The following is a 61,882-nucleotide window of genomic DNA, read 5'->3' on the forward strand; positions in this document are numbered from 1 at the left end:
AAATTCACTTGGAGAATAAACGTGAAACGGTTGCTCGCTTTTCAAACTGAAAAATTTTGTAAGATGTATACTTGGAAATAACTTTTGAGTCGAAAGTGTGACAGCCCCACTTTCCCCTAAGGCGAACCAAAGGGGTTAGCGGACTGCCTGCCCAACTCTCGCCAGGACTAACGGTGCAGTTTAGAGCGATCTATTGCGTTTCGGAACTTATAACGCGCGCAAACAAGTCAAACTGGCAAAATAATCCAAAATAAAAAACATGAAATCCGGATCGGCCATGAATAGTAACCGACCCGTCAAAACCCAACCAAATAACAAGCAAACATTCATATCTTGAAATTTAGCATTTACAAGCCAAAATGGCATATGAAAATTACTCAAAATTAATACATGTACGGTTGCCAAAATAAAAGTGAAACGGCCCCAATGGCACATTTAGGGTTTCAATTCATAAACTATACAAAAGAGATATTCATCTAGTTCATTCGGCAACCAATTATCAAAAGTCATTCCAAAAGCAGTCAGATTCCTGTAAGGAAAACAAAAGGAACGGGGTGAGCTAATTGCCCAGTGAGAATACTATCACTCAAGCAACCAAGTACATTTAAGCATCAAGCTTTTCATTCAATACATTAAAAGTAAGCAAAGGCACACATCACATGTGGTGATAAAAGGATACGGGTGGCTCTCAAGAGCCCTTTTCCCTCGTTTGCATTTCTTGATCGAACTTCATTGACTCTCCGTCAATTCAAAAGTAACCAACCGTAGACTCCACTTTACTTCTATTCCTTCCACCCAACGTACCCCTACCGGGCCCGAACTCCAAACACTTGCACTTTGGTATTACTCGAGTAAACCGGAATCGAGAGTCTCTCATACTACAAGATTCCATATAACATTTCCCCAAGGCACATCAATTGGCACGACCAAGCCCTCGCCGGCTCGATTCAATAAACTACCAATGGGGTTGAGCTCAAAGATAACAATTGTAGTCGTTGGATACTCATCCAAACGACACCAAGCCATGTACTTTCATTTCATGTAACATGTCGTATAACATTCCAATAACATGGTAAACAATAAGTGAGAGTGATAAAGTACGCTCTCACTTCAATCAATTCACATTCAATTCACTTCAAGCAATTCACATTCAAAGCCATATATTAACACACAAGTGAGTAGTACACTCACCAAGCTTGCAAATGAGGTTTCATGCACTTCTGTCAAAAGAACGTCGTGCACCAACGTCACGCCCTAAAACATGCAAACAAGTACAATGAGACTCGATAACGAGTCATAAACCAATGCCAAATACGACCCCAATAGGGTCCCATAAGCATATACAAGCATTAGAGAAAACCAGAAAATCCAGAAATGGATTTAGCTTTGCCCTGAAAAAAACAGTTTTTGACCTCTTTTTGCGGTAATGACACCCAAGGCACTACGATTACCGGATGAAGGTGTAAGATATGCCGTTTCGAAGCTAAAAGACAGGGCTACAACATTACAGAAGGTCACTCAACCCAGTTTCGAGTGCAACCATGTCAAAAATGCAAGATACTACACCAAAACCGTAAAACAGATTCACAAAATGCATTCTAGCGGAAACATCATAAATCAGGCTATCTAAGTCCAAATCCAGAAATTCTAAAACCATATGAAAGCTAAGAAACAGGGCTACATTTCATCAGAAGGCCTCAACAACCAATTCCGACGAAATTCCAACCAAAACAATCAATTACAGGCGCAATTCTTACATTCGGATAAAACCAGGACAGCAAGGGTAATTTCGAATTTTCTCATCCTACACTACTCCGATTGACCTGAAATTTTGCAAGTACCTCTAAAATATTATTCCCTACAACTTTCATGTTTTAAGCCAAGACCAATTCGGCCTCTAACTAGGAGCTGCAAAACCGGGCAGAATGTTCCCAAGAAAACCCTAACTTTCTACAATTTCTTCCAAACCAGAAATTGGTTGCAATTATCCACTTTTTCCACCTTCTAGAGTCATTATACATCATTTCCAATCATCATAGATAGCCACACAATCATGTTCATATTAAAACAGAAAATCACCAATAAATAAAAAACTTCACTAATTCAACCACAAATCAAGATGTAATCCATAAAGTTTCATCACATACCACCACTAATCATAAATTAGGCATCATTAGAGGAAGGAAAGTGGTTCTTCACAACTCACCTTAGAAACAAGAGAGAGAGAGAGCAATAGGTCCTCTTAGCTTTCCAAATAACTTCACAAATCAACTCACTAACACTTCCTTAACTGTTTCTATGGAGCAAAAACAAAATCTAATGGTTGATTTAGAAGATTGGAGCAAAGATTGAAGCAACTTGGAGAGTTTTCTTTCTTTCTTTCTTGAGAGTAAGAGCCGGCCACTAGAGAAGAGAAAATGGTGAAATTTTGGTTAATTTTGTGATTTATTTGGTCAAATAGAAAAAGGTGAATAGTGGTCTTATGTAACAACCAATCCTATAGTGACACTTGTCACCTCATTTAATGCTTGCCTAACTTTTGTCTCCCTCATACCAATCCACTTAGCATCCTCTACTTATCTCTTAACACCCGGTAAATTAATTACAGTATCCAAAACTTAACCTAGTTGGCCGAATTTTTTCAAACTTTTCGCACTAGTGGGTCCCACGTCCGGTATACGCTCTTAATTTCTCAAAACCTATTCGATACTAGAAAAATCATCTAAAAACTATATCTGCTCCTTAAAAATATCTAGAAATTTTTCCTACTCACGAAAATGCAGAAAACAAGCCATGAAAAATAATAAAACCTAGAATATGGAAAATTACGGGTTCTCACACTCTTTCCCCCTTAAAAGAATTTCACCCTCGAAATTTCTGACCTTAACTCACGAAAAGTTCAGGGTATTTCTTTCGCATCTCCTCTTCCACTTCCCAGGTAGCTTCCTCTATCCCATGGTTTCTCCATAGTATCTTCACTAACGGAATCTGCTTGTTTCTGAGCTCGTTGACTTTCCGGTCAAGCACTTGGACAGGTTTCTCTTCGTAAGCAAGCGATTCATCTATGTCGACCTCCTCTGGTTGTAAGATATGGGAGGGGTCGGGATAGTACTTCTTGAGCATCGAGACGTTGAAGACGTCGTGAATTCGAGAGAGACTTGACGGCAGCTCTAGTCTATATGCTACCGCGCCTATCCTCTGCAGGATCTTGTAAGGTCCGACGAACCTTGGTTGCAATTTCTTTCCTCTACCTGCCGTGACACTCCGTAATGGTGTAACCTTGAGGAAAACATGGTCTCCAACTTCGAACTCTAAATCTTTTCTTCGATTGTCCCCATAGCTCTTTTGTCGGCTTTGAGCTGTTTGGAGTCGTTGTCGTATCAATTTCACCTTTTCTCGAGCTTCCTCATCCAAGGAATAGTGGTTGGATCCAGTGCCTTCCTTTCGCCAACTTCATCCCAGTAGATTGGTGATCGGCATTTTCGTCCATATGGTGCTTCATATGGAGCCATTTGAATCGACGAATGGTAGCTATTGTTGTATGCAAACTCTACTAAGGTCATGTGTTGACCCCAGTTGCCTCCAAAATCCAGAATGCAAGTTCGTAGCATGTCCTCGAGAGTTTGAATGGTTCGTTCCGATTGTCCATCCGTCTGAGGGTGATAGGTCGTGCTCAAGTTGAGTTTCGTCCCCAGGGTTTCTTGGAACTTTTGCCAAAACCGAGATACGAACCGTGGATCTCGATTGGAGACGATACTGACCGGACCGCCGTGTAGCCTTACGATCTCGTCCATGTACAGCTGGGCCAACTTGTCCATGGAATACTTAATGTTTACCGGCAGGAAGTCAGCCGATTTGGTTAACCGGTCGACGATTACCCAAACGACATCGTGTCCTCGTTGCGTTTGCGGCAAGCCTGAAACGAAGTCCATGGTGATGTTTTCCCACTTCCACTCGGGTATCTCAAGGGGTTGTAACAAGCCCGATGGTTTTTGATGCTGTGCTTTAACTTGTTGGCAAACGAGACATTTTTGCACGTACAGAGCAATTTCCTTCTTCATATTGTCCCACCAATAGTTTCCTTTCAGGTCTTGATACATCTTACTACTACCCGGATGGATTGTATACTTGGAGCGATGAGCTTCCTCTAGAATCTCCGTTTTCAATGATTCATCCTTCGGCACCACTATTCGGTTTCGGTATTTTAAAATACCCTCAGGACCAAAATTGAAATCAATGGTTTCTCCTTTTCCCACTTCCTCTCCCCATTTCTGCACCAGTGCATCTTCCTTTTGAGCTTCTTTAATCCTTTCCAAGAAGGGGAAAGTCACTTTAATATTGCCAAAAATCACCTTATGGCTCCCAAGGCAGGGTTTCCACTCGCAAACCGACTCGAGCAAATTTCACTCTTTAATCATTAATCCTGCTACTTGCACCTTGCGACTCAAAGCATCGGCCACTACGTTCGTCTTTCCTGGATGGTAGTTGATAGTACAATCGTAATCCTCCAGAAATTCTATCCACCGTCGCTGCCTCATGTTCAATTCCTTCTGTGAGAAAAGATACCTCAAACTTTTGTGATCGGAGTAAACCTCGAAGGTTACCCCATATAGGTAGTGTCTTCACTTTTTAAGAGCGAAAACAACGGCAGCTAGCTCCAGATCATGCGTCGGGTAATTTTGCTCGTGAGGTTTCAACTTCCTAGAGGCAAAAGAGATCACATTACGGTTCTGCATTAGTACACAACCCAGACCTTCTCGTGATGCATCAGTATAAACAGCATATCCGTCCACCCCGTTTGGTAAAACTAGCACTGGAGCCATGGTCAATCTTTTCTTTAATTCTTGAAAACTTGTCTCACTTCGGGCGTTCCATAAGAACCGACCATGTTTCTTCGTCAAATCGGTTAGAGGACCGGCTAGTTTGGAGAAGTCCTTGATAAAACGCCGGTAATATCCAGCCAGTCCTAGAAAGCTGCGGACCTCTGTGGGAGTTTCTGGCCTCTTCCAATTAGTCACAGCCTCTACTTTCGCCGGGTCAACTGAAATACCCTCTTGAGAAATTATGTGTCCCAGAAAAGCAATTTTCTCCGGCCAAAATTCGCACTTGCTGAACTTGGCGTATAGTTGATGGTCTCTTAGGGTTTGTAAAACAACCCTCAAATGCTGCTCATGCTCTTCACGCGTCTTGGAATAGACTAAAATGTCATCGATGAAGACCACTACAAATCGATCCAGGTAGGGCTTAAAAATCCTATGCATTAGGTCCATGAAGGTGGCAGGAGCATTGGTCAGTCCGAAGGGCATAACTGCGAACTCGTAATGCCCATATCTCGAGTTGAAGGCGGTCTTCGGAATATCCTCCTTCCTGATTAATAACTGGTAATATCCTTGGCGGAGGTCCAATTTCGAGAAGACCACCGCTCCTTGCAACTGATCGAACAACTCATCTATGTGGGGCAGTGGATACTTATTTTTCACCGTAATATTATTCAGGCCCCGATAATCGATACACATCCTCAACCCACCATCCTTTTTCTTCACAAACAGTACAGGAGCTCCCCAAGGAGACCCACTCTCTTGAATGAATCCCCGCTCCAGAAGGTCCTGTAATTGTAACTTTAGCTCCTTGAGTTCAGCAGGAGCCATTCGGTATGGTGTTTTTGAGATAGGTGAGGATCCAGGTAGCAGGTCTATTTTGAATTCAATTTCTCTTTCCGGAGGTAAGGCTACTAATTCATCAGGAAACACGTCCGGAAATTCCTTCACTACAGGCACATCCTCCACTTTCAACTTATCCGTGGGGGTGTTAATCAAAAAGGCCAAAAATCCTTGCGCCCCTCGACTTAGCAATTTCCTAGCCTGAATGCCCGAAATCAAAGCGGATGAAGCTAACCTACCCCTTATATCCAACCTTAAGGTCGCCTCACCAGGAATACGGAATTCTACCACTTTTGTTTTACAATCCAGTTGGGCATTATACCTGGCTAGCCAATCCATATCCAATATCACATCATACCCCTTAATGACCAAGCTTATCAAGTCCCCTAACAATCTCTTCTCTCCTACCCACACTTCACAATCCCTATAAACCATACTAGTAACCAAACGTTGATTCCCCGTAGGTGTACTAACTTCTAGGTCGTATGGTAAACTAGCAGGTTTTATATCGATGCCACACATGAAATCAGGGTTAACAAAGGAATGAGTGGCACCAGGATCAATTAAAACTTTGGCAAAACGGTGGAAAATAGGGATCGTACCTTCTACGACCTCTGAGGAATCTGGGACCTGTTGAGGTTCTAAGGATTATACTCGAGCTGGCACCTTAGGTTTCGCCTCATTCCCCTTATTCGGTCCCGAATTGGTCTTTGGTGTGGTTTGAGTTCCCCTTCCGTCTTGCTTTAAGAGTGGGCAGGTAGCAAGCTGGTGGTCTGCGCTTCCGCAACGCAGACATTTGCCTCCCTTCTTCCAGCAATTTTCTTCGGAGTGATTCGGCTATCCGCAGTAACCACAGGGCCCGCGGGACGCCGAACCTGAACCCTTTTGGAAGTTTCCGCCTTGGCCACTCCCAGCTGGGCCACCCCTAGACTAAACCCCTCTGCCGGAACCTGACTGTCGTCCACCTCCAGCTCCGCGTCCGAACTTGGAGGGAGTACCTTTATCCCCTTGTCCAGAGCTGCTTCCAGGAAAGCCCCGCTTCTTCGCCTGGAAGTTCCGGACTTGCAATCGAGCACTCTCTACCCTTTGAGCCTTTTCTACGACCTCGCTAAAAGCATTAATTTGCGCCACTGCGAGGTCCTTCTGGATTTCGACGTTTAGGCCCTGAATGAAACGCCTAATTCGCCGTTGCTCCGTCATGATCAGCTCAAGCGCAAATTTAGACAGACGGGTGAATTGACTCTCGTATTCCGCCACCGATTGAGCCCCTTGGCGGAGTCGAATAAACTCATCTTCCTTCCTCTCCTGAACTAGAGGAGGGAAGAATTTCGCGTTGAATTCCCTAATAAAATTCACCCAAGTCCTGGGCGTTTGTTCCCGTTCCCATTTTTGTCGTATCACGTTCCACCAGGAACGGGCCGCCCCTTCTAACTGGAATACGGCAAAAGTCACCTGCCGTTCATCGGTGTAGTGCAAGGCCGCAAAAATATCGACCATCTTCTCAAGCCACCTCTCGGCGACATCCGGATCGGGTCCCCCAATGAACTTGGGTGGAGCAAACTTTTGAAAACGTTCGAGAGCTCTGTCTTCGCTCTCGACATGATTGCCAGGGTTTCCAGGGTTTTCAGGATTAGGGTTTGGGTTCTGGCCTTGTTGCTGCACCACTTGTGCGAGCAGTTAGTCATTTGCTGCATAGCGGCAGCGATTTGCACATTGGGGTCAGGGTTAGGTCCAGAAGAGGTTTCCCCAGTACCCCTATCCGGTGTGGGTTGTCTATTACCGCGCCCATGCCCCCGTCCACTACGTGTGCCTTCCATGAACTTTACTTGGTCTAGACAAAGGTACTAAACCAATATAAAACAATGCATGTAAGTAAAACCCAAAACCTTTCCAAACAGATATATACATTCCAAGCAAGGCAAACAGCACACATATTAACAATCAGTCAAGTCAAGTTCAGTCAAGTCGAGTACAAACATGGACAATCCCCAAGGGAATGGCCTCAACAAAAGAAATATACACGTAGCTAATCTAAACGTACAAAACGATTAGCTAAGGCCCTTCTCCCTATCCATCCTATATACAAAACCAACTATCCAAAACAAACCCTAGAAGTCCTGTCCTAGACCGACGACGAGCTATTAGACCCACCCGACGGAGTGGATCCAACCCCAGCCTCAGGCCCCGCACATGAGTCCTCGTCACTCACGCCCTCGACCACATCCGCGCAAAGGTTCAGGATCGATGCAGCTCGAACCTTCACCTTGCGAGCTCGTTTAGTCTCGCGCTCTTGGACTTCCCTAAGCTGAGCGCAGAGGTCATCAACCCTATCCTCTGCCTCAAGTACGTCGTCCTTCAAACCCTCAATGCGCTCGGCCTGTCTCTCATTGGCCGCCCTAAGCTGGGTCACCTCGGCCTCAAGTCTCGCATTCTCTCCGGCCAACTCCTTACGCTCCTCGGCCACGGCAAACACTAGAGCGTTAGGGTAAGCATACTTATGTCGACACTCACACCGTCGGAGACGGTTAGACGGGCTCCAACGCACGACGGCCCCTCCTGGCCGTATCTGGTATGGTATCACGGGGAGCGCTCCACGAGGTCTCTCGCCCGGAGGACTATCACTAGGCTCACCCTGTCCGGCCATCCTACACCAAAAGAGCAATTAACCATAAATAAGCTTAAAGGCCATAAACAAAGAACCCTCAAATCGAGCATTTCTATTACACCCAGGCTAATTCAAACCTAGGCTCTGATACCACCTGTGACAGCCCCACTTTCCCCTAAGGCGAACCAAAGGGGTTAGCGGACTGCCTGCCCAACTCTCGCCAGGACTAACGGTGCAGTTTAGAGCGATCTATTGCGTTCCGGAACTTATAACGCGCGTAAACAAGTCAAACTGGCAAAATAACCCAAAATAAAAAAAATGAAATCCGGAGTCGGCCATGAATAGTAACCGACCCGTCAGAACCCAACCAAATATCAAGCAAACATTCACATCTTGAAATTTAGCATTTACAAGCCAAAATGGCATATGAAAATTACTCAAAATTAATACATGTACGGTTGCCAAAATAAAAGTGAAAACGGCCCCAATGGCACATTTAGGGTTTCAATTCATAAACTATACAAAAGAGATATTCATCTAGTTCATTCGGCAACCAATTATCAAAAGTCATTCCAAAAGCAGTCAGATTCCTGTAAGGAAAACAAAAGGAACGGGGTGAGCTAATTGCCCAGTGAGAATACTATCACTCAAGCAACCAAGTACATATAAGCATCAAGCTTTTCATTCAATACATTAAAAGTAAGCAAAGGCACACATCACATGTGGTGATAAAAGGATACGGGTGGCTCTCAAGAGCCCTTTTCCCTCGTTTGCATTTCTTGATCGAACTTCATTGACTCTCCGTCAATTCAAAAGTAACCAACCGTAGACTCCACTTTACTTCCATTCCTTCCACCCAACATACCCCTACCGGGCCCGAACTCCAAACACTTGCACTTTGGTATTACTCGAGTAAACCGGAATCGAGAGTCTCTCATACTACAAGATTCCATATAACATTTCCCCAAGGCACATCAATTGGCACGACCAAGCCCTCGCCGGCTCGATTCAATCAACTACCAATGGGGTTGAGCTCAAAGATAACAATTGTAGTCGTTGGATACTCGTCCAAACGACACCAAGCCATGTACTTTCATTTCATGTAACATGTCGTATAACATTCCAATAACATGGTAAACAATAAGTGAGAGTGATAAAGTACGCTCTCACTTCAATCAATTCACATTCAATTCACTTCAAGCAATTCACATTCAAAGCCATATATTAACACACAAGTGAGTAGTACACTCACCAAGCTTGCAAATGAGGTTTCATGCACTTCTGTCAAAAGAACGTCGTGCACCAACGTCACGCCCTAAAACATGCAAACAAGTACAATGAGACTCGATAACGAGTCATAAACCAATGCCAAATACGACCCCAATAGGGTCCCATAAGCATATACAAGCATTAGAGAAAACCAGAAAATCCAGAAATGGATTTAGCTTTGCCCTGAAAAAAACAGTTTTTGACCTCTTTTTGCGGTAATGACACCCAAGGCACTACGATTACCGGATGAAGGTGTAAGATATGCCGTTTCGAAGCTAAAAGACAGGGCTACAACATTACAGAAGGTCACTCAACCCAGTTTCGAGTGCAACCATGTCAAAAATGCAAGATACTACACCAAAACCGTAAAACAGATTCACAAAATGCATTCTAGCGGAAACATCATAAATCAGGCTATCTAAGTCCAAATCCAGAAATTCTAAAACCATATGAAAGCTAAGAAACAGGGCTACATTTCATCAGAAGGCCTCAACAACCAATTCCGACGAAATTCCAACCAAAACAATCAATTACAGGCGCAATTCTTACATTCGGATAAAACCAGGACAGCAAGGGTAATTTCGAATTTTCTCATCCTACACTACTCCGATTGACCTGAAATTTTGCAAGTACCTCTAAAATATTATTCCCTACAACTTTCATGTTTTAAGCCAAGACCAATTCGGCCTCTAACTAGGAGCTGCAAAACCGGGCAGAATGTTCCCAAGAAAACCCTAACTTTCTACAATTTCTTCCAAACCAGAAATTGGTTGCAATTATCCACTTTTTCCACCTTCTAGAGTCATTATACATCATTTCCAATCATCATAGATAGCCACACAATCATGTTCATATTAAAACAGAAAATCACCAATAAATAAAAAACTTCACTAATTCAACCACAAATCAAGATGTAATCCATAAAGTTTCATCACATACCACCACTAATCATAAATTAGGCATCATTAGAGGAAGGAAAGTGGTTCTTCACAACTCACCTTAGAAACAAGAGAGAGAGAGCAATAGGTCCTCTTAGCTTTCCAAATAACTCCACAAATCAACTCACTAACACTTCCTTAAGTGTTTCTATGGAGCAAAAACAAAATCTAATGGTTGATTTAGAAGATTGGAGCAAAGATTGAAGCAACTTGGAGAGTTTTCTTTCTTTCTTTCTTGAGAGTAAGAGCCGGCCACTAGAGAAGAGAAAATGGTGAAATTTTGGTTAATTTTGTGATTTATTTGGTCAAATAGAAAAAAGTGAATAGTGGTCTTATGTAAGAACCAATCCTATGGTGACACTTGTCACCTCATTTAATGCTTGCCTAACTTTTGTCTCCCTCATACCAATCCACTTAGCATCCTCTACTTATCTCTTAACACCCGGTAAATTAATTACAGTATCCAAAACTTAACCTAGTTGGCCGAATTTTTCCGAACTTTTCACACTAGCGGGTCCCACGTCCGGTATACGCTCTTAATTTCTCAAAACCTATTCGATACTAGAAAAATCATCTAAAAATTATATCTGCTCCTTAAAAGTATCTAGAAATTTTTCCTAAGCACGAAAATGTAGAAAACAAGCTATGAAAAATAATAAAATCTAGAAAATGGAAAAAATTACGGGTTCTCACACATTCCATATTAAGTATTTCACGTAAAAGATACAATTGCTTTTGTAAACCAGTTCCACCATATCTTGATCATATAGTAGTTGACACTTCGTCAATTTTCAAGTCAGGTAACTAATCCAGTAGTACATCACTTAACTCCAATCTCCGTCCACCAACCAAACCCCTTATCAGGCCCGAACTCCAAGGTAAACACTGGTGGTAATACTCGAGTATACCGATTAGTCGAGGTGATAACACTCCACTCGACAACACTAACTATCCAGGGTTCATTATCTAATCGACCAAGCCCTTGCCGGCTCGACTCGATTAACTAGCCATAGGGTTTCTGGAATTCCAGACAAGATACAATTCATATGCATGTATATCAATTCAACTGAAATCAATGACCAAGAACAAATCACATTAGGGCAAGTGCGATAAAGTACACTCTTGCCCTATCAATCCACTCATATAACATGTAATCACATTGGTCAAGTATTAAATACAAGGGTCAAGTTCAATTAGGTATTTGGAAGCACTCACCCAAGATGTAGTGCTTTTACAGATCACATCCAGGTAGTACTGCTAGTTTGGAGTCCAAATCTGCGATAAAAGATCATTTAAAAGCTTTAAAATTCGACTAAGGTTCAAAATTTAAACGTTTCGTTTAACGAGAATCAAGTAGTTGAAACTCATTTGGAGAATATTTGTAAACTCATGCTTGCTCTTTAAACTTTGAAACTTTGAAGCGATTAAACTTTGAAATCTCCATTTGAATCGAAGTGACAAGAAAAACGTACTTCTATTAGTCGTTACTTTCATTTTTCAAAGGTACAAATTTCTACCGAATTCTAACTTATATACCTCTACAAAAGAGAACTCAAATAACCTAGACAATTCGAGTTAGATTCGTCCTTAAATCCTTACTCAAGTCACGAGTATATCTACCTAGCCCTCGAGTGAAAATTTGGGCAGCACGCCCCTTGCGTTTACCTATTTTTCAGCCATTTATGGCTTCATTGTTTTTCTCAATTTAGCCCCACAATCACACACAAGTAATGTTACCAACATAGCCCTTCAATTAGGCTCCAAAAATCATCCAATTACAACACAAGTTTAATAATACAATCGGAAATCAGTTTTGAAGACAAAAAGCTAAACAGCAGATTTGACATCTTATAACATTTTGGTCACAACTGGAGCTACGTTTATCGGATTGGGGTACACTTTATACCGTTTTATAAAGACGACTCAACCCAGTTCATAGTTGATCCAGGTCGAATTTGCAGATTACAGAACCAGAAGTTCATGGTCAGTCTGGTTGTCAGCATTGGATTCAAACGACAATAACTCAAGCTACACAATTCGGATTGAGACGTTTTTAGATGCGTTGGAAAGCTGAAACATAGAACTAAAACTTTTGTGTTTTGGCCAGAGGCTGATTCGATATGGATCAAAGTGAAAAACAAAGCCAAAAATGTGAAATCTCAAAACTGCCGGCGGAAAAGAACATTTGGCAGCCAGGGGTATTTCAATCATTTAACATGCTACAATGCTTCGATTGAGCTGAATTTTACTGGAAACTATATAACATTATTTCCTAAAACTTTCATATTTTGACCTAAGCCTGATTCGGCATCTAACATGGACGAATGAAGCTGGTCAGAAGCAGGGCAGTTTACTCTTAAAGCTGGAAATTTGATGAATTCAAGGTTTACATTCTCATTCATGTCTTCAACCACCATCCCAACTCCCTATCCAAGTTTATAGACATCATATGCTATCTAAACAACAAGAAATACAACTGAACAACTCAAACCCTAACTCAAAAATCCACCATAACCATCAAAACTACTTAAATAACCATCATTAGCCAAGAGTATAGGTTGCTATACAAACTTAAACAAGATTAAGGGAAAGAAAAAGGAAAAACAGCCTTAATACCTTGCCAAAGATATTTGCAAGAGAAACCTCAACCTTTCCTTCCAAACCTTTAGCACACCAAGCTTCCCAAGTTCCCAAATAAGGGGTTAATCGGTTTAGATTTTCGGTTTTCACTCAACTAAGCTAGAAATCAAGATTGAATGAAGTAGTTTTTCTCTCTTGTTTTTCTCCCTCAAGTCTCGGCCACAATGAAGCAAATGAGGCAGAAATGGAGCTCCAAGAAAGGATAAGAAGCTAAGACTTGAGTTGGTCAAAGATGGTTGGATGACTTCCAAGTGTCACTACAAGATTTCATCTTGAATTTTTCTTCTTTTTCCTTTCTTTTTAGTCAAGAATTTCGGCTCTCTCTCTAGGGTAATTAGGGCTGATATTTTTGCACTAATGACAATGAAATTAAGTTAATAAAGTGGTGGTCAAGTGGTGTGTTCACTCGGTAACAAATGGTACCCGTCGATTCACACCGTTTTTCCTTAACTCACACGTACTAGTGTTTTTACTTACCATTCACTAACTTATTATTATTACTTCTAATCACACATTTAATATCATCTAAAACTCAATCGTAATCACTAAATTTAGTACACACTCCATACCGATTACTCACACTACGAAAAGACGTGAAAACCCTAGTTTACCTTAACGATGAAAGAAAAGGGGAAGCCCTTGGTTCTATGAATAATTGTAACTATTGGGGAAGTGAATGAGTAGTAAAGCTATTGTAAAGTAATAATTTCCAAATTAAAGAAAATTTTAAGAAAAATATAAGGGATTTTACAAGTCCTTACATACACTATCACGGTTGGATGGATGACACATGAGCAAATTTTGAATTTTAAATTCAAATTTTGCACGTATGTCATATATCTAATGTTGATAATATATGCACTGACAATGTATATAAGATTAATCTTTCTAATTAACCCTTTTTAACAATTATGGGTCTTTGTTTTTTAAACAAAGTGTATATATACTTTTTATATGATTTGTACATTGGATCTTATTTAAATGTGCATAAGACTTTATCAATTGCTTAGTTTTTATTTGATAATTAAATATTTTTTAACAAACTTATTTACTTTTTTATTATATAATTAATCCTTTTAACTTTCAAACTGACAATATTTGAGTAGTTAGAAATTATTTTATTTTTAAACAAAAATAAAATAATGAAAAATAAGGCTATATTTTTTAAAACAAGTGGCACAATTTTATCTTATACTTAACTATATTATTTAGTTATGTAAAAGTCGGATCAAATGAAATTAAATCTTCTATTAATATCTATGCTTTCATTATATATCTAAGTACAATGATTAGTATCTAAAAGCACTTTGTTAGATATTTTATGTCTATTGAAATCACTATTTTATATTTATAAATATTAAATTAATACCTACCGCTTCAACATGTGACCCACTGGTTGAGCTGATTGAACTAGTGACCCAGTGATCTGATCACTCTACCAGGTTCCTTGATGGGTTGGATTTAATAACTATGCAAAAAATACAATAATTGAGGTTATCCAAAATTACAATTATGATTGCAGGTAGCGGTTAATAGTAGAAAATGAATAAATGTCAAATTAAATGGTTGGGATTGAATTTTAGACAAAAATTTTAATACATGATAAATTTTGATTATATTTTTACATGTTGCTATATTAATTTTTACATTTATTATTTTAGTATTTGCAATTGTTGCGGCATTGTTTACATGACTAACACTGTTGATCTAAAATACAATTTCATATGGGCCACACATTATTACATAGCCAAAGATAGTTATTTAGCGATAATTTTAGTATTACACTAAAAAAATAATTTTGGTATTACCTACCGAAAGTAACTCAGCAACTCCTACCTCATTCACAATTATAATATTCTCCTACCTCATTCACAATTATACTATTCTTCTTAGTTCTTATAAACTTGGCAAATTTTCCTGTTCCCATCTTTTCAAAACTTCCCAAATTATTTTCTAAATCCAACCAAACCCCACTCACAAGCCCAGAAAGCACAATTCCATATAAACCCAGCATTATTACACAACCCACCAAAATCGCTTTACATACAAATCTGATTGTGAAATTTCAGCCATGGTTTTTAAAATTGTTTGACTTATTTTCTCTATGTCCTGATAGCTCAATGGGTCTTACTTATTTTATAGGATTTGAGGACTTTCATTTGCTGCCATTGGAGTTATTGGTGGACCACAATTTCATCGTGGTTTTGTTGGAGTATGGATTGGCAGCTATGTTTTCAGAACCGGACCGGATATCGACTCGGCCGAAGTCAGGGGTCAATGGGTTCGACCGGGGATCGATAGGGGTCGAACCGGATGACGTCATAAATAAAAATTATTTAAAAATTAAATTATTGTATATAAAATATCCAATAACATATTGATATTAAGAAATGTATATTTATATATATTTGATGTTTCAAATATATTTAACAAGAAAATACAAAGAAATTAGAACAATCAAGTAACAATTTATATTATTTAATAAACATTAACAAGTTTAGAATTAAAATTATGGATTTAATTGAAAAATAACATCAAATTTTAGGACAATATTTATAAAATATGAAATATTTGAGGTATATTAATAAGTTTTCACAATTTAGGGGGTCAAAACATAATATTAAAAAAATTTGAACTTTTTTTACAAAATCTCCTGTTGGACCGGTTTTTCCGGTTCTGTACCGGTCAAATCCGGTCAAACTCGGTTTTTTACCGGAGTTGACCGGGATTTTAAATCTCTCGGTTCTGATGACCAACTCAGACCGAACATCTGACCGGTTCCCGATTCAACCGTTCGGACCGGCCGATCCGGTTCGAGTTTGAAAACACAGATTGGCAGTCGCGGGTGATCCTTTCGATGAATATTTTATACTAAAGAAATCCGTAGTATTGAAAGTCTTTATTGTATCACTTGTGCGCTGGAGATCCAAGGTTATTGGAGCGTTCTTGCTCAAGCAATATATCTGTGGTGTGTGCGCATCTCTAAGCTATCCAAGCGACATAGCAATGTGTAGTTTGTGATATCTACAAGGCATCCTTTATTCCAAGAGAACCACTGTAGTGATGTTAAGTATGGGATTCACGTCACTTGACTCCATGAAGTTTTTAAAATTTTACTTATCGTCCTTGAATTGATATTTCTCGTAACATTTTAGCCATTTTGGAGGAAATACAAGAAAGATAAAACTTTTATTTCAATACTACTCTTATGTTATGTTACTTATGAAGTTTACAATGACAATAAAAAATAAAATAAGGTTAAATTTTTATAAGGTGTAAATTTCTTGACTTGAACTATATATCTTTATTGTATTGGAACAAAAGTAAAATTTACATTTTAAAAAATTCACACGTATGAAGATATTATTTTAATTTTTAGTACAATTTAAACTAAGTACATGATGTATTAAAATGTATTTTCTAAAAAAATTTCTTGACTTCCTTATAAATATCCATGAAATTATTCAAGGTGTCAATTACTCATCAAAATCTTTCTAAGTTATTGATTTTGACTAAATTTAATTTACTCACGTTCTTTACTATCCCACCACGACCTTGATATAAAGAAATATGGACAATTATTAGATCTCAATTTATTTTTTTAATCTGCACATTTTGGTTTAAAATTTTATTTTATTTTAGTTTTTGGTTAAATGGTTATTAAGAGCAAGGGTAATGTTGCCAATTTGTGACTTTTCACAGGAATATTTAATCTTGTCAAAGTGATAGGGGAGGTAAGTGAGATTTTAAATACCTTAGGGGAGCTGAATGATATTATGAGAAACCTTAGGGGAGATTTCTAAAATAATCCCTTGTATTTAACTTTGAAATCCTGAGTAAGATTTTCCTGGGATTACGTGATTTACGTCCATAAAAAATTGATACATCCCACCTGGACACCTAAGTCCGGCTACATGCACAGAGGGTATATTTCCGCTTAGACGGCTAAAATACATTATCTCCAGATATGGAACACAGCAGAACCAGACAAAAGACGTGCATGACTGACCAAATTAACTTCAATTAGTCCTCGTCCATCCACGCTGTTAACTACATGGTGATAACAACGTTTGTTCCTGTTCATATTCAAACGTGGCTTTGGTAAGCAATTGATTGCATCCCATGTAAAAATATCGTACCGCTAGTATTCTACTTCTAATAAATTGGGGTTGTAAAAGTTGGGATGTTCTTGATTTGCTTTGTTGTAGCTTTTGAGGAAGTAATAGGTGCGGAGGGAGGAAGAGAAACAGAGGAGGGATTGAGATGGCCGCTGCTGTTGCAACTGATGTAGTGACTAGAAATGGCCATAGCTGCTGCAGTGAAAAGGGTCCAGGTTATGCTAGCCCGCTTGAGGCCATGTCTGGTCCCAGAGAATGTCTTATTTATGTTACCTGTGTCTATACAGGTACTTGATCTCCTTTTCCCCTGACTTTGCTGTTTAATCAGTACTTTGATGACAGCAGTTTTTTTTTTTTTTTTTTTTTTAAAAAAAAAAAAATTGGATTTAAGACTTTGTTGAGAATAATAATTATGTCTTCTTTCGTTTTTTGGTTTTTAATATTGAGTGATTATTGATTTTGCTCCAATATGTTTGCCTGTTGGATAGAAAAGTTTGGTTGCGGTTAGTTTTGTTTATTGATGAGATTTTGGGGTCAATGGAATCATGCTGATCGAATCTTGAATCTGGACTTTTTACCTTTTATTGTGGGGCAAACGGGAAAATTAATTTTTGAGTACCAAGAAGAAATTGAGCTACTGTAGAATGTTTGTGAATCTGTTGTTTGAATTGTTTTCTGGCCTCTAATTAAGCAATTTCTTACATGCCTTAATTCAGCATATATTGAGATAGCACAACGGCTTTCAGCAGTTTTATTGGACCATGTTTAAGGTTTTCCCCAGGAGTAGGGTAAGGTTTTGATGTGTCCAGTATTTATTCAAACTAGCCGAAGCTGCGGAGAATGACCTTACAGAACAACCCTGTTAGAGCGGATATTTGCAGTTCTCTGATGAAAATTGTCCATATTCTGTTTGTTGGAGAACGGAATTGTCAATCTCCTGGGAAGAAGAATTTGTTTTCTGTATACATGATTCTACCCTATTAGTTGTTCCATGTCGGCTATTTTGTGTCAGGCATTGTTAGTTAATACTTCATGTGGGATGTTTATAGGTTTTATTTATTCCGACTTGTATGTGTGAGTTAAAGGGGTCTAATGGATCATATCAAAGCTTGCCAAGAAATCTTTCTGGAGCTTAGAGATTTCCATTCAATAACAGGAACAGGAAAGGAGAAGCCTGACTACTTGGCCACAGTCGATGTAGATCCAAGTTCACCAACTTACTCAAAAGTTATCCACAGGCTGCCTATGCCCTATGTGGGTGATGAACTACATCATTCAGGATGGAATGCCTGCAGCTCCTGCCATGGAGATCCGTCAGCTACTCGGAGATTTCTTGTCTTGCCTTCGTTAATGTAAGGGATAACATCTTTAAAAATGCTTTTCAAACGATCACTATCATAGTCCATTGATACGTAATCGAAGCTGAAAAAATACACTTGTCCTGCCTGTTGTCTAGAAATCACAGTTGGAACTTTGAAGGTGTTGAGAAGAACTGCTTTATCTTTTTCATGAGACTTCTCCTAAAGTGACATTGATGTTTTCAGCATGAAAACCATTTACATGAATGTTCTAAACTGGTAAATTCATAGTGATAAGAAACTTTAATGGGTCATAATCTTTTTTGGATAGCTATCAAGCAGAGTATCTGTTGAAGTTCATACATTTGGTCCATACGATATGGTTGATAGAGTTAAAAGATGTTATGCATAATCACCACATCTGCAAATATTGGTGACCTGAAGCTGACAGAGTTAAAATTGATATTCAATGTCTGAAAATAGTATCGAAGTGAAGCTGAAACTCTATATACTTTCTTTTTGCTGCATACAGCCATTTTCTTCTACATTTACTGCAAAATGCTCTTTTTTTCAATTTTACTTGCTATGAGTGATATCACCAAAAAAATTTTGTCAAGTTTTAACTCAATAGAAACTAGGTAATATCCCTATGCTTAGTTTGGGTACTCTTTCAGATCTGGACGCATATACGCTGTTGATACAAAGGAGGACCCAAAGGCTCCAGCTCTGCACAAGGTTGTTGAGCGTGAAGATATCATACAGAAGACTGGTTTAGCATTTCCGCACACTGCCCATTGTCTTGCTTCTGGTGATATCATGGTGTCATGTCTTGGAGATAAAGATGGAAATGCCAAAGGAAACGGCTTCCTTTTGCTTGACTCAGAATTCAATGTGAAAGGAAGGTATTGTCATTCGTACTCTATGAGCATACGAGTTGTCTATTTAGTTAACATGTTCACCCTAATCTTAAATTATAATTGCGATGCTAAAAAAAAAAGCACAAATCCAGTCCAGTATCTTGCTTAGTTGTCTTCCTCTCTCCATGTGATTCTACTTTACCTGTATGTTGGAGTTTCAAACTTTGACAACATGTTCTGCAACAAAAAAGTTAAGTTATTGGGAGTATGACAGAACATAATGAGACCACTATTTCTGCCTGTCCTTGTAATAGGTGGGACAAACCTGGACATAGCCCGCTTTATGGTTATGATTTCTGGTACCAGCCAAGGCACAAAACCATGATCAGCACTTCGTGGGGAGCCCCAGCCGCTTTTACCAAAGGTTTCAACCTCCAGCATGTTGCAGATGGCCTTTATGGACGGCATTTGCATGTCTATAGCTGGCCTGATTGTGAATTAAAACAGACATTGGATCTTGGCAACACAGGACTCATACCATTGGAGGTGAGATGACATCTTCCATCAGATATTTTGTTGTCAATGACTTGACTAGCAAAAGTCACATCATATTTAGGAATGTATCCTTGCATTATTCTTTTAATCGGTAAATAGATTTGTATAATTTATTGGTCATTGATTCTGGTAAAACTTTACTTTTTTACAGATTAGGTTCCTGCATGATCCATCCAAAGATACTGGCTTTGTTGGTTGTGCCTTGACCAGCAACATGGTACGATTTTTTAAAAACCCAGATGACACATGGAGCCATGAGGTATGCCCAAATATCTATTGCTTTGGCCAGTCAAGTGAGATGGTAAATAAATTCGCAATTGACTTATTGCTAAATGATCTTACAGGTATCAATATCAGTAAAATCAGTGAAGGTGCAGAATTGGATCCTTCCTGAAATGCCTGGTCTAATAACAGATTTTCTTATATCTCTTGATGATCGTTTCCTTTACTTGGCCAACTGGCTTCATGGTGATATACGCCAGTATAACATTGAGGACCCTAAAAGCCCTAAGCTTACTGGGCAAATATGGGTTGGAGGTTTGTTTCGAAAAGGTAGATCTGTAGTTGCTGAAGCTGAAGATGGGACAACATATCAAGTTGATGTCCCAGAAATCCAGGTAAATTTTGATCTGTAGCTTTAATTAGAATTTCTGGTGATGTGAGTTTGCTATTCAAGTTTCACACACTTTAGCCAATATAAGTGTCCATGTTACATCAGATTTTTTTTTTTAAATGTTTTACTTTTTGTTTCGTTTTTAGATGAAAAGATTGACTAAAATTCTTGATTTTGTTTGTTAAAAAGGGGAACCAACTGAGAGGAGGGCCTCAGATGATTCAGTTGAGTTTAGATGGAAAGCGGCTTTATGCAACCAACTCACTCTTCAGTGCTTGGGATCGCCAGTTTTACCCTGATCTTGTGGAGAAGGGAGGGCATATCATACAGATTGATGTTGACACAGAGAAAGGTGGTCTGACCATCAATCCCAACTTTTTTGTTGACTTTGGGGCTGAACCAGATGGTCCTTCCTTAGCACATGAGATGAGATATCCTGGGGGTGACTGCACTTCCGATATATGGATATGAGCATCATAAAACATTTCTTGTAAACTAAAAAGAATATTGCAGGCATGGGATGCAACATTATATGAATTTGATTATGTGCCTTAATTCAACAGAGATTATTGTAATGCAAACTATACTTTCACAAAGTTAGGTTCTGCTGTTTCATGCTTGATCGTACAAACTGCACAAACTAGTGAGTGTTTGGATAGCAAATTTTTTCAAATAATATTTCTTGCATCATAAATATATTTTTCAATTCATTTTTTTTATATTTTCAACCATTTTTTTTTATTTCAAATAATAAAAAGTGTTATAATAATTATTCAAATAATACTTTATCCAATAGTATTACAAACCATACCTGATTGTTTTGAAAGAGGAGTTTCAGGCGTATTTTCTTGACATGATTGCATATGATCAACAAAGCCGAGGAGTGATCTTGTGCAGACCCCAATGTTGGAATACAGTGAAGGTAATAACCACCGTTTCTCTTTACAGAGAAATCTGGATATTCAGCATCACTAATTGTGATGCACATAAAGGAAGCTAAGTGGTAGGTTTTGCAATTTTGCAGAGCTCCTTGAGTATGAGATGCGTTTTTCATTTTTGGATGTATGTTTACACTTTGTTGTTTCCCATCAAATAACCGTACAAGGACCTAGCACTCAATCGGATAGCCAAATGCAGCCATCAACACTGACGTCATAGAGAAATTACACATCACATTGATGCCTATGGCATCTCAGAATTCTGGAGTTTAAATAACCAGTTTCTTGAATCTTGCAAATGTATGTGCTGGAAAAAGGAACATATATCTCTTTCTTGGCTCATAACTATTTTCCTCCATGAACGGCACCTACTGCAACTCATTTACCCCGTTCTCTGTTATCATCTACTGCTGCATTGCTTGATGTTCATGTTAAGCAAGCAATGGGTCTCTTTTTGCAAATTTAGGCAGCTCCTTTAGTAGGGGATACATGTTTAGATTCTGGAGACTCCCGTCAAATCTGTGTACAAGGCCCAAGCACTTAATCAGACAGCCTAAAACAGCCATCAACCCTGACATCCTGGAGAATTTCATATCATGAAGCCTTGATCAAAGTGTTGCATTGCATCTCAGGATTCTGGATTATAAAGTTGGACAGTTTTTTGAATCTTGCGAGAGTATGGAGAAGAATCAAAAAACACTTCTTTCTTGGCTGTGACCATCTTCCTCCTATAATCTGAGCTATTATAACCCTACCACCTTCTCCTCCGTGATCAGTGATCACCAAAAGTCGCAACATGAACACTTCCCGTCTTTGAAATGATGGAACCGGGTGGAGTCCCTAACAACAATTTCCCTATTTGTTATGGAGCAAATAAACTTGAGCACATTATGACAATCTCCACAAACTCTCAGATTTTTTACTATGCGTATTACAGCCCCTGGAACAGAATTTAGCAGCCCATAAGCCACAGCCAATCTCTCACTATGCCAAAAGAGCTGTCTTTCTTTCTCTTGCTGCCCCATATCGTGCAAAACCAAACTAGTATCAGGCACATAACCTCTTCTCCGCATTTCCGCATCCATCTCTTTAAGCAGAGTAGAAATCTCATCTCTCATAGGATGCAATGACTCCCCAGCATAGAAAACAAGGCTTTCCTTTCCCAGGTCAATCCGACTGTAACCAGGCTCCTTTTTTGTGTCCATATGTGTCATTAACTTTCTCACCTTTGACACATTTTCCCAAATACCAGCTCCAGCATAAGCGTTAGACAGCAGTATACAAGTTGAAGGATCTTCTGGTCCTAAGCTCAGTAGACGATCAGCCACCCTAACACCCATTTTGATATTTCCATGCCGCTTACAAGCACATAATAAGGCTGCCCAGGCAGCCTCATCAGGCTGGAAAGGCATTGCTGTAAGGAGATCTTCTGCCTCATCAAGATGCCCTGATCGACTATATAGATCCAATAAGCACGTATAGTGATGCAGAGATGGAAGCAATCCATAATCCTTGACCATTGAGTTGAAAAGTCCACGACCTCTTTCTACCAATCCCACATGACTACAGGCATATATTAGTCCTACAAAAGTCACCTCATTTGGCTTCAGTCCAGCCATAATCATCTCATCATAAAGGACCAATGCTTCACCGGCTCGCCCATGCTGTGCCATACCGACTATAATTGAGGTCCAAGAAACCACATCCCTCTCCCACATGCTGTCAAAAATCTTCTTTGCAATGGACACATCACTGCATTTAGCATACATATCCACAAGCGCATTACTAACAAACATGCTACATTCATAACCAAGGGTCAAAACCAAGCAATGCACTTGCTTTCCAAGCTCCAATGCTGCTAAGCTAGCAGCAGCTCCAGTGATGCTTGACAGAACAAAGGGGTCCGTGATTTCAACCCCTTCTCTTCTCATTTCCACAAAAAGTTCAAATGCATCAACATAATGTCCTTTCTGCACCAATCCAGATATTAATGCCGTCCAAGCATACACATTCTTATCTTCCAAACTTTGAAACATTTGAACAGCTTCAAATTTCCTACCACTCCTAGAATACCCTGATATTACAGCAGTCCAAGAAAACAAATTTTTCGAACAAATTGAATCGAAAACAATACGAGCATTATCAGGAAATCCACATTTCGCATACATATCAACTAAAGACGACTTAACAACATCATCATGTGAATACGGTGATACTACAAATCGGGCATGCACTTGTTCGCCAAGCCTTACATTACTCAAGCTGGCACAAGCCTTGATCAGGGTCGAGAAAACAAAATGGTCAGGCTTTAGGTAATCCAGCCAGGACATCTTGGTAAACAGGCAAAGAGTTCGGTGGGGAAGGTATGCTTGGTTATAAGCGGTTAAAATTGATGCCCAAGAGAACAAGTCTCTGTGAAGCATTTTCTCGAACACCTTCAAGGCATCTTGAACGAGGCCACATTTTCCATATAAATCTATCAGGACATTGGAAAAATGGGGTAAATAACAGTCTAGCCCGGTTTTGAGTATGTGGGCATGGATATTTTGGCCTTCTATAAGAGCTTGGAATTTTATGCATTGTTTCAGTTGGTGAAGGAGTTGAGAGTGGTGCATCAATGGCTGCTAGAACTGTGGATTAAATTCCTCAGACTGTAGGCGGGAAATTCTCCAATCAAAAGGGATTTGAGCATTGTAATTGGTGGTTCTTTTCCGCTCAGGTGGACCGTGAATGTGTGAGGAAATTCGCAAGTCGGCATATGTGAAAGAAAGGCTTTGCCCGAGCGGCCGAGCCACGAGTGTAGGAAGGACTATGGCGTGGTTCTACTGAAAGAAGCATATATCACGCCTTTTGAAGCTATAGTGCGCTGAAATAGACATTATTTTTATTTATATTTTTTTGCTCAATAGTATTCTATATTTATTCCGTGCTTACTCGAATTCATCACTTATCAATTATAAATGAAGTGTATTATCAAATAGAGTACGCTTCGTTGCGAAATAGAGATTTCTCTTAACTTTTCTTGTGCTATTATACTTATTACTAAATAAAATTTAAATTGCATTTTAATTTATTTTCAAAAAAGGGTTTCCCTACATCTATTTAGAATTTCAAAGGTTCCAAAATAATACAGTGTGATGCTTGGATGTTTCTCAAGCCTCTCACAAGAAACCATTCTTTGACACAGCACACTTCGATGGAAGAAAGTATTGGCTACATTATAACCATGATGCCAAAGTATGGTGGTTGCTCTCAAATGGAAATTTGGTGGTTTGAATTGCACTTTTTGAAAAATTATTAAAATTTTAAAATGTGTTATATGTGAGGTAAAATAAGTGACTGAATTTTTATTTTTTTTTCCAAAAGTTAGCAATCCAAACAAGTCGTTCAGGTATTTGAACAAGTAATTCTTTAGTTAGATAAAATTCAGTTTGATATAATAAAAAGTCAGTTCCTTTTGTGATTTTCATTAACTACAAACAACTGTTTCAAATAGTATTAGGGGTGCAAAAGAAAATTCAAAGATTAAAAATAGATGATTTGATCAAAAACGAAGAATGGTATGAACAAACTAAAATATGGAAGCGGTTTGGGCATCCACCTAATCAAGAAAATACCTCTAGGGTAACGATTCTTATTTGTTATCAAGATTCAATTTACAAATTATAATCTTCTTTATTTGGAGGAAAGATAAGATAATGTAGCAAAATTAATAGATTGTAGACACTAGCACACTTTTAAACTTTTTTATTTGATGTTGAATTTCTTTAATGACATTTAAAATAAACTTTTTAAATTTTCTTATGTTTTGACCTTCTATATTTAAATCTTTTTGTGACGCACCCGATTATCAATACGAGATATTTAACTTTTGCTGATTTTTTAGGAAATAGAAAAAGGTGAAAGCAAAGGAATTATTCTTTTTGATATGTTTTGAATTTGTATTGTCTATTGGATTGCTGTGTACATCGTTCCTTAATTTACACGTGTGTTAGTTGCAATGTTATTTTGTCAAATATATTTCGTAGAAGCAATAAAAAAAATTTTTGTAAATAAAAATTAGGATAAATTCGGCTCTGATTATTACCACGGGTCAAAGTTTGCCCTGTGAACCATAAGTCGTTTATAAGGATTCTTGTTGATCGTCTACCAACACAACCCTCCTCACATTGATAATAGGATTCGAACACCCGATCTTTTGTGAAGAAGTGGTCCGTACTTATCAATTGTGTGTTACCACAGAGGCAATAACATATCACATAGATTAAACTTATAGGTTTCCATAACCTTGGAATTAACTGAGTTTTATTTAAGGCTATAGCAGCTGATATTGCAATCCAAAATCATCTGTCTACAGTCTACAGAGTTGTCATTTTGGAAAATCTGGCACTATCATTATAACACGAAATATGACTAGACTTTCACACTCAAAAAACAAATTCAAGTTCTGCGTACAGGTAAATGCAGACCAATGGTTCTTCCAACTCTATGGGTAGGATGTCACTTGTATATATTCTGTATTTGTTCCTGGTATTCAGCTACAACTTTGTCTCGCTTCACTTTCATGGTTGGAGTCATTAGACCAGCATCAATCTGGATTCAGAGAAAATTGTTCAAGAAACCATCACATCAATATCTAATCACCATTAGCATGACAAGAGAATGAAGGTCACTGAGCGGGTATGAGAATATACCGTAAATGGTTCATCAGCAATGATGATTGGTCCAACGTGAAATGGGCATTCGGATGTCCTAACAAGGGTAAAAGAAGTTAAAATCACAGTGCCACTAGTAATTATACCTCACATTTTCCTAATAGAGAAGGACGATTGGAATGCAGAAGATCAGCAAACAATGAACAGAGCCAAAGACTGGCATAAAGCAAGATGTTTGCACTTCTGTTAAATTGCTGATTAAAACTTCCAAAATGTTTATATGCATTGTCAGTCAGTACACAAGTCTCTACATTTACGGAAACTCAGGATGGCTGAAAAGTAGTAGTCATGAAAAAAAGCAGGCAAAGGCCCAGGATAAGTCAATGTGCAGGATGTGCCAAATGAAACAGAAACATGCATCAGAGGAACATTATCAACATGATGGCTTGACATGTCTAAACTATAGACCAGGATAAACCATGATTGAGGTGCAGGACTATGTAAAAATTGAAGAGATCTCCATCTGAGTTGGGTGATACTTCTTGCTAATAGTTATCATGTCCATTTATTGTTGCTTTACAACTAAATTCAGAGATAATAATTTCATATGCTTCCATATGCAGTACAACATGCTCAAATTAATGATAGCACTAGCAATTATGGCATACCAACTCCGTAACTCTTCATATAACAAGCTAGTCATCTTATCCTTGCTGAGTTCAGAAGCATCAGAATCCAAGATAGACAACTTCTTAGCTGCCAAAATAACCTCTTCTTTGTTTGGCACAATAATAGCTCCTAGACGTCGTTGATCCTGTATATCATTGATACCATTCCATGCTTAAGAGGCATAAAACAAGTAGGAAGTACTTAGACAAGCTGGGTAATAGATAATATGGATGAATAACTAAGATGTAACCTGGCCAATGACAACAATTTGTTGAATTAGACTACTTCTCATTGCAGCTTCTTCAATCACTGATGGTTCAACATTTTCACCTATACATCAAAAGTAGTCGATCAGTAATAGATGATGTAAACCACTTACAACAAAACCAGATGCAGAGCTAGCACCCCTTTTCCACCCAATTGATTAATCCTTTGAGATTAATCCATATTTCTCCACCAAAAGATTGAAGCAAGGAGAGGGGTGTACTACAACTATGTGAAATATGGCCAACACAGTTACACAAAATTCCAAGGTAAAAGATTTTTCTTCTTAAATTCTTTACCGACACACATCCATATACACAAATGCACCCACAGCCACTCCCACATGGAGAGAAAAAGAACGCTTATGCACTTTAACTACTTGTAGAACATAAAACTAGAATTTCAGATATACAAAAAAATCAACTAAATAAAGGCATCAGACCACATTATCTTGGTTGGCTTTGCACCCTTTTCCTTTTTCCACCAATATTTAGCTACATACTTTTTGTTGGCTAATACACCCTCAGGTTCTCTTTTAATTACTTTGTGTCCCTTAGTTTTGGTCTGCCTCTACCTTCAGGCTTTTTAATCAATAGTTTTACCATATTATCCAAGAAAGCATCAATCAACTTCTTTGAATATGTCAAAAGCATCCTAATTAACTTTATTTTAGTGTTTGTTGTAAAATTTATGCTGTTCTTCAGTAAAATGCTATCAGCACTTAGCATATCTGATTTTTTTTTTTTTTAAAAAATTTAATACAATCATATCTGCAGTTAAAAAGTTAAAGTTTTCTAATAGGCTTTTTTTTTTTAACTAGCGTTTTAAAACAATCAGCTAAAAATAACTGTCATTCTCCAAGGAATGCCTGGAGTTTTATATGCAGTTCTTTACATCTAAATGAACTTTCAAAAAGAAACTTTTATGTTGACCACAATCACCAGTTGTTGGAACACCAGGTTTCAAGAACTCTTGCAGAATTCTCACATAGCAAAGATGTTCAAGGCTGCTATTTTGCTAAGACACTTTGTTAAAGTCTTGCTTACTTTCCTTCGTCTTATCCTGTTGTTGCATGTTTACACAATAACAAAGTTACCTGTTGAAAGCACTATAGTGTCCTTTGCACGCCCCTCAAGAACTATAACACCTCCAGATTGACGACTTGCCCCCAAAGAATGATGAGGTGCTATCCATCCAATGTCACCAGTATTAAGCCACCCATTCTCATCTATGGCTTGCTTTGTCGCGGTGGAATTCTGGTTAAATTGAAATTAGAGAAACATTGATAATCAACAACAAAACAAGGATACCTTAGTCTGAACTAGTAATTGCTATGTAGCAAATAATGCGGAAAGAAGACTGAAAAGACAGTTAATGCAAATTTCTATTTGGTCAGATAAGAGAGATAAACTTCACATATATCAAGCTTAATTAATGATCTGTGTGCAGTTTCATACAGTCCATCCTTCAATCTATAGCCCCGTCTTTGTTTCCAGTTACCACAACGGCAACAAAATGAAAAGTACATAGAAGGTAAACTCTCAGGGTTATCCATCTCACACACACAGTCTTTAACGAAGCAGAAATTTACCAATACAAATCTTATAGAAGGACAAGATTGATGACTTGAACTCCAGGGTAATCAGCATTAACTGAATGAAACCATTATAAATTGAAAATAGAGATATAATTGGTTTCCACATAAAGAGGACTGGGCAAATTGAAAGATGTAGAAGACACGGCAATTTAAATTGGTTCACTGCCATAATGAACATCAGTTCAGGCGCCTAAGAGCATAAAGTCACATGTTGTTTCCATCAAATAAAACTACAACTGGCTTCTTTCATTTGAATCAATTACATCTTCATGATAGCTACAGACAGAGAAAAAATATGAGCAGAGAATGTCTCCAATTGACTTCACTAGATGCTGAGTATGTAGTTGTATGTACAATAGCATTGTATTCTGTAGAAAAATAACTCATTGGCGTAAATGCAAATATAGTGAGTTTTCTGAAAAAAACTCAGAATCTTACTTTTATTATATATTTGAGGAACACATTCAGCAAACAAAATTCTTAGTATGATAAAATAGAGTAGCTTAGTCACTATAAAAGATGCAAGAAGAGGCAATGGACGTTTCACTTCTAACTAGAAAAAGCTTGAACAATCCATCCGTTTTTGCAAGAAACTGTAGAAGTTAACATTTTACCTTGTAGTAACCCTTCATCACTTGTGGCCCCCTGACTTTGACAATGCCACTCGAACCTGCTGGAAGAATTTCATCTGTTTCAGCATCCACAACCTTAACCTCTGTATGTTGGATAGGACGTCCAATTGAACCAAGAACCTTCAAAGATTAAATCTGTTCTATTATCAAGTAAAGCGCCCTAGGATAAAGTAGATACAGATGGCACCAGAAGTCATGAAGAATATAAATGCTGTGTATGTAACTCGGTCTAAACTTTTTTATTTGTAAGAATTTCACATGATAAGAAAAGGATCATTGAGCTACTTCATGTTGCCAAGGGATACAACTCAAAATTTCTGACTAAAATTGCAAATTGCAGTACTAATGAGCTTTTTGTGACTGAATTACACTTATCAACATGTTTTACAGCATTTGCAGAAGGTGGCAACTACAGTGCAGCAATAAGCTGAAGAATGCCGTGGCCATCAATATGCCACCTTCTATAGTTAAAAAATCATGTAAAAAGTCTGCCAAACATCTCATATTTGGCAACTGTTGTAAAGTAGTATTTAAGAAACTCAAAGCAGCAAAACATCAATATATGTCTATGTTCATCAAATTAACAAATTAATACAAACTTCATGTGCTTATGTGTCTAAATTATAACACAAATCTGGTAATCCATAAGCAGGGGTTACATCTCTTACATTGCAATCAGGATATCGAGCAGCAACGACTGGAGATGACTCTGTTAAGCCAAACCCATTTTGGACTTTGACATCAATTGCCTGCAGGTATTTAAACCAGATTGACAAAAGCCACCACTAAAGTTACCCACATTGGTTAGCAAAGAATGAAAAAGGACACAACCTCGAAAAATTTGTCAATGTGAGAAGGCAAACTACCACCTCCGCTTATGCCAGCCTGAATCATCATCAAATGAAAATATTGGATTACTATTTCCATTATTGCCAGCTTGCCAACTAGTGCAGAAGTTCAAAACATTAAAAGAAAGGCGAAATGTATTTCAACTTGATATCCATTGCCACACACAACCTTTGAAATTCCAATTGCAGCATGGATTTTGCTATAAACAATTTTCCTAGCCAACATATGTAGTGGCAGCAATATTGCAGCAATAATTCTTGCGTATACCCAGTCCAACACAGCAACTATGTAGGATGGTTCTTCTGGAGATCTTGTTAAACATTTTCCCTTCAAGGATAAAAGTTAGGTTTGTTTCAGTAATCATCAAGTATACCTGCATGCAAAAATAATAGGCAGGACGTGTGCAAATGGTTATAATGGAGTTTTTGGATAAAATATGCAATTCTGGATAACAACAGTACAAGACATAATTATAATGCAGCAGGGGGTATATTTAGTAGGATCAAGCTAATGGGTTTCTATGTGGAAGTCATGCAAATCTTAGAAACTTCTCACATGAGTGAACTCCATTCAGAGATTGATACTCAAAGCACATATCTGTTTCACAACAAAGCTAAGAGGCAGTGTCAGGATCGTCCAACAGAGTAATAAGAAATAGCCAATGCATCCTGGTTCCAACGAATAAGCAGTGACACTGAAGATTAAAGCTCAAATTCTGAAAGGATCAGGACATATATTGCAGCAAATTTCTGAAGCTTGTTTCCTTTGACAAAAGACAATCACATGAAGACAAAAAAGAAGAAAGAAAAAGCAAAGAAGAACAAAATACCCCAGGAAATTATAAAAGTACAAGCCTCTAAGACAATAATTCTCACTATCTGCTAAACTGAAGGATGACACCTTCTAGCTTACTTCTAAGGGCATTTGCTACAATTTAATGGGAACTTAGTTAATAGAATATAGGACAAGATGCCAAAAACTTATGGAGATGATGAATTCTCAGAGGCATCTAATCAATGGAAATGAGCTTTGATCTCCTCAAAAGCAAAACCAGAAGCAAAATATAACAAACATAGCCCAACTTCAGAATGTTCTGCTTATATGAGAGATGCTTGAGCTTAACCTCATAAACTCTTTTGGCCTCCATGTATGCCATACTAGTCCTTAAGAACAGAAGTGCAACAAACTTCCGAACTGCAGAGCTCGTAGCAAATTGCTTCTGAATTCCACTGTAAAACAGATACCGATAGTGATAATACAGGAAGAGGCAGATGGTTCAACAGGCAGGAGAATTTAGATAACATGAAACCTATAAGCTTGAGATGTTCAAAAAGTCAATCAGCTATGGAACTATGAATGCACGACAACCAAAGCACCGGCAAATCAACTCCATATAATGGGTTGTCAAAATGAACATTATCAAAACATTTCTATGAAAGGAACCCAAGTTTAGATTCTCAATCTCAAATATTAACTATGGCAAAGCAAAATGAGAGCCATTGTAATGGAATATTGCACAACTAATCCCCAACATATACTACAGAATTTTTTCCCCAAAACCGATGAAAATCTTATGCCTAACAATAAGTAGGCCTCAAATAAAATAAGGCATTTGTCAAAATGAAATAATTAAAACCACCCAAATATTCTCTTTAAGGTAGAAAATTTATCACCTATGCTATTCTTAGATATAGTTTCCATCTTTTTTTTTCTTACTCAAATATCCCGTTTCTGAGTGATTGTCTTCAGTTCTTGAAATTATTTTGCATTATGGAATGTACAAATTACTGGTTGTGTGAATCACCTGTATAGTGTCTCGTAAATTAAAGGCACAGATATTAGATAATGAGGCTGATAGCGCCGCAAGTCATCCTAAAATAGAAATAACTCAATTGGTTAGAAGGCAGACTTACAAAAGGATTGCTTTAATTAATTTGCTCACGCAAAGTCAGGGAAAAATCACAATTATTGTTTTGTAATGCTCCAATCAAGTACATTTCTTGTTATTAAATTATGTATAAGATGAAAAACCAAGAACACGCACCTTCAAGTTTTTAACCGTTGTATATACTTGCTCAATCCCATATGTGAATATGAAATACTCGCAACTGCGTTCATATACATGCCATGGTGGAAGGATGCTTAGAAATCTATCACCAGGTACAGCAGGGACAATATCCCATAAATTTGTAATCTAAACACAGGAGAATTCAGAAACAGAATTAGTACCGCAACTTGAAGACACGAGATTTAAATGACAAAGATATTTTTCATCCCACATCAAGAAGTCCAAACTTGCAGTCAACTCATGTAAGCTATTATCTTATTCAACAATTTTGTCTCCTGGCACTCGTGTTTACATCAAGAAGTCGGGGATTAGCTTTCCACAGGCTTCCTAAAGGTGAAAAAAAGGGGCCAAAGAAGAAGAAGAAGAAGAAGTAGGCTGGTCCATTACAATAATCAGGCCGCAAAAAAATATCTCAATGAATACATAATTATTTGGGTAAAAGCCCGATTCTGTGACTTGGTTCAGTGCATTTCTAGAGTAGATCCATTACACACCACATCAACAAGTCATGTTTTGAAACTTCATCCACAGTAAGTTTGATATATCTCCATTTCTAGCATAGACTATTAGGGCATTGCATCTATCCCTCAGCTTACAATTCAGCAAATTTCTCCTTTGACCTCTTAGAATATATCCTAAGTCGAATTTGAGGTAGTGTAATGTGTAGCTCTTCTTTATTATCTAAGGAATGCAGCTATTTCGACTTTTATCTTTCTGTACTTAATAACTTCTATCTGTTAACATCAAAATATATGCTCTACTGAAGCTTTGAACTTGTAGTCTACCACAGTACTTGGTGGACAAAGGCAGCTCTAGATGGCTCAATATATGAAATATACATGACATGAGGCAATCAGCAATGACAATAAAAACAGCAACTACAACAATAATTAAACTACAGACATTACTTAAAAAGTTTAAAAAAAAAAAGAAAAAAAAGAAATGCAAAAACAACCACAGTAGTCTACCTTACTTAAGACAAAATCTGCACTCAATAAGTTGGGAGGATCCAACAATTTGAAGCAATTACAGAAGTTAGGACACTGAGCAATATAGGAAATCAACTCCATAGTGGAAGATTTAGTCTGATAATAGACCAAAGAAAAGGAATCGCCAGCAATTTTGCGTCAGTTGAAATTAACCTAAGTTAATTTTGCTGTCAATAGTAAGAACAAACAAGGACATGTAGTCTATATCTGCTATCAGACATACACTACTCCGTGTGTTAAGAACTCTCGGCTCAACAGCTGTGCACTAGTCGGTAACTTATATTGACCTTCTCTGGCTTTACATCAATTACAGAAGCTTATATTAATATCAACATATTATATTGGCTTTCTCTCAAATTCCTATAGACTTAGTCAAGATAAAGATTGGCACTAGAAAAAGGCAGTAAAAAGTGCGAAGTTCGGACCTGGTGCAGGATATTCTTATGTGTAAGCATGATTCCTTTTGGATTGCCAGTGGTTCCACTTGTATAGATGAGTGTAGCTACATCGTCAGAGCTGATGGCTTCATATGCATATTGTTGCCCTGACATGAAAAGGCAGTTAAGACTGTTATGCCACATGCCTTGGTTGCCACACTTTTTGAGAACCCAACACTAAAAGGAAAGAGAACTGCAGTTTAAGTTAAAAAAAAATAAGTAAACATATGGCAACTGAACCTCACATAATGAAGAGAAAAGTCGTCATTGAACAGGATAAGCAGGCATTCTAAGAATGATTCACAAATCAGGGGTCATATATTGTTGCAAAAACGTAGTAAAGTGGCAACTATTTGTTCTATTCATTTCATAGAAGAGCAAGCTTTTAGAAAAATATTACCAACAGACAGTCCAACCAAACCACCAGCACATTACGACAAAACATGACTGTTTTACAAGATTTACAACTTACACTGTAAGGACATTGATTATGCAATAGTATTCTCCTAATTCTTGTTACTGTTGACTTAAGAGTTCAATAGTCTCATTGGCATCAAACTCGGGTAAGGATTTTTTGATAACATTTTCAGTTGAAATCTGATAGAAACATCAGCTAAGTTTTAACAACAAAGCATATATACCTCTGTCACTGACTATTAGAGCCAATGTTGTTCCTCTATACTTAAAATGGCTAATATATAATATGGAGTTACAAAATCCCTGTGTTATGTATTAATTCGTCCATCCCATGAGAAGTGTCATGCATTTTTTTTTGACCAGTCCCAGAATTTTTCTCACATACCATATCTGGTAAATCACTGTCAGCATTTTCCAACTACTAGCCTCTCATATTTCCCATGTATTTCTCACAATTATGGCCCCATAGCAATTTGGATGAAATCTCCAAAGATGCCCTCTTTGCCCTTGCAATACAAGCAGGCTAGTTTTTTGCCAGATGTGTTCCCACACGTAAGTTTGCTTGAGGTCTTTAAGGAATCAGTTGGTTCCACATCTTGTTTGAACATGTCAGGCAATTCAAAAAATGGTTGGTCTCGCAAAGGGTTAATTTGGAAGTGTAAAACCATCTAATCAACATCTTTACATTGTCACTAATAAGTTCGAATGTCGGGATGCAACAGAAGCTCCGGAAAAGAGGGACTAACAAGCATGACCAATGCCACATCCAGTTGCATGTGAGTGTTACAAATCACATTCTCTAACAGAACTCTTGAGCATAGTGTCTTATGGTCAATTAGTACTAATTTTCCATTATAATCAACTATAGTGAAAATGAATGGTTGAAATATTACAATCCCCATTGAAATGCATCCTTGAAAAATTAAAGGAAAAAATGAGTCCCTTAAATGCTTGGTAACTCCTTCATTGTAAATATATGTCAAAACCACAATAATAATCACATCGAAAAATTAGATTCAAAGATATAAAAATCACAATCACAAAAGATCTTTATAGTATAACTGAGATATAGAGATGTTAGCCATACTGTGTGTTAACTATCATCATAAAATTAGACCAGCAATGAAATGCTTAGTGAACTCTAAGCTTCGACGCTTAAAGTAAGAGAAACAGAATATTGCCTATCTACAAATTGGATTTTTTTTTTTTTGCCGCAACAATAACATTCCTATAATCTGATCTATCCTATTCTATAGGGCGGGGAAGCTTAAAGAGGCTGTATAAGGAGCTAGCAGGTATAACAATGCGACTAAACCAAAGGGGTGCTCTGGCACCTCCTTTGGATTTTTTTCACTGCAAGTGGGATTCGAACTCCCGACCTACAGCCCCAAGAGGGACTTAATCCCTTTTTGGTGGCCACTGAGCCAAAGCTTGGTGGTTACAAATTGGATAAAGTAAGCAAAACTTACTAAAAATGGGAGGGAAATGATGAAACTTCTAATTTCCAGATTGAAATCACTTTTAATTTGTAGATGCAAACATCCAATGGATCAAATACAAAGTTACCTTGTGACATAAAGCTACTGGATGAGATTCACCATAAAGGAAGAAATACACACTTAGTGTTACCACTAATATACTATTCTATTTTTGATTATATGATTCAAACTTGAGAACTCCGAGGTCCAAATAGAGAAACCCCACTAAAGCGCTAAGGTTTCTATAGTTGGTGTACAATTCATATCTATCAATCTATACATGCACACTGGTTAAGGACCTATGGAAAATTAAATCCTATTATTCTTGGTTACAAAAGTTCTTTGATTGATTGAATGATGCATTGGGGCCCATTACAAGTAGGAAGATAAAGTGACAACAACATGTTCATATATGTGCTACACATTATTAGTGAGAATGAATATGGAAATAATTGTTGTCAAATTAGTATTCATTTTGCCAATATCGATGAACTTACTAGCATCTTGGGAGCTAAGCAAAGCCCTACGACTCTCATGGCCCAAATCAATGATCTCTTGGTAACAATAAACTGGCAATCCCTCTACTTCACTTGACAAGCTTGATTTGTCTCCCCAAAGGAGAATCACAAATTGTAAGGTGGCCTGGGAACTGAAAGCATCCGCAATTCTATTGTACATTTCAGGATTATCAACCACAAGCGCAACACTGTAGTAATTGTAACAAGCAAATAAGTATTTATAGTTTGAGGAGGATGATAAATGTGAAACAATAAAATATGATGATCACAAATAGGTTTACGACAAACAAGGCATGCCAAGCAGCAATCATACAGAGAGAATTTAGCTTGCTTACTCCAAAAAGAGCAAAGAAACAGCAGCCTACAAACTACTGAACTCCAAGCACAAGATTTCTCAAAATTTTAATATCAAAAGTTGACTTCAGGCTATCTTAATACACACTGACATTTGTTGCCCTTCCTCTTCGAAGTTGTAGTTGAACATGCAATTCTTAAACATTTTTACTTTTCCTCCTGTTTTAGCAAATTTTTCCTTCCAAGCTAACATATTATACTTAAGCAGATAAAATCAGATCCTAAACTTATTCCCTTAATAGCTAACACTATTATTCGCATGACCAGTATACAAACAGACAGAATGAAATATATAAGCAGTTCGTAAACCTTAAACTTAACAGCAATAATCCCCCTTTTCCTGCAAACACATATCGTCACCATTTCAGGTTTCAGCTCTTAGTTGACATAAACAGTAAGAAGCATTTGATGTCTGAGTCCATGCACACCTTTCCTTGAATATCTATAACAAAGACATATGCCATGGATTTCTGTCAACCCTCTTTTGTGTCAAGGGAAAACAAAAACTTCGTCTTTTTGGATATCAACTCAATACTATTCAGGTCAAAAGCTAAGAGGAAACTGATTCCTATCAAGTTAAATTTCCGCCCACCCTAACTGCGCCACCCAGAAACAAAAAATTAACAATCCAAATACTTCCAATAAAGCCAAAAACACCAAAATTGAAAAGATCTTGAAAAGTTCTGGTATATGTTTTAAGAGCATTACATAACTTATCTTAAAAAATTACTTTTTCTCATAGGAGTGATCCTCAGTCTAGCTGCATATGCAAATTAACTAAACTTAAAATAATGGTTGAAAACCCAAGCAAAAATCTCGCTTTGGGCTTAGAAGGCCTCCCGCGCATGCCTGATAGCTTTCCTCATGTACTAATTTCAAGTGCAATTCAGTATCAACATGCAACATTCCCTGTTTCATATGTGACTTCACATTGAAGAGGATTAGTTTGCATATGTATATTCTGAAATCTCATCTTATAGTCAATACATATCCTTGGCAGAGCAACCTAAAGGGTACTCAACAAGTTGGCATCAAACAAGGAGTTCCATTTCACACTACAATAGTCCGCTGCATCAAGTAAGAAAATTGCATTTCCTAAGAATGCTGCAGGATTCTAAGTCACTTTCTAATGAAATCATGTGTCATATCTGGCTCCCATGTCTTGGAAACACTCCATGGCATTTAGATAATTTTATATTATCCACAATATATTGCCTGATGATGAAGGGGAACTTGATGTATTCTTACTTTAAGCATCTTAAGGGGAAACAAAAAACAATTAATGAAACAGAAGATAACATCCTGATGGTACTTCAAAGGGGTTGTTCTTAAAGATTTAACATGATATAACCATGCCATTATCCAAAGTTACCAACTAAACAAACTTCCAACGTGCTTTTGACTTCAATAAATTTGATAAATGAGCAAGATATCAATTTTAGTGCATAGAGTAATAAAACAAGGAGATTTATATAGATAAACAAATGAACTTTCCCCTAACCTGTCAGAATGGCTGTATATCTGGAAAAGTTCATCAACTGAAGATCTTGAACCTCTCACCACATTGACTGCTCCAGTAGCCATAATACCTAGAGGCAACTTGAATCATGACAGTATGAGTAATCAGATAACTGATATTATAGGTTCCACCATGGGCAACTTTCACATAACTTACTACCTACAGATCAAGAAATTAATGAGACTGCAAGAGCTATTCTGAAAGACAATGCTACTTTTGAAAGAATTACTCACTCATCAAGTATCCTTCAGTATACAATCTAATTCTCCAAAAGTTTGCCATAAAAAGATGCTTATATGCATAACAATGGTCAAGGTTGTTAAAGAACCAGAAGGTTGATGCAGAATTGTCAATTGAATTTGGGCCTTCTTGTTTTCTCCATTTTAAAGCTTCTTAGACAAATAGCAATTCTCAAGAGTTGTTTAAAAGTCTAGTTTCATCCTTATTTTTCCAAAGACAAAAAACAGTTATGAAGCAGCCCCTTCACAGGAGTTATCAGAAACAGGCCTCCTTTTCAGTTTGAAGTAAGCAGCTTTGGAATTATCTTATTTGAAGTAACAAGTACCAGATTCTGTGTACAGCAATAAAAGAGAAGGGGGGTATCTACTAAAAAATGAAAGGAAGGGGGGGAGGGAGGTTATCTACTTAAAAGAGGGGGGTTATCTACTCAAAAAAAATGGTTTTAATAGTGGTCCACAAGTATAGGAAGCTGACTTCAGTTATCTAAATTTCTTCTGCCCTTCACCAAAATCCATCTAACTCCCACTATGCTCCCTCAACCTTTGGATCATGCTCCTGAACATCACAGTGCTAGGAGACTTTAACGTCCAAGCACCACCAGCAGTGACTTTGCCATGCTGTTTGCATCCCTAAATTCCAACATACTTTCTTTTTACAGCACACTTGTAGCGCCAAAATGGTTGTCAGATTTCCCAACGATATTCATATTCTTGTTTCTCTTATCATGTTAAAGAGCTTGGAAAGTTCACTGAGGCAGAAGGATGGAGCCATAAAAACCCCCGCCTTCCGGAGGCAATATTTGAGTAAATAACCCAAAAAAGGACAGGTTTTGCAGATATATTTTAGGAGACAGTTCATGCCCAGGATTCTCCCAATTGAATTTTGTGAGTTGAGATCAAAACTTACAGAAACTATAAAGTGGTAGGTCCAATGGATGACAGTACGTACCATAGCCATATACAGCTTAGCGGTACACTTTCTAGTTTAGTGTCTACAATTAGTGTTTTAATGCCTACGTTCTCTCATGCCATTTCTACTGGCAAATGCTGAGGCTCCAGATCCCAGAAGGAAACTCCTTTCCTTGGGGAACATGGACTGACAGACCACTCAATTATTGACATTTCATTAACTTTACTAGTAACCCTCAACTGTATTTGATAGATAACTAAGTGCTAGTCCTTCTGTTCACTTTCGGAATTCCTTAAGTGAAAACTTTCCTCAGCTACATGTGGAGTTGAATTGGCTGCCCAAAAGGACAAGGAAACTGCTGTCACTATGTTCTGAGATGTATAGTTTGGAAAAGACAAACACGTGTTTGTAAGAGAAAGACAAGACAGAGTCATAATTAATTCTTCTTCATAGTTCAGTATGGAATGCACATACCGCCTCATTGTCAAACCTTTACGTTGACACTAAATATAATCTAAAACATAAGCAGTCACCTTCCAGGCACTTTAGCTAGAAATTAGTTGCTCAATACCTTGATCTGCAACAAGCCAACGGCATGAATTATCAGCAAAGAGTGCCATCTTTTCACCTGGCTTCACTCCAATGACTCTAAGGCCTTCAGAGAAGTTTAAGATTTCCTGCTCCAGCTGCAATTTCGACAAATTTGAACTGTATCAAGCTGAAGTCATCCAGAGCCATAGAAAGTCAACTCTCCTACAGTGGACTTGCAAAATACGCACATTCAACAACTGGTTAACTTCATTAGTTTGTTATATGTTATAAGAAAACAACTCTGTTCTTTTTTTCCTCTCTGTATACATAAATAATACTCTTGTTCTACTTCTTTGGAAAAAAAAAACTTTAAGTGTGCACCATAATTATTATAGTATTAAAATTGAAATGAAATCTCATGTTCCATAGCACATTTTTTTAAAATTACTCATCTTTCCCTCACTTTCCCCCTACAATTTCTTTTACTTCTCCTTTTCTCTCTCTTCTTTCTCCCTTTTTTGTCCTCTGTCTATACCTGCAAAAATTTGATGCTGCAGCAGAGAATCATGCACATAAACCAGTCTTGACCACAACACCAACAAGGAATCCTCTATATTCTACTCATTAAGGAATGGCAACAGCCACACAAGTCCAAGTGCCTCACTTTCAGGCCAAGTCTAAGCGAAATTCATATTGGAACTTGTTCAGGTCACACAACAGATTAAGCCAAAGCTCCAGTTTCGCATTCAAGGAGCTCTTTAAATAAAAACGGTCTTGTGGCTTAAATACGAGTCACCAGCAATCCAATTTTTAAAATTCAAATAAAACTCTTGAGGCTTTTATGCATATCTTGTCAAAACTTGTGGATCTAGACTTCTCCAAGTGATTTATTGCTAATTATATGTTCAGAGTATGTATTGCGCTAGTATTTTTGGACTCAGATAACACTGACAGAGAGAGAGAGAGAGATGCAGGTGCTTTGGATCTTCTGATTCAGGAATTGCAGTGTAGTTAAAGGGTAATTTTTTAATGGAGAAGAATTGATGCCTTGGTAGAAAGTAAGTGTAAAGCACATTATGCATCTTTGTCTTATTTAGTGTAGCCACAATAGGAAGATCACTGGTTAGCTTAAACAGTCATTTACATGCCAGGTTCTTTTAGACACTTATTTCAAGCTAATTTATTCCCAATACTGCAAGAACTTAATCCACAATTGCTCTAAATAACCATGTACTTTTCAGTTAAGCACAAAGGTCAAAAGACCTTAGTATAATCATAGATGTGAAAAAGCATAAAAATGTCGAACAGTGAGATGTAAGAATGATAGACCTGTTTATAAGTCATATTTGTAGGAGGGTCATGATAGGAGTCCACTAATGCTATACGATCACCAAATTTTTCTGCTGAGGTCCGCCAAATGTCAGGAACAGCTTTCCACTCAGTAGATGACACCACACCATTCCCACAAAGCAGCACACTTTCAAGAAAAGGCGAACACTTTCTGATATGCATTTCTGTAGTCTGTAAGTAAACACAAAGGAATAAGAATATTACAAAGTAATAAACTCATTATGAAGATTGCAACATCGATCTGAGAGAGAAGACAATACAAAGAAATTCTGACTGATATCTCTCATTGCATCCACGAGAAAATCCAAAATACAAATCAGGTCAATTCCTTTCAAGCTTCCACAAGTTGAAATTGAAACTAGAACTGGGGTCCAAGTAATACTAAAATTATACAATTCATAGAGTACAAAGACATTGGGTAACAGACAACACACAAAACAGAGAAAGAAAAGAGAAAATGGAAAACACTTAGAACATGGAAGATATCGAATATTGCTTGTACCATTGTTCCAGTTCTGCACTTTCTTTGTTGCTGATGCTAGATTTCTCCCTAGGATACATACAAATTTTCTTGTACATACAACCTCAATACCAAGATGTATACAATCACCTAGATATCCCAAATGAATAAGAATGCTTGGAAGACATTCTGTCCAAAGAGAGGTTGGTAGAGAATTCTAAAGCCAGAGCACAACGTAACAGACATTTTGAGTACATAAAGCCAGAAACCAGAATCTCCCCAAAAAGTGTTTATTGTACTGCTGCTCTTAAACTGACGTTAGGCGTGCTATGATTAATGATCAACTGATGAAATCCCAAATTAATTCATTGATTAAACTCATATACTCAGCACATCATCAACATTAAAGCACTTAGAGCTTATCTTTGATCATCAGAGTGTCATCAACCTAAACACATCACCTCCAAACAAATGAGATGGGCAAAGTCTAAAACAGTTGCTGGAAGTTCAACGTGGTACCCCGTACCGATGCCAATCATATATTGAGGCTAAGCTACTGCAGTTCAATAACTTCAGGGTAATTATACGCATTAGAGTAGTCAAATGAAAGGCAGTCTAAAACTACCAATCCCCACTGAATAACGCCATTTTACATGGAAATACAATATCATACACAAGGAATACAAGAATTACCCAGCCTCGATGAAAAGCACCAAAAACACTACAATTTACTCAAAAGGGCAGTTAAAAATCATACTGAATTCATCAGATAACAACTAAAGTTTCAAGGTTTAAGCAATCATACACAAATCACAACCCAAAAATGAGAGAACAATCTTAAATTGAATTCAAACAATAAAAGCATTATCAAAATCATCTAAGAAAAGAGATCAAAATTCAGGATTCATTGGATGGATAAGCCAAAAAAAAAAAGCATAATTAGAACAAAATTTCGAAAGGGTTGCTCTGCCCAAGAAAATACCGTAGACTCGCAGTAAACTCGCAGCATCCGTTTCCTAAAATCCCTGAAAGAGCAACATCTTCTACTTAGCACCTTAGAATTGACAAATCTATGGTTTCCTAGCAAACACTGCACTGCATATCTTCCATCACAAGAGCCCGAAACAAAATTTGACGTCAAGTTCATCATAAAAATCTGTTCTTGATGATTGATTCAAGAAAGAAGATCAATATGCTAGTCAATGTATTAACAAGCAAACGAGGACTACAGGGAAGGGAACGATCAAGAAAGAGAGCGATAAATGCAAGAAAGATGGAGAAATTTTGGTGGGTTTTGCGAGAAATGAGAATGGGATTAATCTTTAATGGAGCATTGTAGAATCCGGAAGAAGAGTGATTCAGTGATGATGTCCAATAACTGTGGGACTTTGGACAGGAAAGTGGACTTCACATACTGCTGAGTTTGCAGAAAACTATAAAATAAATGGGCAGAACGAATGGAGATAAGTTTGGAAATTGATTTTCTTGTTCGGCCAAATGGGGACATTTTGGTTTCTTATATGATTCACTTTCCAACAAATAGTTAAGAAATCGCGAATAAGGGTGTCTTATATGATTCACGAGTGATGACAAGTCTGAAAAAATTGGTGTGGATTAGGTGACAGTTCAATCCGTTCAATTATGTAGTGACAGGCAACAGCCAACTCCAGCAAGAAATCAAATAAGGTTCAATTAATGTGGTTGGTTTTGGATAGGCTAAACTAACCTTAACCCCCTTGTACTTTTGCATAATATCATATAACCTCTTTAAAGTTTTAAAATATCTATATAATCCCGTGTAATTTTATATAAAGTGAAAATTTAGCATAAATAGTTTCCCTAACGTCATTAATTGAAATGCTAGTATTTTCCTTATCCAAGTACTAAACTAAATAAGTCTCTCACATAATATTATAGGGGTTGTATGGATCGATGCAAAGCCTTAATTCGGATTATGTATATATTTATGTAAAATTATAATGGAGTCGAGTAGATAGGATTATGTAGATATTTATATTATGTAGATAATATAGTAGTGTTTTTTTTTTTTGTCGAAACGATAGGATTGCAAAATTGTAGTGGGGTTAAGTATATTTTTTTAATTTTAGTACATGTACTTTTGGAGCATGTCATGGTCAACTACAGTAACTGGAGATGTTTTTTGTCCATTTTTCATCTCATATAAAATCACAGAAGATTTATGTCGATATTTTTGAACATTTAAAGGGATCATATGGTATTATGCAAAAGTACAAGAAGGTTATGAATAATTTATTAGTAGTAAGTATTTAGATGAAAAAAATTTTGTCGATCCCAAAAAACTACTAGGCATGTCTAATAATTGGTTCTAAATCAATGAAAGAATTTCACATGAACATACAAGGGTCTCACGTGATTTAATTTAGGATCTCACTTAGCATGTGAATCAGAAAGTGAGGTCTTTATATATCTACGTGGAGCTTTTTTATTGGTTCTGGACTAAGTACTGGGCATGTCCGATAATTACTCTGAACCAATATAAAACTCCTGTTTAGATTTAGCGGCAAAGAGCCTCAAGCTCGAATTGATACATTTTCTAATCACATTTTTTTTCTTCTGTACTAAAAAAATTGTGGTAGTTTCTTTTGTATAGATGTGGTGGCGACTTTATTTAGATATTGCTTAGATGTATGTATTAATGAATGCTATGTGAGTGAAGAAAAAAAAAAGATGTGATTAGAATTTTGGAGAAGTTTGGAAAAGTTCCACCATCTGAATGGAGTTTGATAGAGATACCAAAAAACTAACCATTCAAACAAATAGTGCATTAACTTTTTTAACCCCCCTTAGTAGAAACGCAACCAAATTTATTTCCGTATCGAATCAAGTAGGAGGACATATATTTCCACCTGGTGGCTCACATAATTTCCTCTCTTAATAACCAAGAAAGATGATGCAGAAGGGGTTTTGCCTGAAAAAATGTCCTCCGATCCAGTTCCAATTTCAAGAATGTGAGATTTATCCAAAAGAAACAAGGATTTAACGAGTGCCAAATTAATTAAGATGTAGTTCACATGTTAATTATTTAATTTTCTTGGATAGAAAAAAGTTATATCGTGTTGTGTATATAAATGTAAATACAGCTGAAAACATGAATATATGCATTAAAATAGTATCTTGTGCGTAAATTAGTGTATCAACTTGTTAGAAAATTTGAAGAAGGAAAACGAAAAAGAAAGCAAAATGGCCCAGAATGATCTAATGTGACCCATCTAGAAACTGAAAATGGAGATGATGAACAAAAACAACAATTTCTTCAATTCACCAATTGTAAGAATTCTTCTCCATTTTCTCCCTCCCTAATGTTGTATCTGCAGTAATAGAAAGTTCAGCTATCTTTCCATATAGCAAGTAGTTGGTCAGGGATGTGAGACAGAATAATGTATAATGAACATGAATAGAAACTGTGGTGGAACTGGGAAAGAAAATATATTTGTTGAATAACTATATCTATATCAAACAGTAGCTAATTCCAATTAACTGGCTAAACTAAGGAAATATATATGTCCAATTTAAGTGAAATTTTCGGATTGAGTGTCCCCTTAAATATTGGGTGCGTTGCTTATTTTGAGATGGGCTTTTTTATCATGTAAAGCTAATGTAGGTGTATATAAATTATAGCCATCCCTTAATTTTTTTGATTTTTTCATTAATTATAAATGTTGATTAACATCAAACGGCAATGGTAAGAACAAATATGACAGCTTAGTCTGATATTGTATTCAAATTGTTCACTGCATTGCTCATGGTATTACACCTATTGACTGATTTTATTAAATGTGCACGAGAAATTTATGATAAATGATTATGTTTTAAGGTTGGATATATTTGGAGATGGCTTAAATTAGAAAGGCATTGCCTCAACCTAGGGAAAACTATAAAAAAAAAAAAAAAGATATTCTGTTAGAATTGGAAAAGGTAGTTACTACCAATGTTCATTTATCTTTATCCAAACCCTCTACCAAGTGTAACGGATCTTCTGTCTCATTTCTTGTGCCACCCTCAGTCCCACTTTTTATTATATAATTATTTCTTTTTCAAAAATATTATATTTTAGTTTTTTTTATTTTCATAAAATCCAATAAATATTAACTGAGTAATACACAAAATTTAACAAACTCAAAAAATCAAAATGCATCAAAAATGAGATTTTTCATGAATTTTCTATTGTATTTTTAATTTACTATTATATATTGTTTTTTAATACTATTGTATTTATTTTTTACTTAGTTAATAGTTATTGTATCTTAAAGAAATAAAAAATTAAAATATGATATTTATAAAGAATAAATGGTAATATAATAAAAAAATGAACAGAGAACGGTACAGAAAGTGAGGTAGAAGATTTATTGCGCCTACCAAGCCCAAAAGATGGAAATGAACACACGGGTCAGCTTACCACCTAAAGCGGCAGAAAGTAAGTATTTAGGCACTATTTCTCTTCTAAGTAGGTTCTTGCAAGCAAACAAGGGAAGCATGCTCGTTTAGGTAAACTCTTCTCGAATAGGTTTTTTTTTTTTATAAGGAGGTATATGCAATCTTTTCGATGCTAAGCGTAATAAGGGATAATATGTATAACGATGATAGGGTGTTAATTGTTGGTATTTTAATTATTAATTTTCCCTTCTATCCCTGACAAATATTGTGTTAATTGCTGATATTTACTCATATTTGGTATCGGGACTTAATTTCAGGAATGAAGCAGAAAACTACCAAAAAGGAGGGACTTTATGGAGAATATGGAGACTTCTAAGGGCTTCAATTCTTAGGCCTTGGATTGGTGGGGACCACAAAGCTATAAGTCATTTGGGCTCTTAAAAGAAAGGAACGTAGAGAGACTTGGAAGAAGAAGTAATTTTGGAGACTTTGTCCACATGTGTGGGGACCACCGGAGAGAGCTTTGAGTCATCTTACTTTTGGCTTTTTAAGGAGAGGACGTACAGAAGCAAAAGGAGACCTCTAGTTTAGCTTTTTAGTTTAGTTCTAGTTTCCTTTCTCTGGACTGGCCTCTGACACACGCCAGGTGTTCGACAATATTCCCCAACGGGAAAAACATCTTTTATTCCTTGCTTTCTAGTAAAAACGCAATGCCTTTGCAATCCAGTACTTTTGGCTGCAATTCAACTATGAGGAGTGGCTAATTTCTTCATCTAGTCAGAGGTTAAATCGAAGCTTTGGTTCGACAAAACTGTGAGATCGAATTGATTTCCCTACGTTCTTTAATTTGCAAGTGTTTATATATTTCCTGTTCACTTATGCATATGATTATTTCTTGCAATTAAATACTTGATCACTGTTTAATTGTGTGAGTAATTAACAGCCATCTAAGAGTGCTCAATCCGTAATTGTTGGGTAATTTTAGTGCATGTGGCAAGTGATATGATTCAATTGTAGTAGAAACTTTTGAGTCGTTGTTGCGGAAATATATGATATAGCCTAAATAAACCGAGCGTGTGTGTTTGTTGGTTATAATTGGTGGCCAGTCTAATGATTAATGCTGTCAATAGGTTAAATCCTAAGAGCGTGTTTAGGATTGCTTAATTGGCTAGGGCAATAACTACAGAGCTTGTTGTGGTTATCGAATCAGTAAGGTTAGGCAGGTTGTCAGAGCTTGTTGACAACCATAACCAGTTTATTTGTAAATGAAAGATTTTATCTCTGCATCTGTGATCAGTGATTCGAACCATAAGTGGAGATTATACCTTTGACTAGAGATTTTCCTTCCGTCAATTTACTTTATATTTTTAATTTGAGCAATTAAATTAGACAGTTCCATATCAACTTCCCCCATTTTTATTTAATGTTACATTCATTCAAAATAAATTCCCAAGTCCCTGTGGATTCGACCCTGCTCGCTGCTATATTCGAATTTTGTCTTTCACGTAATTAATACACTTTGGTATATCGGATCAAGCAAACTCTGGCACCAGGGTGAAGCTAGTAACCCATTGCACAGCCTAAGTCCCTGCTCCAGTACCATAGTGGACTTAATTCGTGACTTAAGAGTAGGAATTTTATTTTTGCTGGTTTGACACCCAACAAACGACCTTAGAGAATCACTTTTCGATAATTTTGCACGAGTTATTAAAAAAACGGTTTGTATAACAGGTGCCCTACTATTAATATATATTTTAAGTGTTATATTTTTGAAAATATAAGATTATTAGGAAAAATAAATAAAGTGTAAGAGAGGGTAGGCAAAGTTAAATAAAGAAAGTTCATAAATGTAAGAGAGAATAATACTTATTAATATGTATATATATATATATGGTAGCTTAATTGAACATTAGATGTGTTAGAAAAACTCAAAAATAAATGAGGAAAGCGTCACAAAAGAAAATTGGGAAGGGCTAGTCTAATACGAAAAGTTAGCATGGGAAGATACTCGAATAGTTGAATAGTTGGATGGAAGGGCGGAACTAAGGGAGCAAGAGAGGGACCACCACTTGAAATTCATGCTTTGTCTCTTTATAAAATTTGGAAATTTTAAAGTTATCTACACATATTTAGCTATTTGCTTCCTAAGTTCTACAAAGCCATACTTTCTCCTTTTAAAAGTTTGAGTATTTTCAAATTTTATATGTGTGTGTATATATATGTATATATATATGTATGTATATGAATAATAAATACATACATGAATAATACATACATACATATATACATATATATCATATATATATATGTATGTATGTATGTGTATATATATATCATTCAAAATATCTCTCAAATTTCGTCAAATGAATTTTTTTATCTTTACTTTTAAAATGTTAATTTTGCTTCCCTTACATATTCAAATTAGCAAAATTTGATCCTAACTCAAATTTCCGACCTGCTTTTAGTCTAAAATTACTATGTAACTTACATGTAGTCATTTTTTGTACATAAATGGTTAGATCTCACTTTTTTAGTGGCAAAAATGAATATGAATTGGGTCAGATCACAATTTAAAAAAAAAGAATATAGTTCAAGTCAGATCCTACTTTTTTAGGGACAAAAATGAATATGGTTTAACTGCAATTAGGATCTAACCTTTGCACTTTTAAAAATTGAAAAATGTGTAGGTCATATGATGGATTCACGGAAAAAATTAGTTGAAAATCTAAGTTGGGACTAAATTTTACCGACTTAATTTTATAAGTGACATAAAGTTACAATTTTAAAAGTGAAGAATAAAAAAATTTATTTAGTAAAAAAATTGAAAATTGAAAAGTGTCTAGGTCATATGATGGATTCACGGTAAAAAATAGTTGAAAATCTAAGTTGGAACTAAATTTTACCGACTTAATTTTATAAGAGACATAAACTTACAATTTAAAAAGTGAAGAATAAAAAAAATTATTTAGTAAAGTGTATTAACTTATTTATCCCCTAAAACTTTTCAAAAAATTTTATATTGACTCCCAAGTTTATATGTGTATGCATTTTCGCCCCCTCAAACTAAATTTTTACTTCCACCACTGGTTGAATGTAGTTTTTGTTAACCTTTTGGCTTATATCTTTTTGTTACCCTTATTATAAAACTGTCTATTTGTCCTATTTGCAATTCCATATCTTTGGTAATACAGGAGTTCAGTAAGTATATGGGTATGAGTGGGGAATTTGAACTCTTGAGATTATCAGATTGTCTTTATCTCTATTTGTCTTTTATTAGTGAATGTACATGTATGACAGAACAATTGACAGGTTGTCGAAGCCTGTGCAATAATAAATACCTGCTCAAACTAAAAGTAATTTTTGTAGATAGCGGTAAGCAGGGTCGAATCCACAGGGATTGGGAGTAATTGTTCCTTTTCAAATTCACAGTGACAAAGGGGGGTGTTTTTATATCAGGGGTGACAATTCAACTGAAAGTAAAATAATAAAAATAAAATAAAATAGCCAACTAGAAATTAAATAACAAATTACTAAAATCTACTGAGTGATAATTAAGGATCTAGCCAAGGAATAACTTCAGCAATGGTTCACCTAATTGATCATCGGTAAGCAAAGGCAATTCCAATTATTTACTAATAAATAGGTTATAACTGCCAAACAAGCGATGACAGTCAACCCCTCCTTACTGTGTCGATGATTAAGGTACGCCCGTTAATCACTGCTCTAATTGAGAAATAATCCTAGGTACGCCCATAGAATTTAATTCCCCAATTACCTTACGTATTAGAGGAGCCCTATTCTAATCAAATAACGCACTACCAGGGTTATTTTAGATTTGCCCGCGTATTCCCCTGACACAAGTCTAATTATGCCAGTTGTCACTATTTCAAGGCAATTAAACAATTACGGATTTAACACCTCAATTGACAATAGATTATTAAATTAACTAATTATCCGGATCCAAGACAATCAATTAATTAAACAACCATAAGCACTGCAATCAAGGAATATGCAAATACCAATAAATAAGAGAAAAAGATAAAATTAAATCGATCTCACAATTTTAGATGACCCAAAGCATCCGTTGTCCCTTGACTAGATAAGGGAAATTAGTTCATTGTTGCTAAACAAAGCCCACAAGAAATTGTAAAGAGAGCCGCGGCCATTATCACAGATGTTTGAAGAATTCAATTCGCAAGAACTAAAGGGGAAGAAAAGTCAAAGCTTTCCTCTTTGCTCCTGCCATGCGTACTAAGACCCAAAGGAAAAGTCACCAATAATGCTCCTAAGCTACAGACGAAAGACTAAACAAAGCCAGTCATCCTTTCCTCTGCTGCCGTTCTCTTTCTTTTTTTCTTTTCTTGTGTGCGGCGGCCCTCCTTGCGGAGAGGACTCCGGAGGAAGAAGAAGCTCCGGACCCCTGCGGCGCTCCAGCCCTTTTTCTAGTTGTTGTCTTCGGTCAAAATTACCAAAAAGGTCTTGCATCTCCTTGTTCCAAAAATACCCTGGATGCCTGCTACTTGAACTCTTTCCTGATAACTGTCAAATCGGCACTTATTATGGTATTTTCGTTCTACTCCCTGAAATATATGCAAAATACTAAAAGTGAGTAGAATCTAACAATTAATCCAGATTGGGTCAGGTAATAGGAGAAATTAATAATAAAATAAATGATAAAATTGCAACCTATCAATTCCCCCCACACCTAAACCATGCTTGTCCTCAAGCATAAGAATAGTAAACGAACACCAAAATTTGATTATGGTCATTGCTCTATCTACTATATTGCCAAGATACCACGAAAAAAATAATAATCAAGCATCAGTGATCAAGATCCGAGAAACATCATTCCGGTTAGCTTCTAAACCACAAACTTCTCTAATTTTAGGTTAACTAATCTAAGAAGAAGGAATAACGCATAACATTTATCAGCAAATGGTCCAACTATTAACCAAAATCTCAACATTAAATCCATAATTCGGGAAGCTGACTTTTATTACACACTAACACAAACTTCACTTTTTCCACATTTTTTTTCCTACTTTTCTCTTTTTTCTTTTTTTTTTCTTTTTTTTTTGATTCTTTTTTCAATAGTAACAAATGACTTAGTCGCTAGCCATTTGAGCCTTTTGACGAGAACTCCAACATTGGCCAGATGAAGGAGCCCGGTTACTCAGCTTCTATCGCCACGTGACCACGTACTCATAGGAATTACTACCTTTTGACGCGAGAATCAACACTTTTAGGTGCAGATCCCCGGTTACTCAGTAGTAACTAATAGCGGAGTACAGTCAAGTTTATTCATAGCTAAAAATCACAAAAACTCAATATAACACAAGAACCAAAAGAAAACTTGCATCAGCTAGCCTCATTTCCAAACATGGAGAACTAAAGTTAATAACCGGACCAATTCACTAAAAATGCCAATAATCATTCCCTATGCCTAGGAAAGTTAACCAAAAATTATAAGAGTAAAACAATTATTGATATTCACCAAAGAGATGTTCTTGAATTCAACCACATTAACTTGATACCCTTTTATTATTAAAATTGGCAATAGTAGAAACAGAGTCAATAATCCAACATCAAACTTGGCATCACATACGAGCTAATCACTAAAAAGAAGAAAAAGAAAATGAACGAAAGACACTAGCACCAATACTGCTCCCCCCCCCACACCTAAATCCTACATTGTCCTCAATGGAGGAAAATAAAACAATTAAAGCGAAGAGGACAACGAAACTTCCCTCTCGAGTGGCTACGGGGCAGGTGGGGGCGGTGGATGGAAACCGATGTAGTGGAAGTATGCACCCAAGTTCTAAGACATCATAATTCAATTCAACAAGCAAATGCAAGATTCTGTACACCCAAAAATCTCAACAAATGGCTCCAGTTGGCCAGTCAATGCCTTAACTCAGAATCAGCAATTTCAACAATGACAGCTAAGATATTTGACAATAATCACTCAGTCAACCAAATAGAGGTACCCAATTGAGGTATAAGACCCGCATGCTACATGAATGCTGCTAAATTCTGCGCCATGCTATGCACATTGTTAATTAGACATAATCACCAAGCAATAAGCAATGAAAGTGGCACAGTAGCCAAACAAAAGCAGAAATTACTTCACTCACGTCACTCCAATGGACTCAAGACCGAAGGCAGGAAAATAGACTCAAGTGATACCAAAAACGACCCCAACAATGTAGCAAATAATGACAAAATGAACTCACTTCTAAACCCCAAAAGTTGTCACCAATTGGAAAGTCCAATGCATAACTCAACTGGGAGCAAATATAAGCACAAGGGTTTGGGTTTTCAAGCAAACAGCTGACCAAACACATAGGGAAGAAGCAAATCAAATAGGCAGCCCAAAACACTGATAAATCCAACAGCACAAGCAGTATCGAAAATAAAAGAATCCAAAACTGTAATCAATTGGGGCAAATAACTCCCAAGGTAGCCCCAAACATGCAGTAGAAACTCTAAGTAAGGCACAGGTAAAGAAAATCAAGCAATATACCACTTGCTAATATCCACCCAGAAACCCAAGAAAATGGCAACAACTCCAGCAGTTTAAAATCCAGAAAAATATTAGCGACGGAGGTGAAAAACACTACCTCCACCCGTCAATTTGTTTGACAGGTGGTGATGGCAGACAGCGTCCGTAGTAGTGGTGGCGGCGAGCCGGAGCTTGGGTGAGCTGGGCGACGGAGAAGGAGAAGACCGCAGGGTCTGCGCGCAGCTGCTTGGTGGAGTGGTCATGCGGCTGTGAGCAGGGGCGGGGCGCGCGAGGAAGCTGTGCTGCTGGATGGCCCACCGCTCGCGAGGTTGCAGAGCTGGTGGCCGCTGAGGGTGACCGCACGGCGGTGGTCTTGGGCTGTGGCAGGCAGCGGCGAAATGGTGGCGGCTGGAGCGCGCAGGTGGAGATGGCGCAACCGGCTCGCTGGGGAGAGAGCTGCGCGCGAGGGCTGATGGACTGGTGGAGGTTGGCGCGCGGTGTCGGTGACGGGCCGCGGCGGACGGTGGTGTAAGATCTGGTGGTGGAAAGAGAGCTGAGGGCGGCACTGAGCTTGGAGGTGTGCGGGTAGCAGGGGCGACGGACCAGCAGGGGAACAGAGTAGAAGAAAGAAAGAAAAGAGAAAGAAAGAAGAAGAAAGAAAGAAAGAAAAGAAAGAAAGAAGAAAGAAAAAGAAAGGATTTTTTTTTTTTTTTTTTGCGTTGACAAGTCAAGAACTAGCTACGGTTAAGGAGAAAGAAAATTTTTTCCTTTTGATTCCGTATTACTTCCTCTTTTTTTCTTTTTTCTTTTTTATTTCTTCAAAAATTTTTTATTTTTATTTTATTTTTTATTTTTTTTTCTTTTGTAACAAAAAAGAAAAGAGGTAGCTACGGTAAAAGAATTTTTTTTTTTTTTTTTTTTTGAATCCTTACCTTTCCCGCGAACGTGACGCGGGCGCGTCATGAGGGCAAGAGAGCTCCCAGAAGTTTCTGATGTTTCTGATCGTGAGCTTCCTGCACATCACCATGCGGGCACGTCATGAGGGCAAGAGAGCTCCCAGAAGTTTCTGATCGTTAGCTTCCTGCACATCACCACGCGGGCGCGTCATGACTGAAGGGCACCTATAAATCAGCAAAAACGAAAATTGAAACCCAAAATCAGTCGAATTCAAGGAGAATACATCTAAACTACCACACGAAAATGAACAAACAATTAAAAGGAACAATTGGGTTGCCTCCCAAGGAGCGCCTTTCTTTAATGTCTTTGGCTAGACATTATCATGTTTTGCTCATGGAGGATAAAATCTTGTGGCTCGTCTTACTGCTTCATCCTCTATATAGTCCTGATAACCCTCGTAAATAGAATAATCCTTGAGCATACGAGCTACGGGCTTCCATGGACTAGTGAATGGCGCCAAACGAGTCGATGATAATTTACATTCTCCATTCACTCCTCCCTCACTTGCATTCATTGGTTCAAGATATTTTGCCATCTCCACTCTCAACTTATTCCTGTCATGAAATTTTAAATTTTTTGGTATAATAAAATCAATTTCAGTAACAGGAGTTGAAGAATAGGAGTCAGGAAAATATTGATTAAGGAGTGGAGAAGATGTCACCGCATTTGGAGATTGTTCACTGGATTCATTCACTTGAACGAGTTGATCTTGGAGTCTCATTTCTTGCACTTCAGCTTCCTTTTCAACTGCATCTTTAAATCCGTTTTCTTGAAACTCTTGCAGTTCCATGTCATTTGGCCGGACAATTGCACTCTCATCTTCCTCAAGATTGATATTGGTTTGTGCGGGCAATTCTTCCATTTGAGGAGCTAATCGCTCTATCCTGGATGTCAATTGACGCAGTTGATCTGCCAGGTCGCGAAGGCTCGCTTGTCTCTTCTGATGAAATCGATCTAGGCTCGCTTGTGTCTCCTGATGAAATCGATTTGTATTAGCAATTAGTAATTCCATCATTTCTTCAAGAGACATACCTGACACGGAGGATGATTGCTGAGACTCTTGCTGTTGAAAATCCATTGGCCCAGTTGCATAATCAAAATTGGAATTATCCCACCATTCTTGATCATACCCGTTTGAATAAGGGTCATACTGCGTTTGATATTGGGGTGCAAAATCTCCAAAAGTATCAAGTGGAGAACTTAGATTATCTTGAAATGCGGGGCATGTGTCAGTTGAATAACCTGAATCAAAATAAGTTCCACAATTTGCAACAGCCCATTGACCATTAGGGAAAACATGAGTCTCATAACCCCATTCAGGAACAAAGTCCAGTCTATCATCAAAATATGGAATGTTAGCAGCCATAAACTATATATAAAAAAAAATAAGAGAAAAATAAATTAAAAATGAGAACAAGGTGAACTCAAAAAGAAACAAATTAATCAGGCACCAGTCCCCGGCAACGGCGCCAAAAATTGACAGGTGCCGAACCTGTACAATAATAAATACCTACTCGAGGAAAATACAGATTTTGTATATAGCGGTGAGTAGGGTCGAATCCACAGGGACTGGAGATAATTTGTTTCTTCTAGAGTCCAAAGTATGGGGGGTTTTGGATTAAATGCTAACTAAATAAATTAACTGCAGAAAATAATTAATTAAAAGAAATGATTGGGGAAACTCTAGCCAAGGGTACACATCAGAAATGGTTCATGCACTGATCATTGATGCAGAAATAATTCCAACATTTAGCAATAGATTAGTTATAGTTGTCATGCACGCGATAAACAACCAACTCTTCCTTAATTTCTCGATAGCTAAGGTACGACCGTTAGCTATTTCTCTAACCCAAAAGTAACCCTAGGTACGACCGTAGGATTTAATTTCTAGATTGCATTAATAATTAGAAAGGCCCAATCCTAACCAACAAACACGCTACGAGGGTTTGTTTAAATTAGATCATATGCTCCCCTGACATAAACCCAATTACGCCAGTTGCTACTGAGGTAGAGATAACGAACAATTACGGATTCAATTACCCCTATTTAGCAAAAATAGCCTATATGAATAATTAATTATTGCGCACTAATCAACCATACACAAGGCCATAGCAATTAAAATCAAGGAACATATAAATACCAATAAATGAAGAAAATAATTAAAACAGATTCGATCTCACAGTAATTGTCGAACCAAATCGTCAGTTGTCCCCTTGACTAGAAAAGCTTAACCACGCCTCATGAGAAAATCTCCCCGTTGGGGAATATTGTCGAATACCTGGCGTGTGTCAGAGGCCAGTCCAAAGAAAGAAAACTAGAACTAAACTAAAAACTAAAACTAAAGCCCTAGATATCTTTTTCTTCTGTACGTTGTCCCCTTTTAAAGCAACAAAAGAAAGATGACTAAAAGCTATCTAGGTGGTCCCCACACATGTGGACAAAGCCTCCCAAGTACTTCTTGTTCCAAGTCTCTCTACGTTGCTTTCTTTGAAACCCAAATGACCAAATGCCTTTCACTAGCTTGTGGTCCCCCACCAATTCAAGGGCCCAAGGATTGAAACCCTTAGAAGTCTCCATATTTTTCACAAAGTCCCTCCTTTTTGGTAGTTTTCTGCTTCATTCCTGAAATTGATTCCAAATACCAAATATGAGTAAATATCAGCAATTAACACAATATTTGTCAGGGATAGAAGGGAAAATTAATAATAAAAATACCAACAATTAACACCCTATCAATAGTCCAAGACAGTAGCAAAATTGACATAATTAAGTTGATAGCCGTTAATGCATTTATAAACACCAACCTTTTACTATATTTTAAATTTTTTTTTTGAAATTTTTATCTATTTATGGGTCATTTATTTTTATGCTTTCTAATGTATATTTCTATTATTTTTGTAGGTTTATCTAAAAAAGAAAAATAGAGAAAAATAAAAAATAGTAAAAATGAAAAGAAAAAAACCTTGGCATTTACTTTTCCTTTTTTTTTAAAAAAAATGATATCAACACACCTCATACTTTTTTTTAGACTACTAAATTATTAACCTTCCACCTCCCATCTTTCTCTTTTTCCTTTTCGTACAAAATTCATCATCACACACAACAACTACAACTCTCTCACCTCTCTCTCTCTCTCTCCCAAGGATACACACACTTGCATACCATCAAAAACACACACATCACTCCATTCTCTCCTTCTCTCTTGGCTCACACAAGAAACAAACAAAAAAGAAGAAGACACAAGGGAGTAGAGGAAGAAAGTTGTTGCTAAAGGAGCTATTGCTGCCATCGAGCTCATCCAACTCATTAAGGAAGGATTGTAAAATTCTTAGTTGTCTCTTTTCAATTTCTAATATGAATGGCATGCATCATGTGGTTTTCTTTTCAGTTGATACTTATCGTATTTGGATGAAGCTTGGACCCTGATAAATAAGTGTTTGGGTTGTTTTCTTGAATTCACGTCTTCTGAGGAAAATCACTCTAAAGCTGCAAAAATTCTTGTTCAAATCACCCATTTCTCAACTCTTGAAATCCGAATTCTTCACCCCAATAGAGAGGAATTCCACGAATCTTGAATTTCGGCCATCCACCGCTATCTAGTCCAACTTAAAACCCTTAGAGGAATTGTAGATAACCTTACTTGATCAACTCTTTTCATTTTATATCGTATTTGACTAATTTCTTAGAATTTTCTCCCATTCTTGATTGACAATAGTGATTTCTTTTTTGGGATGTTTTATCCTAAAATTTTAGATGGGTCTTGCCATTTTAGACCTGTAAAGATGTAGGACATGAGTTTTCTGCAATTTTTTTCGTTGAGTTATGTGAAGCTTAGGAATCTCAACGTGAATCTCTTTTCATTACCCTATGAACTTGCTAATCTAACTATCTTTGCTTTTCGTTGGTTTCTGACAACGATGCATGAGTTAGAAGTTTCCTTTGTGTTCCTGTGTTTTAATTTATTTTCATGAAGAGATGAATCATCCGAGTTCTTCCATCCTTTGGATTATCAGTTGAAAAGTTTTGATGCTTTCTGTGGTTTTCCCTTTGTTTTTTTTTTTTTTTGTTTACTAAACCAGTAATTATATTTATTCATGGGATTGAATACAAAATATTTCTCTTACATATTTGTGATTTTTCGAAGTGAAGGCATTCCTAATCTGTCCAAACAGATTGCTCCACGAGCCAGTCTTGGGAACATACTAAAGGTATCGTAAACCTTGATTTGTTGCTGTGGATGAGATATTCCCACATTAGACAAAGCATCAGCAACTGTATTAGCTTCCCGATAGCAATGTGAGAATCTAGCAGGATCTTCTACTAGCTTCCAAATCTGGTTAACTTCTCTTCGAATTTGCCACGGATACTGAGTACGACGCTGAATGATCCCAATCAAAACCAATGAATCTGATTGTACACATATGTCTTCGAAGCCCTTTTGTATACACGTTTGAAGGCCAATTAGAAGAGCTCGAGCCTCTGCGCGGAGACTTGTAGTTTCTCCCAAGTAGGCCGAGAAGGCAATCAGTGGTTTTCCCTTTGTTTCCTTTTCCTTTCTTTCTTTTTTTGCCCCAGAGTTTGTTCTTCCTGGTTAGAGTTGGACCAAGTGCATAGCTGGTGCCTTGGTGGCCTTGCTATGAGTTTTTTAAATAATTTACCTGGGTTGACTTTTTCTTCTTTGTTCTCCTAAACTAATGCCTTTGTCTTTTCTTTGCCCTTTTGCCAACCTTGTTGCATTCTTCTTTTCCTGTTTCCTTTTTTTTTAACTTTTGTTCTTTTTTTTTTTTTCTTGTCATATGTGATATAATTGAAGCTGTTGTATTAGTTGAGTTGGGCTTTTAGATTATGATATGGGCTGAATTAGTTGCTTTAAATTGGGCTTTCTTGTGGTTTTGCATGATCACGTTTGTATCTTTATATGGTCTTGTTTGGGAGCTTACTCATAGGTTGAAGTTTGGGTTGTAGAAGATAAGTTTATTTGGGTTTCTCTAATCTTGAGTTGGACTTATATGGTCTTGTTTGGTAGCTTACTCATGGGTTGAAGTGTGGGTTGTAGAATATTAATTTATTTGGGTTGCTCTAATCTTGGGTTGGACTTACTTGTTCATTTGACTCCTGCGTATATGCATTATAGTTTCGTTTGGATTAGAAGACTCAATTCAAATGTCCAGCTTTGTTGATCTTCGGAGTTGAGTTGAAAAATGAAAATCTTAGTCTCTTATTTGTTTTTTTCTTTCTTCCTTTCTTTCCTCCGTTTTTGGTTCAACATGGAGCCTTGGATATCTTTTACGTTTATTCATGATAATTGCTTGCCGATTTCTTTCATCCAAGCCCAAAAAAAATATATTTGCTGTTTGGTCCCCTAATTTTGGCATAATCACGTTAAGGCCCCAAATTTTATGAAAACTGACAAATTTTTCTTTTGAATTCTTGGCCTTATTTTATGATGTTCAAGCATGCTTTGATGAATCAATTCAGGTTTTTGAAGTTAATTAAAGTTTAACTGAATTTATTAACTTTGGAATTCTAGTTTTACAATTTTAGGAACTAATGTAAATAGTTTTTGGGGATAATTTCAAAAACCTCCCCTGAGGTTTGTAATGATTGCAATTACATCTCTTGAGGTTTGAAAAATTACATAAACATCCCCTAGAAAGTATTTTTGTTAACAACTAGTGATATAAGGACAGAAAGGCTTATGAATATTCTATATTGCCTCTATTTATTTTACAAAACAAATCAAATATTATTGTTACTTGCTAAGTAAAAAAATTTTAACGTAGATCTTTGCGAAAAAAATTTTAGGCCAGGTTTCAAGGCATCAATTTTTAATGCTCGGACTTCTTTTTTTTTTTTTTTTGCCCTTTGCTAAGTAAGTTGTGAAGAAACTGTTTTTAACAAATGCATCCCTACTGGTCAGCTATTTATAAAACTAAGCAAGAAATTCATTTAAATGACCTCAAAATTGAATATAATGTATTAGGTTGAGGTTGGAGCTTTTGAATAAAGAAACATTGACAAAATGCGATTTCTTTTTTCTTTACAACCACTTTTCATTTAGAATTTGTAGAGTTGTCAAGATTATTATAGCCTTTTCAAAATATCAAGGGAGATAAGTATAATTTTTCAAATTTCAAGGAAGATGGCTGCAATTATCAGAAACCTCAGGAGAGGTTTATGAAATTATACCTTTGTTTCTAGCTCTAGTTCATTCTTTAATACATTTATTATCATCCACTCTAGTAGATTTTTCACATGCATTTGTAATATATCTATCTATAGTAGAAAGATATATTACAATACTAGTACCAAAAAGTAAAAGGCACTCAACCTTGTGTTTTATTCTTATGTTATTATGATGAGATTAATTTTTTATATTTATGGTACGTAATGTAATTGATGACTACTAAAATAGCTCTAATCTAAAAGAAACTCGCAGGGGCATTGAGAATCTTTATGTGGTAATGTGTTTTTGACGTGCTCTTCCATTCATATGCATTCATATATGATGCATGAATCGTGTGTCATATACCAGAAAATATATCTCGAGAAGGTGAATTTTAATATGCATAAATTTAAATGTATAATCTAAATATCTTTAGGTTTTTTCGGGAGCAAGATTATTTGATTTGACAATATGTAATTTTGTAAGGGAGGAAAATTGAATTCTATAAAACTTCAGCCCTAATCCCCTAGTTTTGTCCTTGTACACGAGTATCACATGCAGTGATAAGGCCAAAAAAAAACTCGTTGCCACCTAAATAATTGAAATAGTATCTTTTGCCTACTGAATATGTGTTGGAATAATATTAGAAACCTCCTTTGAAGTTTCTCTTAACATCACTTGGCCCCCTGTGGTTTAGAAATATAACTTGGTACCCCTGAGATTTTATGTGTGTGGCATGCATCTAAATCCACAAATGTATACAGTGTCGATACAGAAAAGATTTATCCTAGTAATATGGATTAACTTTTCTATACTGTCAGTGTATAAATGAAGTTAGATAAATCTCACATCATCTGAATTTAGATCTGCAAATTAATTTTGTATATGTAGCATGCATACCAATTCGTTAATGTATACAGTGCCAATCATAAAAGATTTACCCATTACTATATGCCCAAATCATTGGGCTTAGAATCTAAAAGCATAGTCTCTTTAAACTTCGGTAGTTTATGATTCTTCTAAATAAAAACCAATATTAGGAGTAGAAAAATTATATTAACCCTCACTTGACACATAATTTACAATATATCAAATAGATGAAGCTCAAAAATTAAAAAAAAATGAAAGTCACTTTCTTCTTTTTCCCTTTTCTTCATCATTCTCTCTCATTCATATTTTTTGGATGACTATGCAATATTTTATATGTGACGGGTATTTTACATACATGCAAGCTAAAAAAAATACCGAATTACACCCGTTCACTGCAAGTATACAGATCAACTAGTAGTTTAGGGTATATATCGGGTCGATCCCACAAGGAAGAGTGAACAATTACCGGTATTACTAAAGCTTCTCTATTATTTAGACTATCAATGAATTATAACAAATTTATCCTACTGAAATTATACAAAATAACAAATAAAAGCTCCTTAGGTTGTGGTATCCCTAACTACTCATGCAAGTGTTATATTTGGATCATTGAATACTATATCTAGGCTAATTATGGTGTAATTTCCTTATGCATTTGAATCCTACTTTCGTAGTGAATCAATTATACTTATAACTAATTCATACCTATTCTCATGGTTATGAAATTAGCTACAAGTTCATTTCTTCAGTGAAATTACATGAAATGAATCACTAAAAACCACATAGGTGCACCTCTACTTTCGTGAGTGTACTCCCTATGTTTAGCACTTCTTGAACTAGTGTTAAGTCTCAATTTTCATTGCAGAAATAACACCTTAGATAATCACAATCAATGGTACCAGATTAATCATGATTTAAGAAGCCAAAGTGCTAAATAACTTGCTCAAATCATAGCAGTCAAATAACCAAATAATAAACACTAACAATTATAGAAAGTTCAACCAAACCCAAGGCTTAAACTTTAGATACACATATTAAACACAAAATCCAAAACTTGTATATTAACTAAACTTGGAATCAAGTACAAAAGATAAAGAGTTTGGAAGGAATACAACCCTTGTCACATGAGCTTTCTTCCTTGCCTTCTTCATCCTCCATCTTCATCCTAATCTAGATAATAAACAAGAATGGACAGACTATACTACACTATACTAAGCTAAACTAACGCTAGAGAGATGAAAGAGCTACATTTCTGCAACTTCAAGCTTTCTCCCGTAGCTCACTCTCTATTTTCCTGCTATGAACTCCAATCTCTCTCTCCTTCTTGCAATGAATTTTGGCTCTTTTATGATGAAAGGTGGTCAAGAAATGAGGCCTCCACCTTCCTTTTACAGCTGGAGATGTTTCTCACATGTCTAGCAACGCATGTGAGTTGGTGGAGGTGAAATTGAGTTTTACGCGTACAAAGCAGCCTTTTCTGACCACAATCCGGCCAGGAATCCGGCCACAAATCCGGCCAAATTCCGGCCGGATTGCTAACAGTG

The 61,882-nt window shown here is 36.9% G+C and overlaps 3 protein-coding genes across 3 annotated transcripts; 1 reads left to right on the forward strand and 2 right to left on the reverse strand.

Annotated features, from left to right (window-relative positions):
• Window positions 1–17,037: 17,037 nt before the first annotated feature.
• Window positions 17,038–21,184, forward strand: LOC113765266 (selenium-binding protein 1-like). The gene is made up of 8 exons (XM_027309383.1): window positions 17,038–17,213; window positions 17,321–17,517; window positions 18,387–18,582; window positions 19,203–19,430; window positions 19,700–19,931; window positions 20,092–20,199; window positions 20,285–20,557; window positions 20,743–21,184. The coding sequence occupies exons 2-8, from the start codon at window positions 17,376–17,378 to the stop codon at window positions 21,022–21,024; spliced, it is 1,461 nt and encodes a 486-aa protein (XP_027165184.1). The 5' UTR covers window positions 17,038–17,213; window positions 17,321–17,375; the 3' UTR covers window positions 21,025–21,184.
• Window positions 21,185–22,229: 1,045 nt separating this feature from the next.
• On the reverse strand, window positions 22,230–24,179 carry LOC113766868 (pentatricopeptide repeat-containing protein At4g14050, mitochondrial-like). Its single transcript, XM_027311030.1, has one exon. The coding sequence runs from the start codon at window positions 24,104–24,106 to the stop codon at window positions 22,271–22,273; it is 1,836 nt and encodes a 611-aa protein (XP_027166831.1). The 5' UTR covers window positions 24,107–24,179; the 3' UTR covers window positions 22,230–22,270.
• Window positions 24,180–25,794: 1,615 nt separating this feature from the next.
• On the reverse strand, window positions 25,795–42,948 carry LOC113765681 (probable acyl-activating enzyme 16, chloroplastic). Its single transcript, XM_027309919.1, has 18 exons — window positions 42,410–42,948; window positions 40,947–41,138; window positions 39,658–39,772; window positions 37,920–38,007; window positions 36,044–36,252; window positions 33,640–33,758; window positions 32,202–32,351; window positions 31,962–32,029; window positions 31,281–31,386; window positions 30,326–30,484; window positions 30,140–30,193; window positions 29,977–30,057; window positions 29,291–29,428; window positions 28,176–28,335; window positions 27,066–27,145; window positions 26,815–26,960; window positions 26,186–26,243; window positions 25,795–26,084 (listed from the first exon to the last, which is right to left on the reverse strand). The coding sequence occupies exons 1-18, from the start codon at window positions 42,575–42,577 to the stop codon at window positions 25,992–25,994; spliced, it is 2,184 nt and encodes a 727-aa protein (XP_027165720.1). The 5' UTR covers window positions 42,578–42,948; the 3' UTR covers window positions 25,795–25,991.
• Between the last annotated feature and the right edge of the window lie 18,934 nt (window positions 42,949–61,882).

Source organism: Coffea eugenioides, chromosome 3, assembly GCF_003713205.1.
Source record: "Coffea eugenioides isolate CCC68of chromosome 3, Ceug_1.0, whole genome shotgun sequence".
In the NCBI taxonomy this organism is placed as follows: domain Eukaryota; kingdom Viridiplantae; phylum Streptophyta; class Magnoliopsida; order Gentianales; family Rubiaceae; genus Coffea; species Coffea eugenioides.

What these genes read in the sequence shown, in the direction of transcription:
- LOC113765266 (XM_027309383.1), top strand. Translation starts at nt 17,376, where the DNA reads ATGGCCGCTGCTGTTGCAACTGATGTAGTGACTAGAAATGGCCATAGC. An exon ending in CTTGTCTTGCCTTCGTTAAT is followed by an intron (nt 18,583 to 19,202) that starts GTAAGGGATAAC and finishes GTACTCTTTCAG; the next exon opens with ATCTGGACGCATATACGCTG. An exon ending in TTGATGTCCCAGAAATCCAG is followed by an intron (nt 20,558 to 20,742) that starts GTAAATTTTGAT and finishes TTTGTTAAAAAG; the next exon opens with GGGAACCAACTGAGAGGAGG.
- LOC113766868 (XM_027311030.1), bottom strand. Translation starts at nt 24,106, where the DNA reads ATGCACCACTCTCAACTCCTTCACCAACTGAAACAATGCATAAAATTC.
- LOC113765681 (XM_027309919.1), bottom strand. Translation starts at nt 42,577, where the DNA reads ATGATGAACTTGACGTCAAATTTTGTTTCGGGCTCTTGTGATGGAAGA. An exon ending in TATGAAGAGTTACGGAGTTG is followed by an intron (nt 26,244 to 26,814) that starts GTATGCCATAAT and finishes TACCCTTGTTAG; the next exon opens with GACATCCGAATGCCCATTTC. An exon ending in TTGCTGATGAACCATTTACG is followed by an intron (nt 26,085 to 26,185) that starts GTATATTCTCAT and finishes CTCTGAATCCAG; the next exon opens with ATTGATGCTGGTCTAATGAC.